At 35.1% G+C, this 72,089-nt stretch overlaps 1 protein-coding gene across 1 annotated transcript; it reads right to left on the bottom strand.

The window, feature by feature from the left end:
* Nucleotides 1-14,971: 14,971 nt before the first annotated feature.
* On the bottom strand, nt 14,972-47,237 carry LOC138714936 (uncharacterized). Its single transcript, XM_069847265.1, has 3 exons — nt 47,143-47,237; nt 30,161-30,216; nt 14,972-20,960 (listed from the first exon to the last, which is right to left on the bottom strand). Exons 1-3 carry the CDS (start codon nt 47,161-47,163, stop codon nt 19,529-19,531), a joined length of 1,509 nt encoding a protein of 502 aa, XP_069703366.1. The 5' UTR covers nt 47,164-47,237; the 3' UTR covers nt 14,972-19,528.
* Between the last annotated feature and the right edge of the window lie 24,852 nt (nt 47,238-72,089).

Genomic DNA, 72,089 nt, shown 5'->3' on the forward strand with positions numbered 1-72,089 from the left:
TTGTATTTTTGTAAAAAAAAAGAGTTCTATTATCCCTTAAGTGTTTCAAAAGAAAACTTTCTGCGTCTTTCTGGTAAAATACGTTTTCTTCTCTCCTAATGAAGTGCTCGCTACAAATTCTCCTATCGGAACACTCATTTTCAACCATCTAGCTTTGTTTTGTTTTGATATGGTTCACTGAACAGCAGCAGACGTGACTTGTGTACGCCGCGCTATACTCCGCACATACCTACATTGTTGCGCGTTGCTCGGAGGCTTTGGGTAACCAAACGCAGGACTCTGGTAATGTAATAATTAGACTTCGTGGAATTGCCACGGGAATCGTAATGTTTACTACGCACGCGGTATAGACTGTATGAGAAGGGGACGTGCAACGGATCAAGCATGCCTCTGATGTAAACACTGAGCAGTATACTGCGGTTACAATAAAACCTGTATCCTGCATTCAAGAAATATAATGAATGATCATTGAAGTAGCAAATGTCTAAACATGTAGTGAGATATATTAACTCTTGTCCACACCTGTGGAGTAACGGTCAGCGCGTCTGGCTGCGAAACCAGGTGCCCGGGTTCGAATCCCGGTCGGGGCAAGTTACCTGGTTGAGGTTTTTTCCGAGGTTTTCCCTCAACCCAATACGAGCAAATGCTGGGTAACTTTCGGTGCTGGATCCCGGACTCATTTCACCGGCATTATCACCTTCATATCATTCAGACGCTAAATAACCTAGATGTTGATACAGCGTCGTAAAATAACCCAATAAAATAAAATAAAATATTAACTCTTAAAATTTAATGTAATATACTCACATCATCCTTGAATATGTGCATTGCAGTGAAGAGTTGCGTACATTTTGAGCGACTGCAAAGTAACCTCCTCCGATGGTCACTTAAACAGTTTTTATTTTGGGAAAATGTACGTTCAATATCACACGATGTAATAGGTGCATATTTGAAGAACGGGACGTCACTACTTTTTAGCACACCAACTTCACACGTCTTGTCGTGACGTGATAGTACATCATTTATAGTACGAAGTTGTGAATAGGCAGAATTTTTAGCAATAATGTTTCTCTACTTACATTTCACTTTTTCTGAAATTAGTGATATTTTGGATAACGATTTGTGATACTTTATCCACTTTATTAAGGGTTTTTGAGAGTTGTAGTTTAGATGATTCTAACAGGGTGATGCTTTTGGACACGATTTTAAAATTAGGATCAATGAACAGAATATCTTCCAATAGCTGTTCAGATTTTACAGCTGCAACAGCGGAACTGTCTGTGCTATCCAATGCATCAATTACCTCCATTATTTTGCCGTAATATTCTGAATAATAATTAACAGCATCCAACCACGTTCCCCAACGGATCAAGACTGGCTGCGGGGGTAAGGGTATTCCAGAGGCAATTGTTTGGAACAGCAGCACTCTCAATGTAGTATGTTTGATTGAATTCTTGTCTGCACTGAACAAATGTTAAACTTTGACTATTCCAACCACAGTAAAGCAAAAACAAGTGCTTACATAGGTATACATTAGCTGTAGCTGCTCTATCTATTTGGGCCGGTCACAACTCTTAACATGAACTGCTTATACTACGAGACCGGGCGGTCGCTCGCCTCCTCTATACTACCGTACATCGGCAACCTGATTGTACGCTGCGTGTGGCAATTCTACGAAGTCTAGTAATAATCAATCACTTCTTGTAGCTTATGAAACGTACATTTGGACTTCTCATCATGGAATAAGGAGCCAGACGTCATTATATTAACAACTGATATGTTCATGCCTTACGCAGGATTTAAACCCATGGCCAAGTCTTCAATTGAATTTAAAGTTTGGTCTGATTCAACATCATATTTTATAATTTGTATATGATAGAATGAAAATAGTAGTTACACTAATAACCCAAATACATGACGTTAAAGTCGATATACAGGGAAATAATTTTATTTTTACTTCAATTTTTATTGTACCTGAGTTTTTGAATGTACTTCACTTCCACCCCTTCTACTAATGAAGTTCCAACTGTCCTCCACACAGAACAAAGGTCGCATATAGCAAACAGTACTGAGTTAGTGAGCAGAGAAGGCCTACGTTCCAGAAATATGTTCGCGTTTTCCAGTGACGAAAGAGCATTCAATATTGAATCATATTTTCGCACAGGTACTGTCGTCCGTTTCCCTACGTCGCACCCCGATTTTCCCCACCTGCTTCTGCTCGCCCTTCTCTAAAGGCTAGTGGCTGGGCTGTCTTAGCTCTTTTCTGAAAACATTAATTTCTGTAGGAATTGGACATCTACGTAATATTATACAACTTTTTAAAATAACTTAAATAAAAGAGCCTCGTTAAGTAATTAACTGTCAAGTGATTTCCCCCCTTTCTACGATTTTGAGACATAACCACTTGGACGAACAGTAGATAGTATGCCTGAGTAATTTTATCTGTGCGGGTCGGGCAGAAGTGAAGATTGTATTTACAATACGTAAGGCACTCTTTTATAGAGTACGTACAGAATTATTTTAACATGAGTTACTAGTACGAAGGACGAAACTGGTAATTGGAATTAGATGCAATAGTCTATAGTGCGATAATATGCACAAAAGAACTGAAGCCTGCATCGAAATGAATGGCCACCATTTAAATATTCATATTATGATTATTTTTCAATTTAACTTCATTCTCTATATTATACACTATTGTGCTGTAGACAATATAATATACACTGCATAATGAATACGTCTGATTGGATAGCTCACTTCGTGAGTAAAAACACGTATTGTTAACACTGTAGTGTATTTTGAGTAAACAAAAACCTAATGAAAATTATCAAATTCAAAATTGCGATATTTCCTAGTTTACGTAACTGGATGAACTACTTTTTTTCCCTCCTATACCTAGTAAAGTGATTTGTTTGTATTTTACGCCAGTATCATCGAACTCCAGTCGTGGAAGGGAGTTTTTCCGGTTCTCAACCGTTAATCCAAAGGTATAAAAGTTAATATTAAAAATGTTAGTAAAAATAAAATGATGGCCCTGTAGAAAGATGGAAGAATACTGTATTTGTCTGTGTTAGACGTGGTAACAGTTTTCTTTGTCACAAATGGATTCAGCGTTTAGCAACAAAACGGTCCACGTGTTCGAATACAATAAGCATCATGCAAATGGAGAAATCGTATCGTGGATACGCTGGAGTAGTTTGGAGGTGCGAAACAAAAGTCACTGTGACTGGCATTGACACTGACCTTCTTTTGCCTTAAAAGCGACATGTTGGTCTAAATAATGAAAGTGAAGGGTATTGTGCGGCATTTCTGTGTAGACATCTAACGGGCATGACTTACTAAGTAAATTTGAACGCAATTCTCTGTCGTGACATGCTGTGTTAACACATAATAATAGTAATTTTGTTATTAAGCTATTTATACAGTACAGTAATTTTCATTCACCCAAAGCTAAATGTTCTGCGCTGTAATTCTTTGTCGGTAGTATCTTCGTCTGTCAGACCGCATATATGGGACATTCCATGTGAAATCGAACAACAAAAAACCTTAAAATTAATTCCTCGAAGGGTAGGAGATACTTTGTGTGACATCCTGGTATGTCACTTGATCGTTTTCCATCCAGTCAGGTTGAGAAATATGGCGTCAGTTGCCTGTTTTGCGGTTTTCATGTGACCCCTTCTTATTTTTGTCTGGTAAGTCTCCTTTGTTTTATGCATGTTTTTCAAAGACTTGTTTCATGAAAACCATAATACTCCATTCAGTATTTAATGTTCTGTTGATTGTTGTTGTCGTTGATGGCGTATCATTTACGAGCTGTTCATAATCAAACGATTTTCGTGAAAGCTTACCTGCTCCTGATATGGCCATATCAAATGCACCATGGCCATATCAAGTTCATTTCACTTTTATTTTTTTCACTTGACAAATTTACATGCCTTATAGCTGGGATTACGCAAAAATGTTGTATTTGAAGAAAAACAACTTAATTTTTTTTATAGAAAAACCTGTTTTGACTACACTTTTGAATTATAAAAAAGATTATTAAGTGTCATGTTTATTCATTTTACACCGAAATTATTTAATTTTAGCACAACTGGGCTATCAAACTGAAAACAATCACGATTTGTAGAACATGGAACAAGAGTGGCCATATCATGTGCACATGTTCCTTATATGGCCGCTAGGTAGACTTTTGGAATTTGGTACTTTTTGGACAATTAAAGCTATTTTTATGGGGAAAGGAAATTGTTTTAAGAAAGTCCATTAGACTGAGAACGAGTAAGAAAAAAGTGGTTTACATTTTTTTCAAAATTGCGGCTAGAAAAATTATCAAACTTTGGCATGGCCATATCAGGGACACCTACCTTAATTCCGTAAAAATCACCAGTTTGAAAGGGTATAAATGTGAAACGACTTACGATAGACATTCCAACAAAAGTTCATATTATAGCTGAGACTGCGATTTGCGTAACTATGCATGCACCATATTTTAAGATTACCAGATTTTTTTACAATTCCCGGAGATTTGAAACTTGAATTACCTATAACTTCTGGAGACTGTTATACCCTTTAGGAGCTATTTTGCAAATGTGGGATTGAAAGTGAGTTTTTGCTCTAATTATATTTCGAAATATTTTGTTTTATTTTACTTGGGCATTGCTTCATTGAAGAGCATTCATTGGAACGGTTGTGTAGAACATTTATTTATTTATTTATTTATTTATTTATTTATTTATTTATTTATTTATTTATTTATTTATTTATTTATTTATTTATTTATTTATTTATTTATTTATTTATTTATTTATTTATTTATTTATTTATTTATTTATTTACTTATTTATTTATTTATTTATTTATTTATTTATTTATTTATTTATTTATTTAACCTGGTAGAGATAAGGCCATCAGGCCTTCTACCAGGGGATTACAACTACAATATTAACAATACAATTACAATTACAATTAATATTGAATTTACAAATACAATAAAAATCAAAGTACTAAAAGATTAACAGACTAATAAAAGCTAGACAGTTCATTGTAAAAATTAAGAAGAGAGAGAATTTATTTTATTAACTAAGTAAAAATTAAACGTACTCTACGCAGTAAGAAAATGCTTAATAAGTGTGCTTTTGAACGCTACTAAATTCCGACAGTCTCTGATGTCACTGGGTAGGATATTCCACAAGCGCGAGAGCGAGATTGTGTATGATGATGAATACGATGATGTCTTATGTGTTGGTGTGGCTAGTATGCGGCTATTTTGCGTGCGTGTGAAGAGATTGTGATATGATGACAGGTAACTGAAACGGGAGGCAAGGTAGGTAGGTATAGAGGTGTGAAGGACTTGGAAAAGGAGAACAAGAGAATGAAAATTTCTACGTTCGTTAAGCCGTAGCCAGTTTAGAGTTTGAAAGGATGGGGTAATGTGGTCAGCGCGACGGACATCGCAGACGAAGCGAACACAAGAATTATGAACACGTTGTAATCTTTGCGACTGGTTGACATTGAGGTCGGTCAGTAGAGAATCACAATAATCGAAGTGGGGCATTACTAGTGCTTCCACTAGTATTTTCTTGGGTGATAGCGGGAGGAATTTTCGAATGCTGTTTAAGGAATGTAGTATGGAAAGCACTTTTTTGATAATATGGGTTACTTGATAATTCCAGTTTAAATGCGTGTCAAAGTAAACTCCAAGGTTTTTAACACAGGAAGCAAAAGGGATTATTGTGTCGTTTAACTTGACTGGAAGAGCAGGAGTAATGTTGCATAATAGAAGTTGATGTCCCACTAGGATTGCTTGTGATTTTCTTGCATAGAGAGTCAAACCAAACTTTCTGGCCCATGCAGATATAGATTCAAGGTCCTCGTTAAGATTGTGCCTTATAACACATGTATGCCAAAACCGTGACTGAACTCAGTATAGACTAACTACTCTGAACAATTATGCGCATTTCCTATTATTATTATTATTATTATTATTATTATTATTATTATTATTATTATTATTATTATTATTATTATTATTATTATTATACATTTATCTTTGTCTCCCAATTTAATAATTGTTCTATTGAATTTTATAGCTTTGAATTCCAGTGTTGGTGAAACCGATAATGCTGTGTTAGGAAGTGACATCTATTAAACGAACGTTGAACTAGATAGTCTTGTCATATTTTGTGCATGGCATTGTAATTTGGTACGGAAGAAGCACGAAGCTTTACAACGAAAGTGGATCAAACTTTATTTTACATTCGTAGAGCGATAACTCGTGACATCTATGAACTGAACGGTGAACTATGTGTGTCGGTGCCACCCAGGCAGAGTTACAAGTAATTACCTGCTTTTTTTAGTAGTTTTGCATTCAATGGCAATGTTGACAACCGTGCGATCAAAATCGTACACGTACAAAAATGTAGTATCTTATGTACGATCGTACTTTCCAACCCTTGGATAGTATCTATCGACAGGAGGAAAAGTCATGTCAAGAAGAGGGAATTTTAGAAATGTGTTACAATTTACGACATTTGAAATTTTGTACAAACATTTTCCATTGAGGGGTTACCTGAATATGCGGTTATTTTTGTAATAGTTAATATTTCCTTTAAATAAGATATTTACTTCATATTTTATTAAAATGTAACTTTTATAGATATTTAAATGACAAAACACAAAAAAAAAAATCCTCGTTAAAATTTGAAATATTTTTGTGCCAGTGTTAATGTACGGAAGTGAAGCCAGAGTAATGATCAACACAAATGAAATATTCTGGCAGTAGGCAATTACTCGAGGATATAAAATACTACAGAATTATAGAAATAGAAAATAAACTAGAAGTGGAACCATTGCTGGACAGGCTAAATAGAACAAAATATAAGATGGTGTGAACCTCTATAAATAATATCTTACAGCAGGTTACCAGCTTTGCCAAAGAGTTATAAGGCACACCAAAATGGGTTTAAGATTAACTCAATCCTTGAAGTGTTCTTGTGTTCTGCCCGAGGGTAGGTTTTTCACTGCAAACCCAGTATTCTCCAGTCTTTCCTATTTTCTGTCTTCCTCTTTATATCCTCATATGATCCATATATCTCAATGTCGTCTATCATCTGATATCTTCTTCTGACCCGAACTCTTCTTCCGTTCACCATTCCTTCCAGTGCATCCTTCAGAAGCCAGTTTCTTCTCATCCAGTGCTTTAAATACGTAATATTCAAGGACACTCGTTCCTCGAGAAATGTAAGTTATGTTGAAAGAAAACAGTTGCGTGATAGCTTCCTATAAAAATGGTATTGAAATTAAAAAAAAAAAAAAAAAAAAAAAAAACAGAAATTTAACTCTGTAATATTGGTAGTCTACGTGTGACAAATTATTGTTGAAACGTACGGTTGCAAGCTGATAAAGTTGAAAATAACAGTTCTAGGTTTGTTCAGGAATCAATGTAGCTCTGAATTTGGAATAATTGTAACGATTATAAAAAAAAAGTTCCTCTAGTTGGGTCATGTAAGTGCACAGAAAGTTCCGAACACTTTGTAAAATTAAATGAATTTCTAATCCCATTCAGTCCTTCTGTTAATAATCTAGGTGTGTACATGGATGAGGGCCCCAAGTGGAATGTCCAAATCACACACACACATGCAAGACTCTCTTCACCATTCTACATTAATTAAATCGCCTGAAAAATTGTCTTATTTATTTATTTATTTATTTATTTATTTATTTATTTATTTATTTATTTATTTATTTATTTATTTATTTATTTATTTATTTATTTATTTATTTATTTATTTATTCATTCATTCATTCATTCATTCATTCATTCATTCATTCATTCATTCATTCATTCATTCATTCATTCATTCATTCATTCATTCATTCATTCATCCATTCATTCATTCATTCATTCATTCATTCATTCATTCATTTATTTATTTATTTATTTATATACTTAATCTGACAGGATTAAGGCCATAAGGCCTTCTCTTCCATTCCACCAGATAGCACATATAAATACAAAAAATAAATACAGACGCTGGTGAAAAAAATACAGACGCTCCTCCCTTTCAATTAAAAATAATTCTCATACAAACATTGGTGATGCCACATTTTGACTATTGCGATATTCTACTAACAGATTTAAATTCTAATTTAACTCAAAGATTGCAGCGTATTCCTGATGCCTGCATATGTTTCACTTGCAACATCCGCGCAAGTACGACCTCATTACACATTCCCTTGAAACGCTCCAATGGGTAAGATAACAGGACCGAAGATATAGCCTATCCATTCACTAATTTTCCTATATCGCATCATCAATACTTACTCGCCTAACTATCTCTCAGTGCGCTTTAATTTCTTGTCCTCTTATCACAGCTTGAGAACTCGTTCTAAAAATCACCCTTTATTATCTATGCCTTGCCATAAAGAAGCTCACTATTCTTTCTCTTTCACAGCATCGGCAATTCGTTTTTGGAAATCCCTACCCAGCACTCTTAGGAACTGTCGAACGATATTGCAATTTAAAAATAAATTATTCCAACACGTGACCAGTACTAGGCCACATAACTCTTAGCTTCAGATTTAATTTTCCCGTTGGTACTTCTATTCATCACGATGCTGGGTGTACATCGGTTCCATACACTGGTCGAAATTTCATGAGAAAGTTTCTTCCTCCGTGAGGAATCGAACCAGCGAATCAAGGAGTTAGTACAAGGCTACATAGTTAATAAACTTCACAAGAGTGAGAAGGGAATGACTGGCACTGATAATGGTACCTAATTCACAAACAATTTCAGAAAATAACTAGTTAAAGCTTTAGATTAGCATTCTATTATTTTCCTCACACTTAATACCATCCTCTGTGATAGCCCAGAGCGTTAATAAATAGGCTACATGGACTGTGTTTTCCCACGGAACTCGTTTTAAATAGATATCCAATGAAACTGAAGCTGGATCAGTATCACTTTCATATTTGAAAGTGGAGCGATATCGTTGAGAAATTCATCGATAATAATTCAACCAGAGACAACGTCATACTCATAATGCTCGTCCGATGCGTCTGCTTTTCTATCCAGGTCAACTGCTTCACAGTTCCCGGCTCTTTCGTCAAAACGAGTTTATCATTAAACTGTTTATTGGGTATTGTTAGCAAAATAACGTGTACAAAAATACAATCGTAATTCATCTTTGATGGGGTAAAAGGTATCAAAACACATACTTAACAAGAACAAACTTAATTACTTGACACAAAATGGGTTAAGAAAAACTTATGGATAAATTAAAATAAAAAAATACAATTTCAGTTTTAACAATTCAACTCATACAAATACATATATATTTTGAACCAATATATATTCTTTAACAATTAAATTCCTAACGCTATTTTTTAATTTGCCGACACTAAAATTTTCCAAATATGAGTATTTTCCATTTATTTTATTATATAACCTTGGACCAAAGTAGGCACCATGGCTAAGAGCTGTGCTTGTGAAACACTTTGGTTCTTCTTCTCGTATAAAATCGGATCTTTTAGTTCCGTATTTATAATGGTACACTGAATTTATTGAGATTTTTATGTATGAAATTTAATAAAGCAATATAATAAATATGTTTAATTTTAAGAACATTAAAATCAGTGAAGAAAAGTTCGAATGAGTAATCAACTGGTTTATTAAGGCATGTTTTAATTATTCTTTCCTTAAGTATTAGTGGAGTGAGATTACAATTACAAGCATTTCCCCACCCTAAAATTTCATACTGGAGAATGGATTTAATTGAAGCTAAAGAAGTTATACGTAAAATATTAACTGGTAAAAATGACCGAAGTATAACAAAGAAATAAATTGTTTTACATAATCTGTTGCAAAGTAGGTAATATGTTTATTCCATCATTTCAATTTATTATAAATATTGTGACAAAATAGCAAAAAAAAATATTAGAGTGAGCCTTCAAACAAATTACCCTTAACTTTAACTGATTTTAATAAAATTATAAATGTATTGACAATTTCTTTCCAAATCTTGTAATTCTCAATTTTAGTTCTTGATGTAGGCCTATAACGATTCTTGAGTTGTTTCATGCGTACAAATGGGCGGATAGACAGACTGACTGAACACTATATCACCTTTCCTACCAAATTTTCAATTGCGTGAACGCAACTAAAAATTAGGTGTGCCATTTCATGTTAGACTCATAAAGTTGGCGACAGAAATTCAATTGTTTGTTCTTTGAAACAAAGGTTTAAGAACAACAAAAATTGTTTTATTTAACGACGTTCGCAACTGCCGAGGTTATACCAGCGTCATCGGTGTGCCGGAATTTTGTCCCGCAGGAGTTCTTTTACATGCCAGTAAATCTACTGACATGAGTCCGTCGCATTTAAGCACACTTAAATATCAACGACTTAGGTAGGAATCGAACCCGCAACCTCGGGCACAGAAGGCCAGCACTCTATCGATTGCGTCACCCAGGCCGACGGTTTGAGAACAATTAAAGAGCTCGATGCAAAAACCGATCAATTTCCATTTTTTTTTTTCAAAATCCACATGTACTATCCGTCTCTTCAGTTAAAAAGGATTTGAATGTTTCACTGATTTGCGTTAAAAAGAGACATGTCCGTCTGATTCTTGTTTCGAGATCTTTCTGCTATATGGAAGATAAGTTAATATTCTACTACTACTGGCCGTAGTATTTGTAGTAGTCAATACTACAGCTTTGGTTCCCAAGATCAGATAACTTACGTATAGTAATTATGACACATTACAGAATTTTAATGTTTGAAAATATTTGTAATATATGCATTGATTAATCACTCAACGGAACTCACCTGAGACTGAAATAGGTTTCGTAGATTTGGTTTCAAATAATAAATAAATGAAGTTTAAGCACGAGAAAGAAATCAGTTCTATTTTAGGACCAAAAATATTCAAGTCCATAATTAAAAAAACTTCTATGTGCGAAAGAGACCTAACAAGAATATTGATAACCTCATAAAATACCCACTAATTTCGTAAATTATCGTGTAATAACAATTTCAAATTAATGAACATTTAATTTTTGTCGAATGTTATTTTTATCTCCTGTAGAATTTTCATTTCTGGACTTGAACGGCTCTTGCGCCGAGATCTTCAGTTTTTGCCTATGCATATTTTTTCCCCAAAAAAGTTAATAATCAAGCCGCAAATTGAGCTCAAAATTATGAAAATCTTCGATTGAATACATACCCTTTACGTATTAGCAATTTTTTCACGAAATATGTACATTTCCCTTCCTTCTCGTAGACTGAAGGCAAAGAAAAATGTGTGACATAATCTTTTCGCTGTAAGAAAAATCCTAATATGAACAATAGCACGTGACTGAAGTGAGGCTTCATTGGCCACTGTTTTGCGCCATAGATTCTCAGTAAGTTCCCGCCTACTGTTGTACATTCTGTTTCATGTTAAACATTTCCCGTTACTCGTCAAGTAGGCCTAACCTCACTACTATGCATTCGTTTGCTTAGGAAACATTTATTTTATAATTACTGTAATTAAATTATTTTTAAGTCTTATGTCTTCACAATGGACAGTTGAGGATGCAGAAGCCATACTTCAGTACCACGTGCTTACGTGAACAACTACGAGCTCAAGTGGCGCCAGCTTGTTACAAGAACAGACTACCTCGGTATTACTGTTGGTATTCATCCGCGTTCATAGTACATAACAAAATATAAAAGTAGCTTTTCTTTTACATAGCGTTTTACATATGAGTGAAGTTAAATGTTTCATCGTATTTAACAACTAGAATTCAATGTTTTATTTTCAAATAATACAAGATTGTGGTTTCCAAATACGAACTATATTTTCCTGCGTCATGTGAGTGTTTCGACTGGGAGCCAATCACGGGTATGACAGCCACGTGCTTGTGTTTACATTAGGATTTTTCTTACAGCGAAAACAGTATACTTCGTATAATTAATACAGATTTTCGTTAAAACAAAAGAACTATGATATCAAAAAAAGTATTATACTTACCTTAGGCAGAACCTACACGGCAAATAACTCTGTCAGTATTAAAAAAAATACTGACTAATACTGGTCGTGTGTGGTCTGGAAAGATGGAATGACGGCCAGTTCTGAGGAGATTCAGATTTACATCAGTACTGCAGAGTGGTGTGGATACTGATAGTTATACTGACCGTGTAGAGGCGTATATCAGTATTTCCGTCAGCATCTCAAGAAGCAGCCATCAGTGGTGAAGCTCTTCAGACACTTAGCGTGCCCAAAAATTTTGAGTCCTTATACCTAGTAACAGCAGGTCTTTTGGAATTCGTGTTTTATTGTTAATAATAAGCAGCTGGGGAAAACTATGAGACAAAACTACTATTAAGTCATTACGTTAATAATTTTGCATAAACATATTATTACCACAAGCTCTTCAGAAAGACGCCAGAGAAACGTGATGTAATTTACAGCCAGATAAATATTGCTTTATACAGACGTGGACAAATTATTAACAAAATTGAAGATTTTTATTATATACTTTTACAAAATATGATTCTTCAATTCAGAATACAGTTGACATTTTTGGGCATTTACACGTTATTAAAAAAATGAAGATTTGTATTGTATATTTTCAAAATTTGACGCTTCAATTTGGACTACAGTTGATATTTCGGATATTTCCATATTATTAGCAAAACTGAAGATTTTTATAGTATATTTTTACTAAATCTGACTCTTCAATTTAGACTGCACTTCAGTTTTGCATATTTGCAAGTTATTAGCAAAATTGAAGGTTTTTATTATGTATTTTTACAAAATTTGACTCTTCAATTTAGACTACAGTTGACATATTTGAACATTTACAAATTATTAGCAACATTCAATATTTTCATTATATATTTTTTCAAAATTTGACTTTTCAATTTAGAATACAGTTGACATATCTGTATAGGCCTATTTCTATCTACTGTAATGATAGAAATATGCAAACTTGTCAACTGTAGTCTAAATTAAAAAGTCAAATTTTGCAAACAGAATTATCGTAAAAATCGTCAATTTTGTTAATAATTTGTCCACGTCTGTACTTGGAAACGTGTACCTACAATTTGACTTTTATTAAAATTGCAATTTTGATATTCATATTGGTCACTAACTGCATATACTTAGAGGGATAATTTTTATTGCTTTTTTTTAAGAGAGAAGTAAGTGTTGTTTTATATGATGAAAAAATATGTCCCTCTTTAGTATATCTAAAACCTGCCAACCCTGCCTACATGTAAAACAGTATCGAGCGAGTTCTTTCATGTACTGTCTGATAACAGCGTTGATGTAAACAATGAAATATAAAGGTGACAGTATAATGTATCATATCTATATAATATAGAATTTGAACTGGTAATGGAAATTATGGAAAAACGGCTAAACGGATTTTAATAAATGACTCCTCATTTTGAAGCTTAGAACTCCAAGTTTTTCAGAAAAATAGTAACTCTCAGTGAAGCGTTAGTTTTCCTACATAATTTTTATATTTTCCAAAATCCGTCTTTCGTCAGTTTTGAGAACTAATTTCAGAATAAAATAAAACATACACTAGCCTACAATAAACAATAGGCTATTACACGAAGGCCATGACCTGCAGGATTGCTGACATATTTAGAGCTCAAATTCAATTTGTTATTAAAAACTTTAAGGCTTACTAAAAATAATTTACAGGTCTGATTCTGCGGTGTGTAATTTTATGAGTACAGCTGTGTATTGTATATTAAAATCTACAAAATTTGAGATGGTTTGAGACATTATTACCATTAGATATTAAATATTATTATAATTAATGTCATGACACGACTATTTTTCATTAATTATACGTATTAATGCTATATTGATGATATGAAAGTGAAACTTTTGGGGTTATATACGTAGTTGTAGAGAATATATGAAATTAAATCTTCATTTCTATAATTTACTGAATGGCGGCTATGTAGTATATAACTACAAAACTTACGTAAGATAATAATATTGCTATTAAAAATGAAATATTTTTATAGTTATTAATCAAGTGGGGTTGGGTCTTTTTCATATACTTAATGGCGGTGTGGTGTAGATATTTATATGCGTCATTCTCTTCAGTATTGGTTCGAGAGAGCGCAAAAATTACAGTTTCTAAGGAAAAACCAAAAGGTATTATTTACTGATAAAATAAGAGACCTAGAAAATTACAGAAAATTTAAATTACAGTTCCTAAGAAAAAACCAAAAGGTATTATTTACTGATAAAATAAGAGACCTAGAAAATGTTGGAATCTCCCGATCATTTCAGCAAGATCTCTTAACAGGATGAGATGATTTTACCCTCTACATTTCAAGCTCTCCATGCAGCAGCTATGCCAAAATGCTATGTTTATTGTTCGAAAGCATAGCAAACCTGACATTTTTTTTAACTTTCGCATACAGTTCACAATGACCTGAATTAGCTATTATTTAGTCTCACATGAAAAACCTACTGATCGTTCTGACATTGTTATTTGCGTTTTTGCGTTGAAACTCAAAACCTGAAAGTGAATAGGTTCAAGAAAAAGTATTTGGCATAAAAACACATTCAGAGGGAGTACGTTTCATCGTTACGGAAGCAAATAACTTTCATAATGTCTGGTATTCTTCATTGAAAATAAATCTGAAAAATTCTTATTTGAACATCTAATTTACTTAGTTTGCAGCACTTGCTGTACAAGCTACTAGTAAAAATATAAACATAAGCGATAAGCTTTTGAATCTGTCTTGAAATGAGCTCCTTTTGCGAGCATCTCTTTGTCGGGTGGGTTATTGACGCATATTCAATCTATCAAGATATTAATCTAAATCTGTCCCACTTAACCGAACCAATTGTCCGTGAACTCACCTGTGATGCAGCACTTTCCTCGGGACCCACTTTTCAGCGTCTGTAAAGCGACCATGAATGGAAGTTTCTAGCCCTGAAGGAAGTAACTGGTTGCTTGGAGATAACAGGTCTTTTATTTCAAACAAAAGGTAGTGGATACAAATCTTACATTAGGTAAAGACTAGATTGAACACTAACATTCACTGTTCTGCTTTAAAAAATAAATACACTTCAGAGTTAATTAGTAAGCGATACAAGAATAAACAACAAACTTTCTTAACAGCGAAGTGGAACAACAGTAGGGTATGTAAATAAACACGTGAAATCTATAGACAGCGGATAACTTATTGACACAAATAATGCACTTCACTTTAAGTACTTAATTCAGCCTAGTTTGGTGAAAATGGCCTCGTTTTTCTTTATTATGTGTAAAGAAATATATTCACTTCTGTTAAGGTACCTGTGTTTTACTATAACACGTTATGAATCACTGGTAGTATAGTTGGAAACATAAAAACTTCCCTACGTTTGCAGAACTGTCTCTAGACATATTTCCCTCGAAATATTGCTATTACACTGAGAAAAAATATTCAATACTTTGGTTTTAAACAATTGCAGAGAAGTGACAATTGAGAACCTGTAGATACCAACGACTTTTTTCTACTCCATTTGTAAGAATCACGAGAAGCTCAGAAGCTGAGTATTGCACCATAATTTTTGCTGCATATCATAATGTCAAAAGGAGCATCTTCTTCGAACCTCTGGAAAAAGAACTAAGGAAGAGAATAGTGAAGTACTTTGTATGGAGTGTGGGATTTTATAGAGCAGAAATATGGACATTACGACGAAGTGAAGAGAAACGGCTAAAAGCATTTGAAATGTAGGCTATATATGGAGACGAATTGAGCTTGTGAAATGGACAGAGACAATAAGAAACGGTAGCTGTGTTGAAAAGAGTGGGTGAAAAGAAAATTATGCTGAAACTGATCATGAAGAGACAAAAGAACTGACTGGGTCACTGGCTGAGAAGAAACTGCCTAGTGAAGGATGGACTGGAAGGAACGGTGAACGAAAGAGTTCGGAGTAGAGGAAGATATTAGATGATTAACGACATTAAGTTATATCGATCATATGAGGAGACAAAGAGGATGGCAGGAAATAGGAAAGATTGGATTAAGTTGGATTTGCAGTGAAAGATCTGCCCTTGGGCAGAACACTACCAGCCAGCATTACGACATTTTCTTTAACTCAAAATATTTTGATCATATCTCAGTAACCAAGGCGTTCAAAACAAATAGGCCTAAAGCTTTTGTTTTTAGCTTTACGTCGTTAGGACATACAGGTTAGCAATTTCAAAGCGCTCGATTGCTAAATTTGTATTGGAAATATATTATATTGCACATCAACAGCATTTCGAGCACTCTGACACCATTCTAAAACAATTGGTACATCACTCAATAGGACTGCCATAGCATAGTGCAAGAAGTTACCATCGCACAGTCTCTATACGCCATCTATCCATTTTGTGAAAATGTGAGTTTTGGATTCTGTTTGAGATGGTTTAGCTTCACATAGTTAAAAAAAAAAGTGTTTAAGTTTCTAGTGGCTACAATAGATTAAGAAAATAATATGAAAAATTCAGTATAATGTTAAGAATGAATATGTCGACACCTAGTTCAAAAGGGAAGCAACTCAGAATTTAAAGTTTTGAGAAAACTAACTTTGAAAACTTCGTGTTGCTGTGAAAAATCCAATTAACATACTCTAATTTGAAACTTATAGTATATAAAAAATATCATTAACAGAATTTCGAGTAATTTCAACGATCCTTTAATTTTTCACAGCAACGTAAAACTTTAAAATTCAGTATTATGAAGGATGGGTAGAAGAGAGAAAAATTCTCTCCGGCACCGGGACTCGAACCCGGGTTTTCAGCTCTACGTCCTGACGCTTCATCCACTAAGCCGTACCGGGTTCCAGTTCCGATGCCGGATCGAATCCCTCTTAATTTAAGTTCTACATCTCTGTTTTCCTTTAGGCCAGTAGTGTCAGAGTTGTAAGCTCCAAAACCGGTTGTGGTGCTAGATCGGAGCTTGAACTTGCTTATGTTTGTGAAAACACCGGAGCACGCGACCAGTCTAGTGGAGCGCTCCGCTCCGTTTAGTCTCTGTCTGATAACGCTTCTTTAGGCGGCCTATTCTCATGCACAGAGTGACAGTGGCACAATGTCCAACACAATACAGAGGTGCACTCATTACGAGTGACTAAGTGGCCGGGATCCGATGGAATGAGCGCCGTCTTGAATCACTAAGTGATTACTTACGCGTATCATAAAGTAATATTTAAAATTCAGGTTTCTCAAAACTTTAAATTTTGAGTTGTTTCCCTTTTGAACTGGGTCGTCGATATGCGTCCTTTTCTCTAAGAACTATCAAAGGTTCAGAATCAGTATCGTGTACACACGTTCTCCCATAGTTACTACATTTGCTGATAGTGTTTGATGTACGAGTATTTAGTCGGAGTAGTTTCAGTAACAAATTAATATTTACCGTGTGAATATTAAAACTAAAATTTTACGTCCTAATTAACTCATATCTGAATAAATATTTTTATTACGTTAATAGAAACTTGCACATAGATGTGCTGCAGTACTTAAGAGATGTATACGAAGTTTGAGAACTGTATCTTTAACATTTTTTAGAAAAGAGATATATATTTGTAAAAATATTAAACAAAGACATACCGATTTAAAGTTTCTTACCTGACATTTAAATGGACGCGCGACCTATTTAAAGACAATTGAAGGCCGAAAAATACTCTTAACTATATACATCGATATGTTTTAATCTACAGAAGATGTCGATTTTTAAAACCAAAAAGCCGAAAACCTAATTTTAAGTCATCCACACTACACAGTTCCCTTGAAGTATGAAAAAAATGCGAATTTTAGAAAAAGTGATCACACAGACAGACAGACAGACGGAGGTACGGAGTACTACGACTATTAATAAATGTGTATCTATCAGTGATTCTGAAAACACATAATGTGTAGTTTTCGAAACCGGTTTTATTTCTACTTAATCACAAGATATTATTTTTTCTATGTTCAATGAGGAAGCAATGACCCTACTCAAAGTTTTCATAAATATAATAATTAATTCTGTTAGTCCTACGCATGAGCTTTAAATAAAAATAGAATCAGATTTTTAAAACTCGATGTGCATACTTGTTTTCAGGAACTTGACTGCTAAATCTTTTTTAGGAAGACCTTTTTTCATTTCTTGCTAAACCAATAATTTTCTCAAACATGTGTCGAAGACATTAAAGTGTGGGAAACCCAAATATCTTCTGTCTATGGGATGTATCGTAGCTGTTTTATTCACAGTTAAACAGCATTATGCTTAGTTATACTTAAATTGTCCACAGACTGTCATCATTTTCTTAGCCCTTAGGAATCTTGGAGAAATTATTGTGCGAAATAACGGGAACTAGTGGTGCATATCATATGTTAATACTATGAATATTTATAAGTAAATAAATTTAGAAATGGGGATAAAATAAGAAGAAATCTTAAATTTACGAAGATGCTTGTAATTTTCTGTTTTCATGGTAGGATAGGAAGCTTTTATTAGAGGTTGAACCTGTATGCTGTCGAACTATTACATTTAATTACCGGTATCTTTCTGGTTAGAGGTATTGAGAAAGCAAGATAAAAGACTTTAGTTTTCTTTTATATTGCAGCGAGTTCACAGAAATTTTACTTTGCTATTTGCTTGTATTTTATGTGCTAACTAAAATTTAACGCTGCTACACTTTTCTCTCATGAATCTATTATATAAAGAACTCCTTTTTTTTTCAAAGTTAATTTCAAGCTATTAATAACTGAAAAAAAAAAAGAATTTTCAAATAGAAAGCAACTTTCACAGTGAAATTAGACTATATATTTTTGTATCTTACACATTTATGTAGCTCAAGAAACAGATGGGTAGATGATATATAATTCTTACAAGATCAGATCGAAAATGTCGTTTTTTTGATAAACAAAACCAACGTTGTGATTATTTTTTTGCTAGACAGTTCTGTGGCTTTCCTCTCTCCATTTCATCAACACTCTCCATAATTCCCTTTCTCCTTATCTCCGTTTAAAAAAATGGGCACCTACTTGTGTTTGTGCAGCGCCGAATCGGCCATTCGTCGTAGTGGATATTATCCGCTATTGGTAGATGGCAGTGGTGGTGAATTCTACACGACACAGAGATCTACAGAGTCCGAGCCTCCCGGGACATGATGACTCAGGTAGATCTATGACGTACGGCAACCACCACCACAAGTGTAATATTCGGAATTGTTCACTGGATAGAAATGTGTGGTGCGACCGAGAGTGTAACTGACTTAGCCAAGTAGTGTCTACAATCGGCACGCAATTCACTTTATAATGGCAGCACAAAGAGCGCTTACAAATGCTTGTGGTCTTGTCCAATAACCATGAATACAATTACCACTATATCAAAATATGTCTTCGTCCTGTCCTGTAGATAACAGTGACAATGATTAAGTTTTGGTGTTGACAGCTGAACTATCCAAAGAATTATCTTTAGGTAAAGATACTTTATGGCCTAGTTAGTACCATTAACCAAGGCCCAATAACTGTTTAGTAAGGCTTTTATACTTTTTATATCCCCGCTCCATCATTTACATCCTCCAAACCTTCAAGAAAGCCTATATCATGTTCCTGGACTGGAACCTTCCTCTGATTGAACCACTGGTTCACCTGTTGATGACTTCCTTGAGTATTAGTATGCTGTGCTACTGGGTTCCCACTGAAATCACTGTTTGACTTCCCTGCATTGCTACTTCCAAGTGGGGTGGGATTCTTTCTAAAAGAGAATGCTCGGAAGGCTTTGTAATAAACATCGTCAGGACTAGGACGTGAGAAGGTACCTTCCACTCCGGTACTCTGCCCTGTCTCTCTGTTAGGCCGGTTTGAAAGCGGAGGAATCGTAATGCTCGGAAGTACATAATCAGACCTCTCGGTGGAGTATCTTGAATCTTGTTCTTCCCCAAAATTATTTCTGTGGCTTCCTGCTGAATTCTGAAACTTCTGTCTACTTCCAAAATTCTGGTTCTGGAATGAGGTACTTTGTCCAAAATTCTGGTTATAGTACTTCAGATATTCGTCAGTATATGAATTTTGAAAATCTTGTACATTTCCAAAATTCCTGTTGTTCTTAAATTCTTGACCGCTTGATGAACCCTGAAAATTTTTCACGTTCCCGAAGTTGCGATTGTTGAACTTAAAACTTTGTCCGTTTGATGAACCTCTACTAAACTCGTGTCCGCTCCCAAAGTTCAAGTTATGAGTCTTTAATTCTTGCTCACTTTGTGAATTCTGAAACTCGAGTCCTTCTCCAAAGTTCTGATTGCTGAATCTCGTACCTTGTCTGACACCCGTATTCTGTCGACCCTTTACAGAGGTAGATAACCCACCACCGAAACGTTGATTGTTCACTCTAAAGTCTTGCCCAGTACCATGTTGCAAATCTTGCCTTGCAGAATGTTGGGTGTCGATGAACTCATCTGGCAGTGTGGAGTATCCTTGCACGTGGCTTCCAACCGCGGCACTGTCATCATACTGCTGAGAGTTCCTGTTGATGTGATCTCCATGATTCCAGTCTCTATAATCCCTGTTCCTTTGCGCGTAGTAATCTATAGCATGAATCTCGTTCTCGAAAGGACGGGATTCGTTGCTGGCTTCTTCATCCTCACGACTGTCTTCATAAGACGGTGCAGGCGGTCTGTATGAGCCTCTGTACCTTCGCCGAGGGCGTCGCTGAGGCGTCCAGTTGCGGTAGTTCCTAGCATAGTTGTACATGCCGTAACTTTTACCTCCTGCAAAAGGAGTCCTGCGCCCTACCTTTCGCAGGTACCGCTTTCTGCCGCGCCATCTCCGACCGCGTCCTTTTTGGCCCTTAGTGCGCCGACGTTTTTTGGGTTTGTGGTGGTGGTGATCCTCCCCATAGCCGTAGTCCTTGGCGTAGTGCTCAGTCGTGTGGTATTTGTGCACCACTTTGATGCGCTGCGGTGTGTGGATCACCAACCTCGAGCTGCGAACATAGTACCAAATATGAAAGTGATGTAGGTGCCATTTTCGCATTGTACGTTTTATACGAAAGTTAGGCCTAATATGCTGCAAATGTTATTATTTCTTATACAGTTTTTAGAAATAATTCATTCATTCATTCATAGTTTTCCTAAAAAGTTAACAGAGTAAAGAATTTGTAAAATATGTTGCGTTTTATTTGTATTGAGTTTGAGTCCGATTGCCTGAAACCAATTGGATACTTTAAAGTAGAAGGGTGCAAAGTGCCAAAATGAAACATTGGAGATAAGATAAAAAATGTAGCTATAAGAATAATTGTACACATATTTGTGTCATATTTTTTTTTACTGATAGAAAACAGCAATAGTACAGTGTTTACTCATTAATAATAGCGGTATGTAAAGACATTATTTCTCCATATTTAATTATATAACACAGATTGTGAAAAGGGTTAAGTAATGGGTACAGTTGCAGTAGAATGGTGCAAAGTCCAATACCTATTTTTTCCTATTCTGGAGCAATTTTTACTCACAGATCTGCCTGTAGAACTGCCTATGCTCCTCATTTGTAAGATAGGGAGTCATTGCTAGTAGATCCCCCTTCTTTTCTTCAGTAATTTCCCTATTTTATGCTTTAACTTGAAACAATGCTGACTGCACATCTTTCATGTTTTTTTTTTTTTTTTTTTTCCTTTTTAAGCACTTTAATGGTATGCACTGCTTCATTATCATGGGACTATTTCACAGAAACACTACCTGCTTTACTAACATCATACTGAATGCAACATGCCTTAGAAATATTCAAGTTCTTGATGGAAATTTGTTGATCAGCAACATCTTGCATATTAAGGAAATATGACTCTAGCATCGAAACGGTCTGAAATGGTTTTACAACTTTAGAGTCTTGTACGATTTTAAGCAGGTCACTAGGAATGAAGGCTTTTGTCGCTTTCTGTTGTTTTTCAATCAAAGCGAAATCAGAATCACATTGCAAGAAACTGTGGCCGCTGAGAAGGAAACGTTGTTCTATGTGCTCAAATAAACCAATGGCAACTAAAAAGAAACACATGAAAACCATTACACGATTTTTGTTTTCAGCTGCACAGTTATCAGATTCTTCTTGTTTGTTATGTCCATATTCTTCAGTTTTAGTACACACGAGGCAATCTCATTGGCACCTCTACTCTCGATGCTATCATCCCACATACACATGTAAGACTGCATTGTGTCACATACACAAACTCCAAAGTTATAACGTGAAAGCTGACATCTGTAAAACATTTCGCTGTGTGTAAGTTAGAGCACAGACATGACCTGTTGAAGATCCATTGCATTCTATGATGCAGCTCAATAGGGCGCTTACCGTCTGAAACTGCATGGTGCTGGCAACGTAACATCTAAATATCTCGCTTAAGAAACACAAGTGGATGTAGCTCTTTCATACATCATCCTCCTAGGCACATTGCACTTTTCTGCATAATAATTTCGTTTTTTATGATTTTGGTACTTTGCACCTTTTTACTTTAAAGTATCCAATTGGAGACATCATTAAAATAATAACTCGTCAGAACTTGTTTTCAGCACGTGGTGGCGGTGTTTCACAGCGTTGTAAAGTTGTTCTTTCATGAATTACTTTACGATATCCTTACAAATGAAGCTCGTGTGCCGTAATTGTTCCATGCAAACCCCGCAGCTATAAGCGATTGAAGATCCTGTTCTCTTACATGCATCGATGCTATAATTAACTGCTATCTACTTTCCTCCAATAGCTTATGGCAAGAAGGTTCACTTATTGTGTTCAATTAGTACGGACCGTATTCCGGCCCAGATTAGATTATTTTGACGTGATGTTATATTTGGTGCGTGCCACAGGTATATACTATCAGGGAACTCTTGCATCTTGTTTGTTCTCCAATTGATGTTCTATTCGTGAATCAAAACTGTTCACCTCAGACTCTTCACTATGCATTATAGTGATAGGACTGATATTACGATGACTTTTCCTTCAATTTACAGTAATTTCTAGTAGCCTATAAGAAATTAAAATTATATTTTAGCCTATGCGAGAGTAGAGAAGTTTAGCTTCGAGGGTGATAATTTCCAAGAGCGCATAATTTCGTTTACTCTTGTGTGCTATACAATATTTTATCCATTACTGGTATCTAAATTTCATTATTGGTACCTAAATTAAATTTTAAATTATAGGCTTTTTCTTTGTAATGTGTTGTTTGTGAAGAAGATATAAATGAATTAATGTATGTATGAATTTTATGATCGCTAATGTGTTGGTTGTCATGGAGGTAAAGATTTAATTCACTGATGTGCCACTGTTTAGATCCTAACTATAGATAAAATTGTTTATGCACTTATTTAATTGATTTATATTTACTGACAGAGTTTAGTTCATAAGGCCTTTCTTTTCACTCAACGAGTATAAAAATACAAAACATATTTTATAGCAAAATAATAATAATAATAATTATTATTATTATTATTATTATTATTATTATTATTATTATTATTTTATTATTATTATTTTAGGAGAAAATCCACAAACGATTAGGGAAAACACGGGAATTTTACTGGAAGCAAGTAAAGAGATACGTTTAGAAGTAAATCCCGAAAAGACAAAGTGTATGATTATGTCTCGTGACGAGAATATTGTACGAAATGGAAATATAAAAATTGGAAATTTATCTTTTGAAGAGGTGGAGATGTTCAAATATCTTGGAGTAACAGTAACAAATATAAATGATACTCGGGAGGAAATTAAACGCAGAATAAATATGGGAAATGCCTGTTATTATTAGGTCGAGAAGCTTTTATCATCCAGTCTGCTGTCAAAAAGTCTGAAAGTTAGAATTTATAAAACAATTATATTATCGGTTGTTCTTTATGGTTGTGAAACTTGGACTCTCACTTTGAGAGAGGAACATAGGTTAAGGGTATTTGAGAATAAGGTGCTTAGGAAAATATTTGGGGCTAAGAGGGATGAAGTTACAGGAGAATGGAGAAAGTTAAACAACACAGAACTGCACGCATTGTATTCTTCACCTGACATAATTAGGATCATTAAATCCAGACGTTTGAGATGGGCAGGGCATGTAGCACGTATGGGCGAATCCAGAAATACATATAGAGTGTTAGTTGGGAGGCCGGAGGGAAAAAGACCTTTAGGGAGGCCGAGACGTAGATGGGAAGATAATATTAAAATGGATTTGAGGGAGGTGGGATATGATGATAGAGGATGGATTAATCTTGCTCAGGGTAGGGACCAATGGCGGGCTTATGTGAGGGCGGCAATGAACCTCCGGGTTCCTTATTAGCCAGTAAGTAAGTAATTGTATACTTTACATCCGTGTATAATTACTTCTTTATTCATATATATTTTAATTATTATTTACTAACTTTTATTTATATACGCCATTGCCTAGCTTTTTTTTTTTTGCATGCAGACATTTTTATGTGGGCTACTTATCACTTTTCTTGATTATTTATGTGAATGTCCTTAATTCACTACTTATTCATCTGCTTTCTTGTTATATATTTTTATGTAATTACATGTTCATTTAGGTATGTATGTAGGTATTTATGTATTTACCGGTATTTGCATATTTTTTTATTTTTCACGTAATCCTTTCTATCTATCTATCTATCTATCTATCTATCTATCTATCTATCTATCTATCTATCTATCTATCTATCTATCTATCTATCTATCTGTCTGTCTGTCTGTCTGTCTGTCTGTCTGTCTGTCTGTCTGTCTGTCTGTCTGTCTGTCTGTCTGTCTGTCTGTCTGTCTGTCTGTCTGTCTGTCTGTCTGTCTACCTACCTACCTACCTACCTACCTACCTACGTACCTACCTATCTATCTATCTATCTATCTATCTATCTATCTATCTATCTATCTATCTATCTATCTATCTATCTATCTATCTATCTATCTATCTATCTATCTATCTAAATCTAATCTTATCTATCTTATCTAACTATCTATCTTTATCTATCTATCTATCTATCTATCTATCTATCTATCTATCTATCTATCTATCTATCTATCTATCTATCTATCTATCTATCTATCTATCTATCTATCTATCTATCTATCTATCTATCTATCTATCTATCTATCTATCTATCTATCTATCTATCTATCTATCTATCTAAATTTTTAACATGCTTTTATTTAATTGTTCATTTATAAATTTGCGTGCTTATTTTCATCCTTCTTAATTTATATATAATACATACAAATATAATATATAATATAATGTTAATTTAATGATTACTGAATCACTGTTTTATTTGCCGTGATTCTGAACACGAGCATCGGTAGTGAGCGTCGTCCGAGCGAGTGGAAATGTAAAGACGATTGACTTCAGGCAGTCATATGACGTCTAGACTTCAGAGAGTACGCAGGAGAATGGGGGCTAGCCGTGCCGTACTTGTGTAAGTAGAGAAATCATTGTTTTATTATTGCTAACAATAGTGTAATCTACCAAGTGCATGTATCTGAGGTTCTTTAATTTGTTAGAAGGCGTACGTACACAACTAGCTCCCAATTTATATTAACATAGCCGTATTTATTAAAGGCTAAAAGCAAACGACTGAAAGAGTAGAGCAACTAGCAAATGATAAAACCTATATTTCTTTGTTTTTCCGTGGAGAGAAAAGAAATATTGTGGTAAGATGAACATTGATAAAGGATAATTTCGAAAATAATATAAGCAAGGAATCAAACTTACAGCCCAGATGAAGTTCGTAGATTCTGCCCACTTCCATCACGTTGAATACAACAGGAGTAAACATTGAATCATTTCACATAATAAAAGATTGTCTGTTGTCTTATATCAGTAGCGGGTTTTTTATATTAGTAATACATAGTGTTTTTTTTTTTTTTTTCGTTCAAGTAACTCAAATGATATTGAAATTATGAAATACACATTTAGAACTATTATCTTCCTCATTCATTCAAGTTTTCTTCCCAAGGGCAGGTATTCCACTGCTAAACCAGCATTCTCCAATCTTTCCTATTTTCTCCCTTCTTTTTACTCTTCGCATATGATCCATAATACAATATCTTTACTTACTTAATGTTAAGTACATAATTATTGCATAGCTTTCGTCTCATATGAAATGAATCTCAGGTTAGTATTATAAGTATTACAAGTAATTATTACAATTTTTTATTGCAAGCAAAAATTACATACAATAACGAAGACTTTACAATACTATTGTAATACTCGTATATTAATATTCTTCAAAATTCGAAATTGATTACAAATCTCATAGTCAAATAGTCTACATATTACAAATTATTGTATAAATGCAAGGTACCTGGGTCACACCCGAAAAAGCAAGATGCTTGAGGTCGGGTGTGACCAATAATGAAAACTGGATAGAAGAAAAAATAATAATAAAATAATAATAATAAATAAAATAATAATAGTAATAACGATAATAATAATGATAATAATAATAATCTGATTAAAACTGTTAAATGTAATTACACAAAGTTTAAAAAGAATAAGGAAAAAAAAAAAACAAAAACAAACAAACGAAACGGTACCATAGCCTACACATAAACATACTAAGTTAAGAATACAACATTGTTAAAGTGACAGAAAAAAATAAAGAATAGAAATTACATGATTATAATTTTAGAAATAGTTCAAGCACTTGTTTTTTGAATAATGTATAGTTTAATAATTTTAATATAGGATTCCTCATTATAAAATCATTATATAATCTTGGACCGTAATTAGAACTGTGCCTTAGACCTGCTTCAGTCTTACATTTTCGTTCAATGAGGGGGAGCGAAATATTGTATCTTCTTGTGTTGTGGCCATGATCGGATGATATGAATTTAGCTTGATATTTATGGTAGTGATTCCAGTTATTGTCGTTAAAAATGAAGGAATAAGATTTTCTTGTGCATTTGTAAATAAATAATGACTAATTTTTATTACGCGATGAAGATTTCTGACATTTCTTCACCAGTTTGTTAATATCCGGTACTGTTGATTTTAATTTCTGGCATGACTTGGTTAAGTCAAACACAAAATAAACGTATTACAAATGAACACAGTTCAAGAAAAGTCTCATATGATAGATCTGTATAATTTAATCCCTACCTTATCTGCAGACTTAATGTATTTTTTTCACTTGCATTAATTCTGAATGTAGAAGCTCCGAAGATTCTGCTGGGTTTACTGAAAGAGCATCGTTGAGGAGGTATATTTTTTCCTCCGTGAATTTAAGACGTCTAAGATTTAAATAGAGAGGAAATATTAAGAAAGTTATGAAATCCAGAAGACTACATGAATATTTATGGGACTAAAGATCAGAATGGAAATAGTACATTATGCAACGAGCCTATAATGGTAGTAATTAAGACGCGAGTATGTTTATGAAACGAGCGCAAGCGAATTTCATAATTTTCATACGAGCGTCTTAATTACCATTATAGGCAAGTTTCATACGACTTTTTATGCTCGACCATATTTCTAACTTGAAATTATTCATAAGTATTCATGTTATTCTTATGTGACTGGAGAGAGGAACTGACCTTGTGCAATTTCCTAAATTGTGAGATGTGCGCAGACGCGAAAGTATTGATTTTTTCCTAGGAACAAATGTCATTGACCTTGATGTAATCTAAAGAGTAAAATGAACATTAATCTTGATATAACCTGGAAATTGACTTAGACACTGAAAAACGAGATGACAAAATTGAATTTATTTGAATATTATTTACAATTAACGCTAATTATTATAGTAACAGAACATAACCTTCTGCGACAGTATTGGATTTTCAGCCTTCGTTTCGCTAGTTGTCTTTCGATTGCATATCCGAGAATAATCGAAAACCTGAACTTTAATGATTAGGTGTACATTTCGGCATGGTCGAGAATAAAAGAAATTAAAAGACAATCGCTAAAAAGTGGAAAAGTCTTTAAGGAGACACTATGGTGAAATAATGGTGAAAAATTAAGAAAATTCTCTTAAATATTTATTGTGACTCTCTATTTAGACCGAGCTCAAAGAGCTAATTAATTTATGTTTCCTTGACTATTTTGAAGCTTTTGACCTAATATAAACTAAAAATTGTGAAAATTGTGACGCAAGGAGCCTTTTTAGTGACGTCAATATAAAATACATTTAAAAAATGTAATTTCAAAACTATTAGCCCTAATGGCACTAAATTTTGTACAGGTGATTGTATTGTTGGCATGTTTATGTAGTTTAAAATTCATAAATTTTGGATGATAATTGTAAAAGATTTAAAACTCACATAAGTGTCCCCTTAAAAGTAAAAAAGTAAATTTTAAAAAATCTCTCCAACTATACTTCGTTTCATAATGTCTGACAGCAGAAGTAAACATTTCCGACAGAGGAGGAGAGAAGTATAATTGCTATTCAACCAATGGCAAAGGTCTTATTCCACGCTTGTCTTGAAATTGGGCGGTCTGAAGCGTTCTACCTCCGCCCAACTTCAAGACAAGCGTGGAACGAAACCTCTACTATTTCAGGCATGTCAATTGATGCCCACAGGAACAAGCGCGCGCTTTAGAGCTCAGGAGAGCATCAGCGCTTTACAGCGGCAAGGAAAGAGACAGGTATATGCCGCTTGGTTGAGCTATATACAGGGATGGCCAACACTGATTCAATAGATAAAGGGAAGAGAACTTATTAAAACTGTATCCATATTAATTTTTATATTTGTCTGAGAAGTATAAGTGCATTATAAGGATGTAAGTTTTAACTTTAAAGCTCATTTTTCACAAGTTTGATTTTTTTATTCAAAAGAAATATTTTCTCAACTTTGTTTTATAGAAAAGTGAAATTTTCAGATATAGGCCTATTTATTTAGTAGTCTTACAGAATGTTTTCGTAAGTCTAATATACCATAAATACGTATTACTGAAGATAGTGTATTGAAAATTTTGAAAATATTCGCATGCAAATTGTTTGTAAGGAAATGAATTAACAAAGCAACTACTGTTACATCATAAGCAAAAGATATGTGCCCATGTGTTGTAAAAATGTCAGCTCTGTAGCTTCAGCAGATTTCGAGAAAATAATTTAATATTCTGATGATAGGAAGTTGCTCACAAATATCACCTTAAGAGCATAATGCGATAAGAGTTTTGTTATGGAATATTAGTTACACTTAAAACATATACAGCACCTAGGTAACTTTGCTTTGTACTGTAATATTGTTTTGATTAGTTTATTGATTACTTTTATAAGACTAAAAGTACCATCATTATCAATTCCAACTTACCATGTCATACTCAGTCTCTTTTTGGGGATATCACTTTCTTTATGAAATATGTGTTTCATTCATTTAGTACAGTATAGTCATACTACTATGGAATTTAAGTGAATATTCCTTCTTTACTCTTGATTAAGTTATTAACCTTTAAAACCCAACTGCAATATTAAGAAATTGGTATTAGTACTTCTGTTTTACAGACAATATAGAAAATATCAAACAGAAAGAAGCCATATAAAAATAACGACATAAAATTTCATGTTCCGCTTGAAGTTTTTGCACCACTGTTTTCTTAATCCAACAGGCTGCTTATTTATATACACAACCCTTCCTCTTTCCATGGTTTGCGCTTAATGCCCGCGGACGACGTCAAGGTCAGAAAAATCATTATTACTGAGCTGAGTCACCAGCCGGCGCACGCGCTTGAGCGGGGAACGGATACAATATTATTTTGATATATTCATTTCTCTATAAGTTAAATCGGAAGTGTGTATAGTAAATTGAATACTTTCTTAGACATTTTCTTTCTTTGAGTAACTTCATCTGGTGGCCAGTACCAGAAAGTGGCTGTAACTGATTAATGGAACTCTCACTGACAGAAACATGAGTAAGACTCATTGTTGACTGACCTGCGTTAACATGAACCGTGTACAAATAGAATCGAAGTTTTAGAAAAGGGACGCTGAGAGGAAAAGAGATTTCGGAAGCAGAAGTTCTCGTTGCACATGATCAGAATAAAAAGGAGGCTCATGATGCGTGAAGTTTCTTACTTGACAGTCTGATCTACAGAGAACAGAGGGACGAGCACTCTGTTGCTAGCCTTTTTTATATGTAAAATCTCAATAGATTGAATAACACATATTCATCTGTGGTTTCTTAAAATAGGACTTCCAGTGATAACATGGACGATGCGTCCCTGATACTTACTGCCCTGCGTCGACCTCCTCGGCCGGTTCCAGGAGCACCAGGGCGGTGAGGAGTACCTGCAACAAGGGAACAAAACTTTAAAAATACTCTATAAGAAAAATACGCAAAATTAAAATGTTACATTATAATTTTAGGTTTGGAAAATTGAGAACAGATGTAATGATTCAGCTCATATCTGTGGCATGTTATTCATCATCTTTTACAGTATCCACCTCGCGACAATGGAATTCCTTGTCACAAAGTATTAGGGGGCTGCAAGATGATACACTTTTAAAAATAGCTTAAAGTATAACCTTCTTAGCAAATTCACTCTAATTATACTGGGTTAACGCGTTAGGTACAGCTTACAGCAGTAACATTTTTGGAAATATTAACATTTTTTCCTCCATTACTTATCTTGTACAATAATGAAAATTGGTATGTGTATAACACTGTCATTTTGCTATATGAAAGAAATATTGTTACGATTTTAAAAAATTTGTTTATATATATATATATATATATATATATATATATATATATATATATATATATATATATATTCAAAATTCAGAATGGTGGCAGTTCGCTGTGCTGTGATGAAGCGTTTCCCTCATAACTCATAAACTTGTTAACTTTTTCGTGTTCTCTTTCTTTTATTTTATTACTGAAACTCAAGTTTACAATATCATGCTCTTTCAACTACATTCCTTAATAAATAATATATTTTTTTTTATTTTGTGTTAGAAGAAAATACTGATATTTGACCATTTTTTAAAGGAATTTATTTTTATCAGACAATTTATTAAAGGTAGAGAAGTGATTTTGCATTATATTGTAGATATGACATGCATACCTAAAAAAACACACGCACAAAAAATTTCATCACAGAATGTTGGATAGTTTTTTAGTTATGAAGGAAGCGCTTCATCACTGCACAGTGAACTTTGAATTTTGAAAAAAACGAATATTAATAATTTCTTTTAATCATAAAAATATATATATTTTTTTTTCATATAGCAGGACAGTGTTTTACACATACTAATTTTCATTATTGTATAAGATGCAGTAATGGAGGAAAATAATGTTGAATATTTCCAAAATTTTACTGCTGTAAGCTGTACTTAACTCCTTAAACGGTCACTGACTATATAGTAATTTCTTTCTTTAGACATGCATCCTGATAGTGCTGTATTTTCCACAATTGTTTCATAATAATCTCTTCTTAAAATCTAACATTATTTCTAACATATTAACATTCTATGTAGGCCTATTTTACTTTAATTCTGGTACACAGTTTGTATTTCATTGTTTAATTAATAGTTCATAGTATTTTACTTTTTAATTCATAAGTAACTCTTGTATACTTACTCACTTACTTACTGGCTTTTAAGGAACCCGGAGGTTCATTGCCGCCCTCACATAAGCCCGCCATTGGTCCCTATCCTGAGCAAGATTAATCCAGTCTCTACCATCATATCCCACCTCCCTCAAATCCATTTTAATATTATCCTCCCATCTACGTCTCGACCTCTCCAAAGGTCTTTTTCTCTCCGGACTCGCAACTAACACTCTATAAGCATTTCTGGATTCGCTCATACGCGCTACATGCCCTGCCCATCTCAAACGTCTGGATTTAATGTTCCTAATTATGTCAGGTGAAGAATACAATGCTTGCAGCTCTGCGTTGTGTATTTTTCTCCATTCTCCTGTGACCTCATCCCTCTTAGCCCCAAATATTTTCCTAAGAACCTTATTCTCAAACACCCTTCATCTCTGTTCCTCTCTCAAAGTATACTCTTGTATACACGTAACTTTTATCGAAATCAAATTGCTGTATCCTTCGTAGTTTGTACGTTTATTCATATGTACATATACTTTTTGCTGGTTGAGTGGAAGAAAAGGCCTTATGGCTTTAAATCTGTCAGCTAAAATATATTATTATTATTATTATTATTATTATTATTATTATTATTATTATTATTATTATTATTATTATTATTATTATCATCGTCATCATTATTTATTACACTCGATTTTTAGGTACCTAGCTTTGCAACCGTTACCTCTGAAAATTAACAGTTTAATTAGTCCCCTATTTATGCTTGTTAACTCGAAGATAAGCGAAGGAACTACTTTTCTTTTAAGGCAATGAATGCGCTACCATTTAAAAGTTATATATTTTTTTATTTTCGCTCTGAAAATGTACGGTTTCATGAATATTTTATCTCAATATCTTAATTATAAGTATACTTCTATATAATTTGGTAGAAGTTGTGTTAATGGACGAGTTGTGTGTAACCAAAACTTTAAATTTAATTATCTAAAAAAAATGTTCTACGTTTTAAACGGCAAGTATTCGTTTTATTTCTCAGTGGTTAAAGCTAGAGTGATGAAACTTGGCATACTTATTTATTAATATCTCTGCTGTGAAATGTAGCATTTCATAAATATTTTTTTGTAGGAAAGAGTGCAGATCTGTGACCCGTTTCTTTTAAAGCTCATCCCGACATTTTTATTAGGACCCTAGAAAAGCCACGAAAAATCCAAGGACTCAATGAGGTGCAGTACTGAGGACTAATTTTATTAGATTGTAGAGTGACTCTACTAAAACTGTAGAGAAAAGATCCTTTTATGTGTCATATACAAGATAAACCGTAACTAATGTCATTAATTTCAAGGGGTTATTCATCGAGATATTTCAAACAAAATAGTTTAATACAATTCTGCTCGTTTTTACTTCCTTTTCGAGATAAAAATTGTTTTATGTGACACATTTCATAGCGTGTTTTAGAGAAGTCATTGATTTAATTCCCAATATGTTCAGTCAATTTAAGAGAGTAGTGTGTATTATGATAATAAATGATTGAAAGAATTTTAATTTCGTTCTTTAAATGTGCAAACATTATTTCGGATCAAATTTCTACATATTTAAAGGGCAAAAATAATTTTTTTCAGTCACTTCTTATCATAATACACTCCTCTCTTAAACTGATAGAGTATATTGGGAATCATAGGCGGAGTTATGGGGAGGCATGGGGGCACTGCCCCCCCAAACTTGACTAAACTCTTTCTTTTCTATTAACATTATAAAATATTGAATTCAGAACATTTTTCTTGCTTTTGTTGATGATTAAGTTTCTATGCTTAAATTGACGAATTAATGTCTTCAGATCATGTGTCTGGACTATAATATTTATTTTAAATTTCTGAATTAATGAGAACTTCTATACCTCATCTGAGGAATGGAAGCACTGTAATGTTTCTTTTGTATAGTAGCCTCGTTTAATTATTAGGCAGCAGCACTCTTTTTAAGATTTGTAGGTCTTTATTGCATGCACCGATAATAAAATGAAAATGCGACGTTGTCACGTCTTGTTTGTTGCTGCTATATATTAATATAACATGGAACAAGACACACTGCTAAAAATTGCAACTCTGGTTTATATATACACTCCGCGTGGAGTATTGGAGCGGCCTTCAAAATACTTGATGACAATGGACAGCGCGACATAATTAAAATTATTGAAACTACAAAGCTTCCGTCCATACACTCCGCGTGGAGTATTGGAGCGGCCTTCAAAAGACTTGACGACAATGGACAGCGCGACATATTAAAATTATTGAAACTACAAAGCTTCCGTCCTCTTTGACACCGCTAGCCTACTAATTGAACGTGGCTACTTTAATAGCCTGTAATAATATCTTAGAACTCTGCAGGTGTTCAAGCAGCTACTTGGAGAAATATGAATAACATACTGCACAACAATGCAAAAAAAAAAAAAGAAAAAAAAAGAAAAGTGATCCCGGTATGTGTAAACTTAAAGACGATATTAAATAAAATAATTATAATTTACATTTCATATGATATCTTGCTTTTTTAAATAAACAGATAAAGTAAATGTAAAATTGGTCCACTGCTGTGGAGTAATGGTTAGTACGTCTGTCCATGAAATGAGCGGGGCCCGGGTTCAAATCCTGGTTGGGGTTTTCTTTCAACCAATTTAAGCAGAATTGCTGAGTAATTTTCGATGTTGGACTTCGGACTCATTTCGCCATCATTAAGTCACATATCATCCATACAATGGCCCGAGTTAAGTTCACGGTACGGTGTGCTGTACTTGTACAAGAGTGCGGCCGGTCGGCTACCCAATCATTCACAGGAGTGATAAGCACAATAAGCCTCAGGTTGCAGTGCAAGCCTTCGGGTCCCTCTTCCGAACAAGAGGAAAGGAAAGTGAAATTGTTTATATATTTTGTTACAATTTTACTTTATTTTACAATACCTTTATTAAATGATCATATTCTGATATACTGTACCAAGGTCAAGCTATAACGGTGGGGAGGAGGTAAATTATGTCTTCCACAACCTCGTTATATGGGGATTCTATGGTTTTGCTTTGCTCCCCCAAGGAAACGGTTCTCTCTGCGCCTATGTTGGGAATTAAATCAATGGCTTTTCCAAAACACGCTATGAAATACGATGAAAGAGTAATGGAACGGAGAAAAATTCTCTCCGGCACCGGGATTTGAACCCGGGTTTTCAGCTCTACGTGCTGATGCTTTATCCACTAAGCCACACCGGATACCCATCCCTGTGTCGGACAGAATCGTCTCAGTTTGTACCAACTCTTGGGTTCCCTCTAGTGGCCGCCCTCTGCACTACGTCATAGATGTATATGAACCAGGACTGAAGTCCACACATGTGCTGAGGTGCACTCGTTATGAATGACTAGTTGGCCGGGATCCGACGGAATAAGCGCCGTCTTAAATCACGAAGTGATTTACGCATATCATATATATTTTAATGTACCGAAGTACATGTGATATTTCCATGCAGATATTCTACGTCATCATACGATGAAAGAGTGGATAAAGCATCAGCACGTAGAGCTGAAAACCCACGTTCAAATCCCGGTGCCGGAGAGAATTTTTCTCCGTTCTATTACTCTTTCATCGTATGATGACGCAGAATATCTGCATGGAAATATCATATGTACTTCGGTACATTAAAATATATTCGCTATGAAATGTTTAATATAAAACTATTTTTACATCGAAAAATATACAGAAACGAGCGAAATTTTATTAAACTTTTTTGTTTGATATAACTCAAAGAATAACCCTCTGAAATTAATTACATTACTTCCGGTTCATCCTGTATACACAACACGGGACAGAGGGCTTTTTTTTCCTCCATGGTAGGGATTTTGTCCCTTTTCGAAGTCTTTGGCTTCCGGTGGATTTTGAAGCCGAGAATTTCGAGTTATTCTTCCAGTAAGGCAACCTCAACCCCACCAAGGACAACACATCGAGTTGCAGAACGCCTCAAGGAAACATACAAGGTTAACTTGACATGTAATGACAATCAAGACAGATGACAGAGAGGAAGCACGCAAACATCTTAAATAGAAGATGTGAGAAGAAAGTGACGACTGTAAACAAAACGCTCTTACCATTTCTCATCGTCTCCTAGTCTGTAATTAAGAAGTGAAATTTGAAGGACAACCGACAGTGCTTGAATGTACGAAGTTTCCCCTCGTAACTGTCCATGAACACTAACAAGTTCGTAAAGTGAACAAAGTGAACCAAATACGCCGGACGGGTTTTCTGAAACACGATGTCATGTGAAAGTGACCGTGTGGGTGTCGCTTCGTAAGCTTGAAGGTTCAAGTTTTTTTTTTTTTTTTTACCTTCCATGAGTAGAGAAAGTCGTTTGATGTTCAAAATTCCGGATCTTGGCCACTTAAAACTGCTCCTTCAACTCATCTTGTCTTTGAAGTCATACTTGCTGCTCTTGCAACTTCATTATTCTGTTAGAAACCGGGAGATGCCTCTTCGACTTTCAAAATTTTGTCTGGGCCTATAGACCAAGTATATTCAAAGAAAACTCGAATTTACACTAGCAGGCTGCGTGTTTAAGATTTATTGTAGTTTCAATTCCTGGAAATCCTGGCCTACGTATTGAAGCAGGTGTACTTGATATTATTTTTACTTTATCCGTAAATGGAGGTTTTCAAGCCAGATTTGACCCTCCCACAAAGACAGAAAAGTTAAGTTTCTTATCTAATCAGACCTTCTTATTTCAGTCTGCCCTGTGGTCAACATGAATGACTTTTCTTAATTGCTGAAGACTACAGTTGTGAGATTAAATTTGGCATGATATAGATTTAATCGTTCGCAGTTAAATAAAATAAAATAAAATTATTATTATTACTAGTGGCTTGTGCAGCAAACGCTGCTGCAAACTAAGTTCGTTAGACGTTCAAATAAACATTTTTCAGATTTCTTTTCAATGAAGAATACTTGTCTTTTTGATAGTTATTTGCTTCCATAATAATGAAACATACTCCCTCTGAATGGATTTTTTTTAGGCCAAATACTTTTTCTTGAACCTATCCAACTTCAGTTTTTGAGTTTCAACGCGAAAATGCAAGTATCAATGTCAGGACGATAGCAGTAGCTATTTCAGTTCATTGTGGATTGTAGGCAAAAGTTAAAAAAAATGTCAGGTTTGCTAAGCTTTCAAACAATAGCATTTTCGTATAGCTGCTGCATGTAGCACTTGAAATGTAGAGCGTAAAATCATTTTATCCTCCTAAGAGATCTTGCTGAAATGATCTGGAGAGTACAAAATTTTCTAGGCCTCTTATTTTATCAGCAGGGAACGGATTTATATGGACTAAAAATATATGAAATATGTAAATATATATGTAGTTATTTTTACCAAAATATGGAATTAAATATGGATTTTTACCAAAATATGGAATTAAATATGGACTTAAAATTATAAAAAAAATGACTATGTACGTTAAATATTGGTACATTTTAATCAAACTAAACAAAAAATATAATGGACGTACCTTATCTTCCAATGTAGTTTCAACAAAACACAATTTTTATTGTCTGTTACCATAACAATAGGTTACAAACATTTCTTTCAAGTGCTGAAAAGTGAATCTTCTTCTATTGTCTCTGAGGATAGATTTATACTGACTAAAAGAGCGTTCGACGTCACAAGAAGTAACTGGTACATAATTCAATTTCACAATGTCTGCTGGGGATAAGTCCAAGTTAATCTTCACTGTTGATTCACCACTCATCACAGCAACAACCTTTTGTAGTTCTTCATATCCAGGGTTTTTTGAAAGTACAGTGTCCACCTTAGCTCTTACTGCATCTGCAACTTTACCTCTACCACGATTCAGTTGTTCCACAGTACTATTTATAATTTCAAAACTTTCAGATAGTGAAAGGTGCCTATTTTGGAGACTTTTGAGCGTTTTTATGATGCATGAAAATGTATGCTGAATGTGAGCTAAGTCATTCTTCACACTTATGTCACAGGTAACTGTTTTCGCAGTATCAATTGAGACTGCATCTTCAGAGTCCAATGCAAGGAGAACATTGTTAATAGAGTCTATATGTTCGGCATAATATTCAACTGCTTCTAGCCATGTACCCCATCTAGTTAAAATTGGCTTTGGTGGCAATGGAATTTCAGGGTACATTTCTTTCAACACGTTAACTCTACTGGGAGCTTTGAGAAATACTTTTTTCACTGATGAAATCAACAAATCTACTTTAGGGAAATTGTCTCTGACCACTTCTGCCACACGATGAAATGCATGCGCCACACAAGTAAAATGAGTCAATTTAGGATATACAACAGATAATGCTTGTCCAGCTTTGACCATATAAGGGGCAGCATCGCTAATAAAGAATAACACATTATCGTACATAATACCCTTTGGCCACAGGATACCCATAGCTTCGTTGAACAGTTTAACTATAGTTTTGTTATTGCACTTTTCTAGAACATCACAATGTAAAAGAATTCGTTCAGAATATTGTTCACTTAACAAACCGATAACTACATTACCAACAAGTCTACCTTCTTTGTCGGGAGTCTCATCAATGGAAACCCAAATTGAACTATCTTTAATTTCATCTCTTATCTTCTGTATTGTCTCATCGTAGATGGATGGAGCATACGTCTTCCTAAGTGTTGACTCATCCGGGATTGTATGTTGAGTATATTTTTCAAGGAATTCCCTGAAGACCTTATTCTTTAGTTTGTAGAGAGGAATATCAGCAGAGATGAGAGAACGGCACAGGTCGATGTTAAACTCAGATCTTACATTCGATGTTGTTGGTTGTGTTAAAAACAATTGTCTCTGCTTGGAATTTAGTTGTTTGTTGGCCTGATGTTTACTAGTTGTAATGTGTTGTTGCACCAGGAACTTTTGTGTAGATGATACTGCACACTGACACAAATTACAAAATAATATTTTATTGTCAGTTGATAAACCATCTTCTTTAAATTCTGAAATGTAACTTGTTAGTTTTGATTTTAAATTGACTGAATGACGTACTTTTGGCATATTTACCGTCTTTATAGTATGATTTACAAAACTGAACCTATGTGTACTCTGACTGGCATTTAACTGTTGAGCTGCACAACTGAAGTCTGTTAAAAATTTTAAATTAAATTAATACAGTTTTGTAACTTACTTTCCCATTGTTGATAGGACTGCTAATTTTCAAATAACTCTGATGTTAAAGGGATTACTGAACATGTGTTTAAATCTCTATTGTTGAAATGTATTTTTAAAAGTTAATGGAATTTTGTTTTGTTTTATTGTTAAACCTAATATAATATGGACTGTTTTATATGAAATATGGAAAATATATGGAAATTAACGAAAATATGTACTAAACTCTAAAATATGGAAAAATATGGAAAATAAAAGTAGGATTTTTCAACCCTACACATTGTGAAACATAAAGATAATGCAAAATATAAATTATATTAGCTTTATAAGTAAATATGTATTTACATATAAATCCTTTCCCTGTTTATCAGTAAGTAATACCTTTTTATCTTTCCTCAGGAACTGTAATTTTTGCTCTCTCTCTAGCCAATACTGAAGACAATGACACATATCAATATCTACACTACAACGCCATTAAGTACGGTATATAAAAAAGACCCAACCCCACTGGGTTAGTAAGTATAAAAATATTTAATTTTTAATAACAATATTATTATCTTACTTAAGTTTTGTAGTTATATAGCAGCCACTCAGTAAATTATAGAAATGAAGATCTAAATTAAGATATTCTATACATTTACTTACATAACCTCAAAACGTTTCACTTTCATGTCATCAATATAGCATCAATATTATGTACAATTAATGAAAAATAGACGCATCATGATATTAACTATAATAATATTTAATTTCTAATGGTAATAATGTCATCAAACCACCTCAAGTTTCGCAGATTTGAATATTCAATCCACAGCTGTCCTCAGAAAATTATACACTGCAGAATCAGTTATTAATAACAAATTCAATTGAGCTCTAAATATGTCGGCAATCCTGCAGGTAATGGCCTTCGTGTAATAGCCTATTGTTTATTGTAGTGTGTGTTTTGTTCTGAAATACAATCAAGTCGGCCGTGATTCAAAATTAATTCTCAAAACTGACAACAGATGGATTTCGGAAAATAGGAAAATTATGTAGGAAAATTGACATTTCACTGAAAACTACTACTTTTCCGAAAAACTTTGGATGCCAGGCATGAAAATGAGGGGTCACTCATTAAAATCCGTTCAGCCGTTTTCCCGTAATTTCCATTACCAGTTCAAATTATTATTATTATTATCACTATTATTATTATTATTATTATTATTATTATTATTATTATTATTATTATTATTATTGAACGGGTTACATCAGATTCTTGTCTATGCGGATGACGTGAGTATGTTAGGAGAAAATCCACAAACGATTAGAGAAAACACGAAAATTTTACTTGCAGCAAGTAAAGCGATAGGTTTGGAAGTAAATACCGAAAAGAGAAAGTACGAGTATATGATCATGTCTCGAGATCAGAATATTGTACGAAATGGTACTATAAAAATTGGAGATTTATCCTTCGAAGACATGGAGAAATTCAAACATCTTGGAGCAGCAGTAACAAATATAAATGACACTCGGGAGGAAATTAAACGTAGACTAAATATGGGAAATGCCTGTTATTATTCGGTTGAGAAGCTTTTGTCTTCTAGTCTGCTGTCAAAATTCTTAAAGTTAGAATTTATAAAATAGTTATATTACCAGTTGTTCTGTATGGTTGTGGAACTTGGATTCTCACTTTGAGAGAGGAACAGAGATTAAGGGTGTTTGAGAATAAGGTTCTTAGAAAAATATTTGGGGCTAAGAGGGATGAAGTTATGGGAGAATGGAGAAAGTTACACAACGCAGAACTGCACACATTATATTCTTCACCTGACGTAATTGGGAACATTAAATCCAGATGTTTGAGATGGGCAGGGCATGTAGCACGTATGGGCGAATCCAGAAATGAATATAGAGTGTTAGTTGGGAGGCCGGAGGGAAAAAGACCTATAGGGAGGCCGAGACGTAGATGGGAAGATAATATTAAAATGGATTTGAGGGAGGTGGGATATGATGATAGAGAATGGATTAATCTTGCTCAGGATAGGGACCAATGGCGGGCTTATGTGAGGGCGGCAATGAACCTCCGGGTTTCTTAAAAGCCAGTAATAAGTAAGTAAATACTATTATTAATGGCGTTGAAGGCCAAGGGTTCGAACCAGAGGTCTGCATCGGACATTTTCGCTCGAGCGCCAAGTAGTTCATAGCATAATCCGTTAGGTAGCGCACATGCATGATGGGTAAAATTGTCACGAGCGATAAATCCTCGAACGGTATAAGCCGAGCGTTAGACATTCGTTCTTGTTACAATGATGAACTGTGTAGTAACATCATAGATGTTTATCATTTCAAAACTTTGCAGTGTTTAACTAACCTCTCCATAGTACAACTACAAAACTTGCTTTAAAATGCAATATAAATGTTGTAGGTAAATATATATATATTTTTTTTTTTTCCCCCACACAGGAGTGATTTTGTTTTTGCCATATCTGATAGATGTTATTGGATGTAAATGTAATTACTATAAACAGAGAACACAATCATAATAATGCAAGTACTGTATCAAGTTTTCTAGTAATAATAATAATAATAATAATAATAATAATAATAATAATAATAATAATAAACTCTAATAATTAGTGTATCAATCTTTGCGTCTGTAACAGTTGTGCAGCATGATTATTCGTTTTATTATATTTTCTGTGACGTTATCTCTGTACTAATATTGTTATTAATCTACTGCTATATCAATAATATTTTGTAAAACGTTTCTACATTGTCGCAGTATATAGGCGGAACACTATGTATGGACCTATCATATTATATATGTGGTAAATCAAATATTGAATAATTATTAATTAGCAATAATATCTGTATATCGAAGTTTTTCATTCTATTTTATTTATAACTTCATGTTTCTGTTTTGGTCCGTTCCATTGACTGTTCCATTAAACGTTTGTCATAAACGCAGAAAATAAAGCCTTATTTTTACCGCGTGAGAAAAACATATGTGTATCTTATCTGTCGCCTTCCATACAAGATAAGACATGTCTGTGAGATGATCTTGTACTGTGCTTCTATTTATTACGAGCGTATCACGACCGATCGTATCTCACTCGAGGGTGCGACACTCGACTGATTTCAAGCGAGCGATTTAACTCCAATGCAGCACTCTGGTTCGAACCCATTAATAAGTAAAATTGTTATTAGTAATGAGATACTAGAACAAGTGCATGCTTTCAATTATTTAGGAAATTTGGTTTCGTATGAAGAAGAAAAAGATATCAGCAGTAAATTAAATAATTATTTCAAAATACTGTAACATGAATTATAAACAATATAAAACCTTAAATAAAATCAGGTTGAAACTGTACGACACACTAGCTCTTCCCACCCTCTTGTACGGCAATGAAAATTGGACTATCATAGCAGCAGATGCATCAAGAATAAAGGCAGCAGAAATGAAATACATGCGAAAAATACATGCAGGTTATACTTGGATGGACTACAAAACTAATACAGAGGTTGCAGCAAAAAGTACTATCCGTTTGCTTCGTATATCTAAACCACAGCCTTCTGGAAATGTACTCATTGTGTATTTAGACACGCTTATTTGTGGTTGCCATTGCTGCCAATAGGGATATCCTGAACTAGCACCAACAGATAGCGCACATGTTCTTTGAGGGATGCGCTTTGCGTGTGCATTTGTTTTTTGGTACATAAACATTGAGGATATACGTAGTGTATTAGTATATTAAATACTCTTAAAAACAACTAAAAATGACAAATTTTTGTTATGTTCCTATATGTAAAAACCAGGAAAAGCTTTTTGTCTTCAATCAGGTCCCTAAATATTGTCTTTCGATTGCATATCCGAGAATAATCGAAAACCTGAACTTTAATGAATAGGTGTACTTTAATGACATGCATTAAAGGACTGCTACCAGGTGTATAATTACTACATTTCGGCATGGTCGAGCATAAAAATATATAGACCTAATCGTTTGGCCGACGAATTTAAAAATACAAATGATTTAAGATATTTTATGCAAGATACATCAAAAGAATTTTAACAAACCTTCGTCGCTACAATTTAGATGAAATACATGTGGGTTTACTTTGGCGATAATTTATTGTCACATTCAATATACTGAATTTTAATTTGTAAATAATTGCACATATTAACAATTTGTTTTTATTGCAATTCTATGTTTAAGATGTTTATTGTATGCTATCGTTTTTATCAGTATTGGTAGCTATCTTCATGCAATTTGTGAGGTTACATTATATTTTTACACACCTGATGTTTTTATGTTCATACAACGTGATATATGTTATCTCTTAATCCCTGATGATGTCACACACGGCGAAAGCGGTAGTCATATTCAACTTATAATCTTCACCTAATGTTTTATTTGTATAACCATTAGGCCTAATAAATTGTGACAGTTATTTAAGGATTTAAATTTAATTATTATTTCTTTCTTTGACAAGTCTTATGGTCTTTAACTCTTTTATGGACAAACAAGAAATAAATAAATGTTGTTGTTTTCTAATGCCAGGCGTTTGACAATAAAGTCATTTGACCTCTTGCACTCCAATTTTTTTCAAAGATATTATCATGGTCAGCCACTGAAGCACAGATTTTGAGGTGTTCCGAATCCATTTCTTGGTTTGAGTTGCACAATGGGCAGTTAGGGGACTGATATATTCCAATTCTATGCAGATGCTTGCCAAACAGTCATGGCCTATTGTCAATCTAAATGTAGCTACAGACGATTTGCGTGGTAAATCGGGAATCAACTATGGATTATGATGCAGAGAGTTCCATTTTTTCCCTTGAGATTGTGTTATCAAATTTTGTTTGTTGAAGTCTAAGTATGTAGATTTAATAAATCTTTTCACAGAGTAATACGTAGATTTAGTAACATGTCTGTAAGCAGCAGTGCTGCCCTTCTTTGCTAAAGCATCCGCATTCTCGTTTCCCAGGATTCCACAATGGGATGGTATCCATTGGAATATTTTATTGAATGTTATTAATTGAGAGAGCATTTTAGTTATTTCTGCTGTTTGAGATGAAGGTGTATGTCTAGAGACTATTGATAGAATAGCTGCTTTGGAGTCTGTCAATATAACTGCATCTTTAAATTTATTGATATAGCATAGAAGATTCCTGATACTTTCACTTATTGCAATGATTTCTCCATCAAAACTTGTTCCATATCCAAGAGATCTGTAAAGTGAGAAGAGACAGCACGTAACACCTGCACCTGCACCTTGTTCTCTGGAGATCAAGGATCCGTCAGTGTATAAATGAAGCCAGTTTTGTGGAGGGTACCTAATATTAATTGTCTCTAAAGACAATTGTTTCATTATTTCAGCGTTTACTTCTGATTTCAGTATTTCTTCTGTTAAATTTAGATTATACTCTATATTTAATAGAGTTAAAGGGTAATAGAATGAGTACACTCAAGCGGCCTACGTGTGGGGGCAGTTCCATACCGTCCCCCTCCCCTTGAGGGAGATTAGTATAGTAAAGTCTGTCGAATTAATTCATTTTCTCCTTTGTTGCTTCGATAAATTTTTCAGGGCCATATTCTTGTTTAAATCTAGCTCTTGTTTTCACTGCACTCATGTTTGTTAACATCTGTTCGATATTGATGTACAGACTTTATTTCTGTTAAAATGATAATAATAATAATAATAATAATGATAATAATTATAATAATAATAATGATAATAATAATTATTATTATAATAATAATAATGGTAATAATGATAATATTGATAATAATAATTATTATAGTAAATTCGCGATATGACCATAGCACTTACAGTGGATATAAACAAATAAAATCCACACCTGTGGATTAAAGGTTAGCTCATCTGGCCGTGAAACTAGGTGGCACGGGTTCGATTCCCGGTCGGGGCAAGTTACCTATTCGAGGTTTTTTCCGGGATTTTCCCTCAACCCAATATGAGCAAATGCTGGGTAACTTTCGGTCTTAGACCCCGGATTCATTTAATCGGCATTATCACCTTCATCTCATTCAGACGCTAAATAACCTAGATGTTGATAAAGCGTCGTAAAATAACCTACTAAAATTAAAAAATAAATAGAACTCGTAAATTTTGAACTTCTATAGATAAATCACTCGTGTTATTGTGAATGAAAGCAACAGAAACCCAAGAAAAATCCCTCAGCACCAGATTTGTCTATCACAATTTTCACCTTATCTCAGGCAGGGATCGAACCCATGTCGTCAAGGTGGAAAACGAATGATTAACCACTCAGACACAAGCGAAACAATATTTATAATCTTGTCAATATTTCAAATTGTACTTTTAATAAGGACTTAACAATATTGTTATGAAAATAAGTTCATTACATAAATAAACTGCATCGTGCACACTAGATATGGACAAAACCCATTAATTAATTCAGGAGAAATCGCTGTACGCAGTCGGACGAACGTGAGACCGAAAACCACCCAGCTATTTTTTTATTTTTTTTTTTGCGATGTAGTACTTTCTCTTCAGTTTCTTCGTATAATAAAAAAAGTGAAATTTCTTGGTGTATATTCATTCGAATACTCCGTGTTTATTTTTAAATTGGAGTTTTTGGCACTTGATTGTATATTACATCAATGAGGCCATCATCACGGGTGAGTTTAATCCTTAATGCATAACAAACGTTGCACGCCATATGTCATGTTGTCATTGGGTATTGTTCTTTGGTTTTGTCAAGAAATGAATGCAGCCTTATGTCAAAAACATTAAATAAATGTCATCCATGTTGTTACTACAATCAAAATTTATTTGATTATTTTAGATATTAAAGGATGAAAATGAGTATTACAACAGCATTACAAATTTAATATTTAACTTTACGTACAGAAATTTTTGTTTCAGAGCAGTATCGTCATGATGTTGATTATTGCGTGAATGAATTCCTGGCTAATTGGCCACAATTCCAGTAACATTCTCGACGAAAATTTCTCAGAATCATTAACGGGTAAATTCAGTAATTTCTTGTACAGGGACATCATTTTATTTTTACTAACATTTTTAATATTAACCTGTCTATATCTTTAGAGAACCGGAAACACCGCTTGCTCCCCCCTCCAAGATTGGAGTTCGATGATACTGGCGTAAAACACAAACCACTCTACTAGGTATAGGAAGGAAGAAAAGTAGTTCATCAGTTTACGTAAACTAGGAAATATCGCGATTTTGAGTTTGATAATTTTCATTAGGTTTTTCTTTAATCAAAGTACAGTACTGTATTAAGAACAAGTGTTTTTACTCACGAAGTGAGTTATCTATGCGAACGTATTCATTATGCAGTGTATATTATACTGTCTATAGCACATTAGCGTACAATATAGAGAAAGAAGTTAAATTGAAAAATAATCATAATATGAATATTTAAACACAATTTTGAAAATGGTGGCCGTTCATTTCGATACAGGCTTCAGTTCTTTTGTGCATATTATCGCACTATAGACTATTGCATCTAATTCCAATTGCCAGTTTCGTCCTTCGTACTAGAACTCATGTTGAAATAATTCTGTACCTACTCTACGTACTGCAAATGCAATCTTCACTTCTGACCGACCCGAAAATATAAAATTACTCAGACATGCTATCTACTGTCCGTCCAAGTGGTTATGCCGCAGGATTGTAGAAAGGGAGGAAATCACTGACAGTTAATTACTTAACGAGGCCCTTTTATTTAAGTTAAATTAAACAGCTGTATAATATTACGTAAACTTCCAATTCCTAAGAGAAATTAATGTTTTCAGAAAAGAGCTAAGACAGCCCAGCTATTACAGAGGGGCGAGCAGAAGCAGGTGGGGGAAATCGGGATGCGACGTAGGTAAACGGACATTACCTGTGCGAAAATATGATTCAATATTGAAAGCTCTTTCGTCACTGGAAAACGCGAACATATTTCTGGAACGTACTGTACTCAGTAACTCAGTACTGCTTACTATCTGCGGTCTTGGTTCTGTGTGGAGTTGGAACTTCCTTAGTAGAAGGGGTGGGAGTGAAGTACATTTAAAAACTCAGGTACAATAAAAATTGAAGTAAAAATAAAATGATGTCCGTGTACATGTAAAAAATAATAAATGCTTTTAAAAACGGATGTAATTAACAAAATTAAAATAGCTACAAAGTACGAAACTCATACCTTTCAAAGTATGGTACCACAAATAATTAAATTAGTAAAATCATCTGTCTTCGGTTAGCATTGGCAAACAAACCTGTGACGTCGTGAACGTAAAAACAAGACGTGTCGGAAGCTCTCTTTCAAAATTTGACACGGGGTATTTGTTTTTCCCGTCCCATAGTCATTATATCATTGCTCCATTTGTAGTTGCATCACCATTTTATTGCCTCTGAATAACCTCCGAGGCGTCATCCAATATTCTTTAGCTTTCGAAATTTCCCTACCACAATCACACATTTTCAGAGCCATACCTCACCAACACTTCGTCACTCAACACGTAAATCGTAAAACAAAACACTCACCACTGCCGCAGAGATCCACATGCTGCTATGACGTCACATGCTGCTTTGCTCCCATGTCAGGAACCGCTAGTTATAAGACGTCCAGCGGCCATCCGAAGGCTCTATATAGCCTCTCAGCTGAAGCAAGATGGAGGTCATACTCTCCCACTACCCTCGCAATTCTGACACACATTTATTTCAAACTGGTTTCAGATATTCTACACTTAAAAACGATGACTCGTGTCGCTGCTTGATTTTCGTTTGTCTTTTATTTCTCTAGATACGGCAACAATTGAAAACCTGACTGCGGGCAGAATAAGACTTTGACCCCGAAGTATATTGGATGTCATAGCCATAATGTTACTATTTCGTTCCACTTTTGTCTCTTTTGTGCTGACTTCGTGTCCCCAGAGGAAGAAAGCACAGGATCATTCCGGATACAATGACTGGGTGGAAACGTAACGAAAGTATGAGAGGCCATTACGATTTCCAAGGACATTGTCAACGAAAGTTGAATTTCACCTGACTCTGCTCTTTTTACGTGGTTTACGTTGTTTATTTGCAAGGCTGATTCTTGAGCGGTATGAAAAAAAAACGTAATCTCGTCTGAATTTAATTGAAAACAGAAGTTTAGTAACGAGTTTTTACATATACATTCAGCTATAAGAAACTCAATTTTTACTTCTGTGGCCGGGAGGAAAAAGGTCTTAAGTAAAAATTGTCCACTTTTCAGCAGAGCAGTAGAAAGATTGAAATTGGTGTCAGTTATAGAGATCTTTTAATTAAGAGGTTTTTTCTGGATAATATTTGTTTATATTTCTTCTAAAATAGGTAATGTTGCTCATTTAACAATTTTCGTGATTATTTCCAAAAATAGCTGCACTTAAGCCCTTTTAAGACTAGAACCCAAACTGAGTAGAAGGACTATTTAAACATAAGACCTTTTTCATATCAAAATAAATGATAAATGTAAATTATTAGGAATGCAAAATGGGTCTTAAACAATTATAGGATTGTTTACCCTGGTACTTAAAGTTTTAAAAGGAAAGGACATCAGTATGTGATAAAACAGCTAAAATACAAGTTAGACCTTTTTAATAGGAAAGCATGGAAAGTAAGGAATAAAGTATTCAATATTCTTAAGTCCTTTATTCTGTGTGTGCTCAATTCAAAAAGTACTTAAGGACATTTGGTAACGCTCTATAAATTCAGTCAGGAGTCTTTTTTTACTTTAACCGTTTTACCAGATTGTAAAGAATTGTTTCCGCTTTCAGAATTTATAAACATTTCATTTTCACAACAAATTGATTTAAGACCTTTTTCCTCCCGGTCACAGACTTAATTTGAGAAAGATCTGTCGGTTTTGTGATATTTTAAAACGTTAGAGTTTGGAAAAAATAATTTTCACAGCATGCATAACATTATGAAACTAGCTTAATTTTCAAGTTCTAATAATAAAAACTGATTTTCATTATCAAAAAGCAATATGTAAGATCTGGTAAAAAATATGGGACCATTAATACTTTACCAAGTAAATGTACCTATGTGATCTTGTGTTTTAAGTATATTTTCGATTTGTTACAATAATTAAACAATTTATAAAGGACAAATTAATGATATAAATTAATTGAACTATTCAAGAAACTAGTTCGATTAATTAAAATGTGTCTTAGTGAAACATACAGCAGAGTCCGTATAGGCCAGTTTCTATCTGATGCTTTTTCAATTCACTGCGGGCTAAAGCAAGGAGATGCACTATCACCTTTGCTTTTTAACTTCGCTCTAGAATATGCAATTACGAAAGATCAGGATAACAGACATGGTTTGGAATTGAACGGGTTACATCAGCTGCTTGTCTATGCGGATGACGTGAATATGTTAGGAGAAAATCCAGAAACGATTAGATGAAACACGGAAATTTTACTTGAAACAAGTAAAGCGATAGGTTTGGAAGTAAATCCCGAAAACAGAAAGTACTGTATATGATTATGTTTCGTGACCAGAATATTGTACGAAATGGAAATATAAAAATTGGAGTTTTAACCTTCGAAGAGGTGGAAAAATTCATATACCTTGGAGCAACTGTAACAAATATAAATGACACTCGGGAGGAAATTAAACGTAGACTAAATATGGGAAATGCGTGTTATTATTCGGTTGAGAAGCTTTTGTCATCTAGTCTGCTGTCAAAAAATCTGAAAGTTAGAGTTTATAAAACAGTTATATTACCGGTTGTTCTGTATTGTTGTCAAATTTGGACTCTCACTTTGAGAGAGGAACAGAGATTAAGGGTGTTTGAGAATAAGGTTCTTAGGAAAATATTTGGGGCTAAAAGGGATGAAGTTACAGGAGAATGGAGAAAGTTACGCAACACAGAACTGCACGCATCGTATTCTTCACCTGACATAATTAGGAACATTATATCCAGACGTTTGAGATGGGCAGGACATGTAGCACGTATGGGTGAATCCAGAAATGCATATAGAGTGTTAGTTGGGAGGCCGGAGGGAATAAGACTTTGGGGAGGCCGAGACGTAGATGGGAGCATAATATTAAAATGGATTTGAGGGAGGTGGGATATGATGATAGGGACTGAATTAATCTTACTCTGGATAGGGATCGATGGCGGGCTTATGTGAGGGCGACAATGAACCTCCGGATTCCGTAAAAGCCATGAGTGAGTAAGTAAGTAAGTATAAGTCATTCAATTCAGCATTCTTTCAAGATTCAGTGATGAAATGTATGTATGGCTATCATAAATTTTGTGGTAGATAGTGTCAAAAGTGTTATTGCATGTTTCGCCATAATTTTTGCATGCGTTCGTAATTCTCTGCCCTTAAGGAATAACAGATGCTGAAGTGCGAATTTTCAAAACGTCTAATACAAGACTCAGGAATACTTTCGTAACTTAAAATGATTAATTAATTAATACAACTGCACAGTCTTCATGTTCTAAGCTGCTTGTACACATCAATTTTTTCTTCCAATTCAGTAGGCCTACTTTACAAGGAAACTCTTCGAACATTATCAAAGATTGATCAATATTTAAAAAAAAAATTGTCAAAGAATTTTTCATATCGTTAAAGATTTGACAAGATTTTGAAACATGTGCTTGAAGTTCATTGTAACCTATGTAGGCCTACCTATCAAATACAGTGGAGTCCCTTCGTTGTTTATATATGGGGGTAAAAACTATTAGCCAATCAAAGGTTATTTTATATGTTTTGTACGTACTGTCTACTACATTATTGGTCTTCTGTTCCCGCCCCTACCTAGACGATGTAACTACTGCCGAATAATGAACTCAGTGATTGGTAGACAGAGAACATGGTGAGCACAAACACTGTACATACTTGTCTTTAAACGCTTGAGGCACAACGCAGCAGATCCCCTACAAGTTTCAACTTAATTTTTTGTCTGAGTAAATGTATTATGAAATGGTATCAGTCTAAATTACTTAAAATATTTTTGTCGTTAATGTTAAAACAATTATTTTATTTAGAGGAGTTACCACTGTAATTATTTACTCTTATATTTGTATGTGTTATTAAAATCTTCTTATACAGCGACATCATTTTATTTTTACTAACATTTCTAATTTAATCAAAATACAGTACAGTATTAACAATGAGTGTTTTTACTCACGAACCGAGCTGTCCATGTGGACGTATTCATTATGCAGTGTATATTTTACTATCTATTGCACATTAGCGTACAATATAGAGAATGAAGTTAAATTAAAAAATAATCATAATATGGATATTTAAACACCGTTTTAAAATGGTGGCCGTCCATTTCGATACAGGCTTCAGTTCTAATGTGCATATTATCGCACTATACACTATTGCACCTAATCCCAATTACCAGTTTCGTCCTTCGTACTAGTAACTCATGTTGAAATATTTCTGTACCTACTCTATAAAAGAGTACCTTACGTACTGTAAATTCAATCTTCACTTCTGTCCGATCCGAAAAGATAAAATTACTCAGACATACTATCTGCTGTCCGTCCAAGTGGTTATGTCTAGGGTCGTAGAAAGGGAGGAAATCACTTGACAGTTAATTACTTAACGAGGCCCTTTTATTTAAGCTGTTTTAAACAGTTGTATAATATTACGTAGACGTCCAATTTCTAACAGATATTAATGTTCTCAGAAAAGAGCTAAGACAGCCCAGCCACTAGCTGGCGAATAAAAGCTGGTGGGGGAAACCGGGATACGACGTAGGCAAATGGGCGACAGTACCTGTGCGAAAATGATTCAATATTGAAAGCTCTTTCGTCATTGGAAAACGCGATCATATTTTTGGAAATGAGTGGGAGTGAAGTACATTCAAAAACTCAGGTACAATAAAAATTGAAGTAAAAATAAAATGATCTCCCTGTATTTCTATGTGTACAAATTTAGAAGCTAAAATAATTCTTATTTAAGTTTGTAATATTTTCATGTATAAGTTAAAATGAATTTCTTTCTTCTTCTTTACTGTATCTTTTGATGTCAACGTCCAGTAGGAGCAAAGCGATCGCCTTACTAGTAACGTATTGACTGGTGTTCCTGTAGTGGACGGAGTCAGCTAGTTTTTCAAATTAGAAGTTTCCAACAGAGGGACTCCACTGTATAATAGAAATACGTAAATCCTTTGGAGAACAAAACAATATTTATATTAGGGATCGATGTTATCCGGGTTAAAGGGCCGTGGTCTGTTGGCGCTGTTGCTACTATGCGTTTCGTCTGCTACTCCGGCAGACATCGTCAGTGGTGTGGCACACGGGAGCGCAAAGAGCACGATAAAGGCTGGTTCACAATAAACCGGGAACGGAAACGACAACGAGAACGAGAACGGAAATGTTAAAATAAATGTATTTAAATGTGAGCATTCACAATAGTAAATTATGAATGAATGCCTGAATATTTATTTTTTCTGAAGTACTAGCACAATACTAGTTCCTTATTTCCAACAGCATATCTATATAACATTTTGTATTACTTACTTACTTACTGGCTTTCAAAGAACCCGGAGGTTCATTGCCGCCCTCACATAAGCCCGCCATTGGTCTCTATCCTGAGCAAGATTAATCCATTCTCTATCATCATATCCCACCTCCCTCAAATCCATATTAATATTAGCCTCTCATCTGCGTCTCGGCCTCCCCAAAGGTATTTTTCCCCTCCGGCCTCCCAACTAACACTCTATATGCATTTCTGGATTCGCCCATACGTGCTACATGCCTGCACATCTCAAACGTCTGGATTTAATGTTCCTAATTATGTCAGGTCAAAAATACAATGCGTGCAGTTCTGTGTTGTGTAACTTTCTCCATTCTCCTGTAACTTCATCCCTGTTAGCCCCAAATATTTTCCTAAGCACCTTATTCTCAAACACCCTTAACCTATGTTCCTCTCTCAGAGTGAGAGTCCAAGTTTCACAACCATACAGAACAACCGGTAATATAACTGTTTTATAAATTCTAACTTTCAGATTTTTTGACAGCAGACTGGATGATAAAAGCTTCTCAATCGAATAATAACAGGCATTTCCCATATTTATTCTGTGTTTAATTTCCTCCCGAATATCATTTATATTTGTTTCTGTTGCTCCAAGATATTTGAACTTCTACACCTCTTCAAAAGATAAATTTCCAATTTTTATATTTTCAATTCGTACAATATTCTGGTCACGAGACATAATTACGGGATTACTTCCAAACCTATCTCTTTACTTGCTTCCAGTAAAATTCCCGTGTTTTCCCTAATCGTTTGTGGATTTTCTCCTAACATATTCACGTCATCCGCATAGACAAGCAGCTGATGTAACCCGTTCAATTCCAAGCCCTCTCTGTTATCCTGAACTTTCCTAATGGCATACTCTAGAGCAAAGTTAAAAAGTAAAGGTGATAGTGCATCTCCTTGCTTTAGCCCACAGTGAATTGGAAACGCATCTGACAGAAACTGACCTATACGAACTCTGTTGTACGTTTCACTAAGACACATTTTAATTAATCGAACTAGTTTCTTGGGAATACCAAATTCAATAAGAATATCATATAAAATTTCTCTCTTAACCGAGTCATATGCCTTTTTGAAATCTATGAATAACTGATGCACTGTACCCTTATACTCCCATTTTTTCTCCATTATCTGTCGAATACAAAATATCTGGTCAATAGTTGATCTATTACGCCTAAAACCACACTGATGAGCCCCAATAATTTCATCTATATATGGAGTTAATCTTCTCAAAAGAATATTCGACAAAATTTTGTACGACGTCGATAACATTTTGTATTAAAACTAAAAATGATTGACCTAAATTACGAGTAGTAGCTCATATTTTTTTTTTTTTACACATTGTAGGATATACAACATGAGACCATAATTTTTTTTATGTACTTAGATAACATTATTACCGTAATAACCACTGCAAAATTACTACGTTATTCCATTAACTTCCGACACTATCAATTACGTATCAGTTCGATAATCATCTGTTTGGAGAAAGTTTTAATAGCATGTGTGTGACCTTGATATGTTCGGCCGTAACCTTCGTTTCTCACACGGTTGCGTCATGTGAGGGAACAGCTTTTAGCATCATATCGTTAGCCATGTCCTCCAGCAATTTGCGGTCTTGGGTGTGAGGAAATTCTTCTACACTGATTTCAGCCTTCTTTGTTACTTCCGCTCTTAACATAAACCATTGTTGCTCCTGTAAACCGCAATAATGTAGATGTTGGTTTATATGAGGACGGCATTGTCTATGTGAACAGAATTATTATTATTATTGTTATTATTATTATTATTATTATTATTATTATTATTATTATTATTATTATTATTACTACCTACTTACTGGCTTTTAAGGAACCCGGAGGTTCATTGCCGCCCTCATATAAGCCCGCCATTGAGCCTTACCCTGAGCAAAATTAATCCAGTCTCAACCATCATATCCTACCTCCCTCAAATCCATTTTAATATTATCCTCCCATCTACGTCTCTGCCTCCGCAAAGGTCTTTTTCCCGCCGGCCTCCCAACTAACACTCTATATGCATTTCTGTATTCGCCCATACGTGCTACATGCCCTGCCCATCTCAAACGTCTGGATTTAATGTTCCTAATTATGTCAGGTGAAGGATACAATGCGTGCAGCTCTGCGTTGTGTAACTTTCTCCATTCTCTTGTAACTTCATCCCTCTTAGCCCCAAATATTTTCATATGAACCTTATTCTCAAACACCCTTAATCTCTGTTCCTCTCTCAAAGTGAGAGTCCAAGTTTCACAACCATACAGAACAACCGGTAATATAAATGTTTTATAAATTCTAACTTTCAGATTTTTTGACAGAAGACTAGATGACAAAAGCTTCTCAACCGAATAATAACAGGCATTTCCCATATTTATTCTGCGTTTAATTTCCTCCCGAATGGCATTTATATTTGTTACTGTTGCTCCAAGGTATTTGAATTTTTCCACCTCTTCGAAGGAAAAATCTCCAATTTTTATAGTTCTATTTCGTACAATATTCTGGTCACGAGACATAATTATATACTTAGTCTTTTCAGGATTTACTTCCAACCCTATCGCTTTACTTGCTTCAAGTAGAATTATTATTATTATTATTATTATTATTATTATTATTATTATTATTATTATTGCTGTTGGCAATAGGTGCAAATTCAAAGGATATAATTTTCTAAAACGAAAAAAGAAAGGAATCTTTGTGATGAGTAGACTTTTAGGAGTCAAAATAACTAAAAACGGAAACGACGAAGTTTATATAAATGGGACAATAATTAACAAAGAGAGATCTGCAATTTCAAAATTAAACAGCATTCGATGGGATGAAGATATAAAAACAAATATACGAAGCGCATCCATAAAGTAAGTTTCCCGATTTTTTCCCCTTGAAAGTAAACGTAATTAGCCGTGTCAATTGCGCATGCGTAACAGATCTATGACGTATCAATCATATGCCAGCCGGACAGGTCCCGCCTGGTGCCAGTAGCGTGGCAGCAGTGGTCCGAAATGGAAGCTCTTATTCCTTCTCCCGCCGCCTGCGAGGCTCGGTCGGTGATAAAGTTCTTTAATGCACAAAGCATTGCGCCAATTGAAATTCGTCGGCAGCTCTGTCAGGTCTATGGGCCGAACATCATGAGTAAGCAGATGGTGCGTCGCTGGTGTAGGCAGTTTTCCGAAGGTCGTCAAAGTGCCCATGATGAAGAGCGCAGTGGGCGACCGTCCCTCATCAATGATGATCGTGTTGAGCTGGTGCGGCAGTGCACATGGAGAACCGTCGCTTCACGATTACGGAGCTGAGCAGCCATTTCCCGCAGATATCGCGATCCTTGTTGCATGAGATTGTCACTAAGACCTGGTGTTCAAAAAAGTGTGTGCCAGGTGGGTGCCGAAAAACCTGACACCCGAACACAAAATGCAACATTTAGGAGCAGCACTGACATTTCTGCAACGGTAATATCACGATGACGGCGACGAGGTCCTCGACAGGATCGTCACGGGCGATGAGACTTGGATTTCGCACTTCACCCCGGAAACCAAGCAGCAGTCAATGCATTGGCGGCATAGTGGATCTCCGGTCAGGACGAAATTCAAACAGACGCTGTCGATACGGAAAGTGATGTGCACGGTGTTCTGAGACAGGAAGGGCATTCTGCTCATTGACTTCCTTCCAAGAGGTGAAAAAGTGAACGCTGACCGTTACTGTGAAACACTGCGAAAATTGCGACGTGCCATTCAAAACAAGAGGCGTGGAATGCTTACTGCAGGTGTTGTGCTCCTCCATGACAATGCTCGTCCAGATATGGCTCGGTGCACAGCAGTTGTTTTGACGGAATTTGGCTGGGAGTTGTTTGATCATCCACCCTACAGTCCTGATCTTGCTCTCAGCGATTTTCACGTTTTCTTGCAGCTCAAGAAATTCCTGTCCTGGGAGCGTTTTGGCAACGACGAAGAGCTGAAGACGTCTGTCACACACTGGTTCCATTCACAGGCGGCAGAGTTCTACGACAGAGGGATATAAATGTTGATCCCACGATACGACAAGTGTCTCAATTCTGATGGTGGCTATGTTGAAAAATAGCTTAAACATTGCTGTAGGCCTACCTGTTGCCAAAAAATGTTTTCCTGAAAGTGTGTGTTCTTTTTTTTTAATAGGGAAACTTACTTTCTGGATGCGCCTCGTAATATAATAATGCAGTTGTTAAAATCGGACTATTATACGGGTCAGAAGCACAGCATTTGAAGTCAAAGACAGAAGCAAAATTAAATTCTACAGAGATTGATGTCTGATGGAGATCTGCAAGAGTGCCAAGGATGGGCGAAATTAGAAATAGTGCTGTAAGAGAAAGAATGAAAGCTTGAGCATGAATAGATTCCAACGGGAGAATGGAGAAGGACAGCACCAATACTGACATGGACACAAGGTATAATTAGACAATCAGAGAATTAGACAATCAGAGAAAGGGGATTCGAGGATGGAGAATGGGAGAATGGAGAAAGGCTTAGGATCCTGAAAATGGGAACAAGAAGATGTCTCAAAACCTGATAATAACTATTATTATTATTATTATTAGTATTATTATTATCATCATCATCAATCATTGATCCATTCATTTATTATCTTCCATAGATCTTACATTAGCAATGAAGCTGTAAGATGTGGAACAAGTCAAAATTTTACAATATTACAATTACAATTTTTACAAATTTTTACAATATTTTACAATTTTTGCAGTTTTATAATTTAGTAATTTTCTACCATTTTTTTACAATTTTCTGCAATGTTTTTACAATATTTTGGCGAGATGTAGTGAGATGAGGTGAGGTCCGAGGATTCGGTAAAAGATTACCCGGTATTTACTACTACTACTACTACTACTACTACTACTACTACTACTACTACTACTACTACTACTACTACTACTACTACTACTACTACTACTACTACTACTACTACTACTACTACTACTAAAATAATTCCATGTAATAGAATAGCTTTTACTGATGATATGACGTTGTTAGCAGGGATATGCACCTGGAGTTAAATGACAGTTTTGTGAGCAATATGGGATGAAGATGAAGATAACGGAAGTAAAATAAAGAAGTTAAACATGCGAATTCGAAATGAGACAATAAAATGAGTGGACAGCTTCAAATACTCGGGGTGTACTATAAGCAGTAACATAAATTGCTGCCAGGAAGTCAAAAGGAGGATAGCAATGGCAAAGGAAGCTTGTCAAAAGGAGCATCTTCTGCGAACCTCTGGAAAAAAGAACTAAGGAAGAGACTACTGAAGTGCTTTGTGTAGAGCGTCGCATTTTATGGACTAGAAACGTGGACATTACGATGAAGTGAAGAGAAGTGACTAGATGCATTTGAAATGTGGTTATGGAGAAGAATGGAGCTTGTGAAATGGACGAACAGAGTAAGGAATGAAGCTGTGTTGGAAAGAGTGGGTGAAGAAAGAATGATGTAATGATGTGGAAACTGATCAGAGAGAAAAAATGGAATTGATTGGGTCACTGGCTGAGAAAAAACTGTCTACTGAACGATGCATTGATAGGAATGGTGAACGGGAGAAGAGTTCGATCAGAAGAAGATGTCAGATGATAGATGGCATTAAGATATATGGATCATATGAGGAGACAAAAACGAAGGCAGAAAATAGGAAATATTGGAGAATTTTGTTTTTGCATTTATTGTTTTTTTTGTTTTTTTTTTTTTTTTTTTTGCCTGAAAAAAGTACATCTGGAAGATTTCTATCCCTTAAGATTTAAAATAATTTTGTGGTTTTAAGTTCGTCAATTGCTTTCTTATAAACAGTGGAAAGCGAGCTGGTCTCTTAAATTTATTTTTCTTTTAATTAGTAATTTTGTTATGAATATATCATTATTTATACGGGGTTAGTCTTTTCTAAATCCACTCTGTTGTTATGGTAATGTTTTAGCAGTAAATCTCTTTAGTTAATAATTTGATAATATATTTGTTTGCATATTTTGGAATAGTGTTTAACAAAATTCCATTACAAATTAAATTATTATTATTTCGGTTTTCCCTACTCTTTCTCTTTCTACCATTGCTCCTTTTTTAACAGTATAATAATTTCAATGTATCACAATAAACTGAGTAAATGAAAGGAGCACAATTTGTGAAGCGACAGTTTAATAATTTTTGTGAAATTCTTCAGCATGTCTATTGAAGAATTAATTGCCTTCAAATTATTTTCAGAGAGCCATAGGGAGATAATTGTCGATTCCCACGTTAGCCCGCTAGCCATCTAATGATCTTGGGTAAATCCAAGGCCCCTGAGAGCGCCAGCATGGACAGATGAATAAAACTGAAAGTTGGGCACGCTCTACGTTACGTGAAGATCTAATAAATTATTATAATTAACTTTCGATTCAAGAAATGTCGGGATCTGACTTCAAACTGGTCCTCTCTCAGGGAACAAACAAGAATGCTCTGAACCCAGGGGCGATCGGAAATGTCTCGTTCGTAGTGGAGAGGGACCCTGCAGTGAAATTAGTTGATTCTGTCCGGTTTATTCTTTATATTCTAGTTTGGTTTGTTTTTAACTTCAAGAATTGGGGGGAAAGTTCGAAATAAAAAAGCTTCCACGCACCGAAATAGCTCCTCCGGAGTTCATCGACATTTTCTTCCCTTTCCTTTGTTCCACCTCAGAGGTCTTCGATATAAACATATCGAAAATCAACTGTTCACGTAGCAGGTTTCGCAGAATTCTTCACTGTATGACGGGACGCTAAGTAAAGTGGGAGTACCGAACCAGATAGTTGACTTTCAAGGAGACAATGATTGCAACTGGTCAACTTTCATTTTCGAATGTTTCGTTATACGAAGTGCAGAATACACAGGGTGGAAGTGAAATACTCCTGCAGATTGAAAGGGATGATAGGATACACTTAAGTTCATAGAAAACCTATGTTACGTTTTGTGATTAAATGCACGGTTATTTAGAAAATTGTCAGCAGTCTGGCAACATCGCCGATAACACACTGCTCTTTCTTCTCGCAATAGAGATGTAGGAGGTCAAGCATCATTCAGTGGTTCAGTGATGATGATAATAATAATAATAATAATAATAATAATAATAATAATAATAATAATTACTTATTGGCTTTTAAGGAACCCGGAGGTTCATTGCCGCCCTCACATAAGCCCGCCAATTGATTCCTATCCTGAGCAAGATTAATCCAGTCTCTACCATCATATCCCACCTCCCTCAAATCCATTTAAATATTATCTTCCCATCTACGTCTCGGCCTCCCCAAAGGTCTTTTCCCGCCGGCCTCCCAACTAACACTCTATATGCATTTCTGGATTCGCCCATACGTGCTACATGCCCTGCCCATCTCAAGCGTCTGGATTTAGTGTTCCTAATTATGTCAGGTGAAGAATACAATGCGTGCAGTTCTGCGTTGTGTAACTTTCTCCATTCTCCCGTAACTTCATGCCTCTTACAAGTAAACCTTCACCTGAGGTAAAAAACAATGAAAATGAAACTTATATTTTTGGAATCAGCATAATAAAATATGAATAATCCAAAAATTTCGTAACTCGACTGCAGTTATCAAGTGCGATACACAGCGCAGAACACGAGGCTTCAAGCAGCAAGAAAACATACTTTCAACTAGCGATTAATGCGTAAGAAGGAAAAGATGATGTGGTCATCATGTTACTTAACGCATCGTATTCCAGAATCTCATTTGTTTTTATCCAGAAACATATGTCGCACAACAGTGATAGCTAATACAAAATATTGGAAACACAAATTGTCAGTACACCACCCGCACTTTATACAGGCTGATTTTGCACATATCGTACATATTCCTTGCACATTTCGGTTACAGTACTCTGTAGTGTTTTGAAAACGTTGTCCACTTCTGGATCCCAATTCAGCTAAAACCCAACCATACCCATGCGCCTGTGGGAATCGTGGAGAAGGAAACTTCTGGTAAACAAACGACTGTAGTTTCAGTATATTGTTGCGTTGTTGTAATGTATCAGATGAATCATCAAAATCTACATTGTGAGAAATGTGTCAAATCATATGCTTATACATTCGAAAAAAGTACCTGTCCAAAGATTGCAACTCTTAAGTCGTATTGGTGGTATGATTTTAACTACTAGTTTTTCAAGACCATAGTCTCCTTCTTCTAACAGTTGCTTAATTGTATTTTCGTCGCAGTGGACACCATACGAGTCCAACAGCAGAAGATTGCAAGTTGCAGAATTAGGAAGGAATATTTCTCGTAAGAATTGTATCTATATTTTTTTGGTCATTTTTCCCGACGAAGTCCATTTCACTACAAGGTTGTCACTCTGGAAAATGCGTTCCGCAACTCTTTGACTTATACCTTTCGGTTCTTGGAGAATAAGTAGTAACTTTGGCATCAGTTTTTCAGCTTTAGAAACCACCGGCGTTATAGTGTAGGAATGTGTAGTTGCCCCCTTGGATTGCACGACACCATGCACTTTACTGGTTCCTTGACGTTCTAATGTTCTGCCGAAAGGCATTTCCTTATGGAATCCACATTCGACTGTATTAAACACTTGGGCATCATTGTACATGTCCAAACTGTCCAAAATCATACCACCAAATACGACTTATGAGTTCCAATCTTTTGACAGTTGACTTTCGTGTGTTAACCAAGTGAATTTATGCTTCATACTGCTCCATGACCTATGGTTAAACTTTTTCTTTTTGTTTGTCGGTACACCTGACAGAATCCAATACTCTGTTACTTCACATTTTTCTTGAAAGTCAATGACTCGGGATGTTTCGGGAGGGGACGGAGCGTATTGAGAACCGGAACTTTGTGAAGTACTTAATTCCTCTTCTGACGTAGTATTTGTTTTTTCAGTCTCCCATTCTCGTACAAGAGGCATGACATTGTCATCATTTCATGGTTCATTTTCATCAGTGTCCAGAGTATGACTTTCTTCAACTGCTTCCGATTCATAACTCTTTAATAAGTTATATATATCATCAACAATTTCAAGTTCCTTCCGCGATATTTCACTGTCTCCTTATAACCCTCTTCATTTAGTTTATTCAAAATTTTAATCACTATATTCACTGGGTTCATCTTCTTTAGCTCACTGCACATAACATTACACAATAAACTTCAAGGTACAAACTAGCTGACAGCAGTACTGTCTTCGCTCTCGCGTCTAGCATTGCTGTGTGGTATAGTTGTTTGCAATCTAAGTAGCCCATGTCAACTTGATCTTGATTGGTCGCGATCTCTGGTGTTCATTGTGTTCGAGTTGTAAAATTTACATATTTTGCATTGCTTTTAATGCTTAATCGAATGGTAATAAAGGTAAGTCTTTGTTTTTTTACCCCACCTGAAGGTTTACTTGTTAGCCCCAAATATTTTCCTAAGCACCTTATTCTCAAACACCCTTAACCTCTGTTCCTCTTTCAAAGTGAGAGTCCAAGCTTCACAACCATACAGAACAACCGGTAATATAACTGTTTTATAAATTCTAAGTTTCAGATTTTTCGACAGCAGATTGGATGATAAAAGATTCTCAACCGAATAATAACACGCATTTCCCATATTTATTCTGTGTTTAATTTCCTCCAGAGTGTCATTTATATTTGTTACTGTTGCTCCAAAATATTTGAATTTCTCCACCTCTTCAAAAGATAAATTTCCAATTTTTATATTTCCATTTCGTACAACATCCTATATTACGTTTTGTGATTAAATGCATGGTTAGTTAGAAAATTGTCAGCAGTCTGGCAATAATAATAATAGCCTAATACTACTAATAATAATAATAATAATAATAATAATAATAATAATAATAATAATAATAATCCATGACGCTAAGGCCCACGAAGGGCCAAGATCGACCAGCCGGCTGCTGGCCTCACGGCCACATGCCGAAGCAGAGGTGGACGGTCATCCAACCAGATGGAGGTATCATGTGGTTAGCACGATGAGCCCCCCAGCCGTTATAGCTGGTTTGCGTAACCGGATTTCGCTACCTATCGTAGCTCCCCAAGTGCATCACGATGCTGGGTGGGCACCGATCCCATACACTGGCCGAAATTTCATGAGAAAATTTCTTCCCCCATGAGGACTCGAACCAGCGCGCAATCCATACCGCGAGTCCGAGGCAGGATGCCTTAGACCACGACGCCACGGCGCGTGACAGTTTAAAATTAGTGGCTTTTAAATTAAATTTACACCACCGTCTACGCTACTGAAATACGTCAGGGGAGGTTCATTATTCTTCATTAGATTTTCTATCGACATGGACAAAAATCACGATCCTACTCGCAATAGTTACCGAGTAAGATGATGTTAAACATTAGGGGAGGTACATTTTTTCTGAGAAAACTATGAACGTTCCACCAATATGGTATTACACTATTTTGTTCATATAATATGAGCTGTCAGCCTGGATGGCGCTGTCGGTAGAGAGATGGCCTTCAATACCCAAGGTTGCGGATTCGATCCCGGCCCAAGTCGATGGCATTTAAGCGTGATTAATCAGTAGATTTACTGGCATGTAAACGAACTCCTGCGGGACAAAATTTCGGCACACCGGCGATGCTGATATAACCACGGCAATTGCGAGCGTCGTTAAATAAAACATAATTTTAAAAGAAAGAAACAAATCAACATGAACTATTAACTCTGAAAATCTGCAGAATTATTTCACTTTCACCCTGTATGCTATGTTATCACAGAAAAATAAGTCTTACCAGGGTAATGCATGCTTTCTCAATTTAGTTTTACGCGTTTGGTAGCAATTCAGATCCTTATGAGGTTGAGGATGTTGAATAATATATTTTGTGCGAGATCGTGCATATTTGCTTGTTTTCCGCACAGAACCAATACGCGGTAAGTGTGAAATGTCACATTCAGTATTCCCAACGTAACACACATAACAATTTCCCTCTTCTTACCGCTTAAGCGCGACATTCATTTTACTGCTTTAGGCTTTTAACATATTATGTTTAGAGACATTTAACATAGTAATAATTATAAATTGGAAACTTACCACTGCAATTTCACCTAAATTGCAATGTTAATTATTGTTTTTAAATATTTGCAAAAATTAAGTAAAATCTACTACTCCACGAAACTTATTGCATTCCTGTTACAAGTAACATTAAGGAAGCCGTGAAAAAATCAACAAGATTCCAGATGCCGATGTTATTACTGCAATATGTTATATAAATAATATTGTTGAAATATTAAAATGAAAAATAAATCATTACAAAACCTTACCGTTTGTTTTAAGTTCGCATTTATAGACTGGGGGAAAAAAAGACAGACGTATATCATGGCCTGCAGGAGTATAGTAAACACAGAAAACATTTTATAGGAACAATGTTGAATATAGATATTTTGGTTTTCCGAAGTTGCCGTCATTAAACAGAAACCAAGATGGAGATTTCATTGCAACTAATTAGAAATTCGTCTTTCAGGTATGTAATAAACGATCTTCGCACAAAATAATGTACGATACACGAGCGGTATGTTTGTTTTCATGTTCTCGGAAATTAAAAAAGCTCAACTACGTTTCGTTTTTTCAGTCTTTTCCTCGACCATGAAAACGTCAACATACCGCTCTTGTAACGTATATTACTATTCTGACGTGAAAATTTATGTCGAGGTACAAGGGACAGAAATTATAAAGTTTTGATAACAAAGATTTACTCCAACGTCACTCGTGGTACCATGGAAACGGAAGTGTAAGATGAACTTCGTGCCTCGTAGCTGTCCGTCTCGCTCCATAGGGAATGGAATAAACTGAAAGTTATTCAAGAAATGAGTGCAATAGGCCTATACGTCACTGTAAACTCTGTCTGCCGAGCGGTCTACCCTCTCCGGGATCTTCACCTCTTCTTACTAGTGCTGTCGATCGATCAGAATATTTAATCGATTAACTATTTGAATTTAATCGATTAATCGATAGATCGATTAATCGAGTTTTGGTCGAGTTGAAAAATGTTTTAATATTGTAAATTTATTTCTAGACAACAATTTAATTTATTGTCACAACAAGAGGATTTGCTCTCCACACAATAACACAGTATTCGTTAGTGCACTCCACAGACGACAATGACAATTTACTTGGACTATTAAGAACAACAATGAACTGTTAATCTTAACTAATATTTACAAAGCACTATTTACAAATCAGAACTGTCAGTTCTCAGTTCACAGTTCTTCTAGCTCAGTCACTCGAGTTCACAGTATCTCGAACCACAGACCTTCAGAGACAGTCCACTGTACTCGAACTCAGGTCCCTCCAACTGTGGTCCACTGCACTCGAACTCAGGCCTTCGGATGCTGACACAGTTGCGGACGCACACTCGAGTCGAACTGGTTTGCTTGCTCTGGCTTACTCACTGAATGGCTGAATAAACTGAAAAACTGCTCAAGTTCGCTCGCGTTTCTTCTTTTATAGCAAAATCATAGTTACGAGAAATTTCTACGGGTGTCCTCTCGAATTATCTGGATATCTCCACTTCGACGGACTTCTGGAAGAGTCGGGAGGGTCCGTCCTCCCTTCACTCCGCACGTAGCAGTTGCGCGTTGACGTAATACACCCCCTCTGCCCTTCAGCATGCAGATGCTCCCCGTACCAGCGTTTCGTCTGCCGCGCGCCCTATCGGACGCGTGTTTGAACCCCGTTGCAGCTGTCACAATATATTGTAATACACAATTATTGTTAAATTTAACTTTTGTTCGGTGATAATCATAATTATTAAATGTTGCATATCCGTATATATTGCATCGTTATATTACAAAACAACTATTTTAATTATTTATTAACATATTTATTATGAGGCTTATAATTTATTGTGTCAATTTCTCCTGGAATTTTTGAGACAAACATAAGTAACAAAAAGTATGAAGACTCAGTTAATACTGCTTCATTCATGATTTTAAACATGTGAGTGCATTCATATGCTCCGAATTAAGTGCCGCTCTAAGTTTAGTAACAATGTTTCCTGCGTCACTAAACACGAAAAAACTTCCTTTCTGTCAAGCACTTCTCCACGATCGTTCAATTTAAACCCAAACGTTTCACCGAGTTTACCTCTCAAATTCTCATATGACATAATGGAGTTTACACTTTTCACAAACCACAGAAAACTTTATCAAACTAAACACACAACCTTCATAATTATACAAACTCAGTACAGAAACTTCACAAGTACAGCGGTCCAAACAGAAGACTGGCCCCTATTGTAATCGAATTACTAGAGTTTAGAAAGAGAAGAAGATAGTTACGCTCTGAATTGCACACAGTGAAGACATGGCTATTTTATAAGGGATGAGGGAGACGAACCCCAGAAAAGTACGTATTTCATATGCTAGGATGATGAGCTGACAACAAGGTGGAAGTTTTCTTGGAAACCCATAAAACTTAATAAGGGTTTCGCATTGTATTTCAACTTTCAACAGATGTAGACTAGGTTACTGTCGTCATATCTCCATCTCTTTCTGAAGTGTTTGTGCAAAGATTTTCCTTACGCTACCTGCTTGGCAGTTAGAAAATAACAGTGCTATTGTGCTTTTAAGTAAGCAATTTCCGAGAGAGAAATATTGTCGGAATTTTTAGTATGAGTTTGTATTAACAAAATAATAATAAACATAAACTGCAATCGATTAATTTTAATCGACTCGATTATTCGATTAAATATTTTGATCGATTAATCTTACAACAAAAATTGATCGATTAATCGATTAAATCCCACTACACTACTTCTTACAGACTCGAGACGAGTTGGGTTATAGGATTAACGCGCCGATAATGAAGTGGGGACGAGTTGGACTATTGCATTAACGCACCGAAAATTACGTCGGGACGAGTCGGTCGATTCTGGGACGAGATGGGCTATACCTCTAGATATTAGGTTCCCATGATTACGTATGGACGTCAAATTTTGGGTGGTGCTGAACATTGTCATCTAAAAACTTGCAATTCTTTCAAAACATTTGTTTACGTTCAGCTGTTTATGCACTTCGGCACGTAAGAAACAATCAGTTTCACAATGATCTTCAGGCTCAACAAATAAAAGAAAACATTAAAAACATTTCCATGACTTTTTCTTGAATTCACCCCTTGCTCCTCCTGTTGAAATCTTCCATTTTAGCCAGGATTTAACTTATCCCTTTCGCATCCGTAACAGAATTCTTTTACGCTATTTCTTCTTCGTATTTAATCATTATTTGAAACCTTTGAATGTGAAGGCTAGATTTATGTACGATACGGAGTATGGATTTCTCTGGGCTTTATTTTCAGAATTTATTGTTGTTGTTGTTTTTTTTTTTTTTTTTTTAAGATTCTTAGATCCGAAAAGCATAATAAACTGGAAAAAAGAGGTATTAGACTATTTTCATGTTCGGCTTTTCGCCTTCAAAACTCCCTTAAGTTTCTTCTGTCATTGCGAAAATTTAAATTTATGTGTAATCGGTCATGGCCTTCTAAATGGTGTACGTAGGAGGAAACAATTGAAAGTAGTAGAGATAAAATTAAACCGATAATTTAAAATAATGATAACGCATTTCAGTAATAGGTAGCACTAAATGGTAGAAATTCAACGAATTCTTACTCTCCTCTGATATAATAAACACGTGAGTAAAATAGCTCTGGAAATTCCATGCCTGCTTTCAAGTGAAATTATTTAGAGGGGCATCAGAACAGCATTACAAGCCTAGAGTGAGCTTCGCTGATGACTTACGTGAAGTGATTTATTTGTGTTTGAATAATGTCAGATGGTTCCTGGAGATAATACAACCCTAAGGCGAAATTTCTCTCGGAGAAATGTTGGATAAGAAGTGTGCATAAGTGAGGCTAATGATGTCCTCGACCAGGACAGAGTTTCGCCACGACTGGAGGTGTAACTAGCTTGTTAAGCAGGACACCTACCGTCACGGAACGTGCCTGTCTGCTTAATGACCTTCCGTGACCTCAGAGCGCGTAATTGGTTTCGGACAATTTACTTGCTTGTCCAGCAATAAAAGTTCCCTTCATTATTTGGTTTTATATCCATGAAAAATACAATAAAACATCGAACTAACGGTTTACAGTTGACAGATATACCGGGAGTTTCATAATTTACACGGAGAATTTATATTTATTCATTCATTCACAGTGTTCTGCCCAAGGGCAAGTCTTTAACTGCAAACCCAGCATTCTTCAGTTTTTCCTATATTCTGCCTTCCTCTTTGTCTCCGCATATGACACATATATCTTAATATTTTCTATCGTCTGATATCTTCTTCTGCCCCGAACTCTTCTCCCGTTCACCATTCCTTCCAGTGCATCTTTCAGTAGGTAGTTATTATATGGAATTAAATCCAGACGTTTCAGATGGGCAGCGCATGTAGCAAGTATGGGTGAATCCAGAAATGCATGTAGAGTGTTAGTTGGAAGACTTGCGGGAAAAAGACGTTTGGGGAGACCAAGACGTAGACTGGGGGGATGTTATTAAAATGGATTTGAGGGAGTTGGGATATGATGGTAGGGACTCGATTAATCTTGCCTAGGATAGGGATCGATGGCGGGCTTATGTGAGGGCGGCAATGAACCTCCGGATTCCTTAAAATCCATTTGTAAGTAAGTATATGGAATTCAGAATTGTAAGTGAATGTTTAAATGTTGTGGGACTATTCGAAACTTAAGACACGTTTGAATATCTAAAATTTTGTGTATTTATTTATTCATTCATTCATTCATTCATTCATTCATTCATTCATTCATTCATTCATTCATTTATTTATTATTTTGTTGATATATTCTTTAATTCTGGCACATTTAAGGTCATGAATCAATCTTTTACATATTTCTAAAAGTGACATAGACATACAAATAATAATAATAATAATAATAATAATAATAATAATAATAATAATAATAATAATAATAGAGATACATGCGAAAAACTGCTGGATACTCTCTTCTCGACCATCATCGGAACGTAGCTATTGTGAAGGAATTAAAAATTGGCTCTCTTGTCATTATCTGCAGCAATACAGGCTTCAGTGGCAGACATGTGAAGAGGATGGATCGCTCTAGATGACCCAGGCAGATTTTGTCGTATGTCCCAAGAGGTCGAAGAAATTTAGGAAGACCTAGGAAACGCTGGCAAAAGACCGTAACAGATCCACTGGAGTCTAACACTTGAAGGCTGATGATGATGATGATGATGATGATGATGATGATGATGATGATGATGATGATGATGATGATGATGATGATGATGATGATAGTGATGGTGATGGTGATGGTGATATTGCTACAGATCTGTTTTATCTTCCCTTATTGAAACAGTTTTAATAAATAGTTTGCGAACTTGTGCATTTTACAGTACCGTAATTTCACACAACTATGGTCCTAAGCCACAACTATGGTCCAAACACACGCGCTCACGAAAACAGTGATATCTCAGTCCCTAGTGATAGTGATTATTTAAATACTAAAGCATAGAGCACAGATATAGTAATATTGTGAGGGTTATGAAACGCATCCTGTCTGCCATGTTTTGTCGCTAGTCAACTGTCAATTGGAGTTAGGTTTTGCATGTTACCTCGTCCACTGGAAACTTTCTCTGCCATCAGTTACCACAACAAGAATTTCTGTGTTCTTGATGGTCTATATGACAGGCAATTTAGTATTTACATACATTTAATGAATATTTTTACAGTTGCATATGTATTTTCATATTTATTGGAAGAATAATAAAAAATGGTACTTGGAGTTCAACTATGGTCCTATCATTTTTGTGGACCATAGTTGTGTTCCGACTTCTGGTTTCGGTTCTTACATTACAGAATGTTTTTTACAGCTTCTGGTGGTGCCACCTAATAAAATTTTTCGTAGAAAGTTGGCAGGAAGGTCCTACAAGCTATATGATGACAGGAATATGGATCTTTGTATAAAATGTATCACCAACAAGGTACTGACGCAGCGGGAAGCCGCAGAAAAGTACAAAATAGGCTACCTCGTAGTTCTATAATACCTAAATCGAGAGCACTGCATGAAAATAAACTAAACTCACCTGATCGACAATGGTTCTTCTTGTCTTAAAAAAAAAAGCGTTCGTGCATTCGTCGAACATGCTATATCCATGTCCAATCTTGGACTTCTGATAACTTTATTCTACTTCAGGTGTAATGTGAAAATGTACCTGGATAGCCAGGATCGCAAAGTACCAGCATTCTCTAAGAATCTACCTGGAAGACGTTGGGCAAAATGCTTTTCAGAACGTCACAAGAATGAATTATCACAGGTTTTGCAGTCTCCAAATGTGACCGATCTGATGCAAACACTAAACAGAACTTGTTTTCGAAATTGAAATACCATTGGCGGCAAATACATGACGAGTGAAAAGGAACACGAGATGGAAGAAGCATGCCCACAGATTCCAAAAATGTATTTCCTCCATTATTAAATAAGCTCTGGAATAAAGTTACTGTATTCCGATATCGCAAGCAAATTTGCAGTTGGATTCAGGAAAGTTGCAATCCTTCCTTTTTGTGCAATTGAAGTTCTAGGAAGTGTGCCATCATGTTCTGATCCTAAAGTCAGAAACCCAGAAGGAAGTGCTGTTTCAGACACATTCATAAAATATATATAAATGGCAATGAATCAAGCAATAGAACAAGGAATATCATAAAGAGGAGAAAGAAGAAACTTGATGTTGAGTCAAATAAAAGTAATTCAGTAGCAGATATTTAAAATTTTGCATTACCATCTACCTCCAAAATTGCAATTTGCTCAAGCAGAAACAAAGGTTATTGCAAGGGGACGGCAGTAGAGAGTTATACCGTGAAAAATGAAGATGGATATTCCTTGGCATCAAATCTTCATTGAACTTGTCAGACATTGAAGAGACACTCTAAGATACTTCAAACCGTCCTTAAAAGATATTAAACGATCTATCAGTAAGCCAAAGTAGCGAAGTACGAAAAGGAAGCTTTTCCATGTGCCTGAACTTGAAGGTCTATGGAGTTAAACAAAAAATTAACCAACTGATTATGTACCTATCTGTTTGAGAATGTTTGATTTTGATTAAGAATGGTTGTCTTAATTATTTTTTATATTGATTTCATTATTTGATACAAATTGTATTTTTCTTAAAGAAACAGCGGTTATGTTAAAATTAAGAAATAAATAATTTTTCTCACTGTCTTCTGCAAAATCTGTATTTTATATTAAAAATTATTGACTGCTGTATGACACAGTTGCAAAACATCCCCTCAGCTGTAGTCCATGAGCGATTTATATTAGGATATATGCAATGGACTATGGTTGTGACTTCATAACACAATTATAGTCCGCAGTTTATGAAAAGATGTTCCATATACCAACTACATTTCGAATAACAAAAGTGTTTGATATTAATTCCTGACCTTTCTAAAGTTGATATCAACAAAATAAATTCTTCTAATAGTCTTATTTTGTAAATTACATTGAGAAATCTAAAAAGTGATGAGATATTGGACCATAGTTGTGTGAAATTACGGTATGTAAAATAAATAAAAGGTACAAAACAATTTTCTTATAGAAATAGGAAGTTTTCTGGCAGATAAAAGAAAGTCCTGTCGTAGGCTATTTTGTGTCTGGGTTCCCAGTTCACTGAAGGCAACATTTCCTCTGTTTCGTGCTCTGTAACGAGAAATCGTGCCGCGCTGCTTGGAGATCTGATGCCCTCCTCCACCTCTGTCGTTTTAGCCGGTCTACTAACCCTGTGCAGTTCTGTTGATGGCGAAAACTCTGTTCGACACGTCGCATACCACGCCTTTTGTACGTTTTACCTCTCTGCGACTTATTCTTGAACGTTTCTCACAACTTCCACCAAGTTTACGACATTGTCTAATTTCTCTTCCGTTTACATGGCAGCGTCATCAGTTGAAAGCACATTAGCGATGTGGAGATTTACGTTTATGTTCACGGACTGGGTACGAGTACATAGCAAATTGATGCGCGGCTGTTATCTTGTCTAATACTGCCCACAAGGACAGAGAATCCTTGTATTTGAACCTACAAATGGCTGATGTTCCACAGTAGCCAAAGAAATGATTATATTGTACATCCCTCCAGTTAAAACTAGAAGAAATTTGCTGTGTAATATGCCAAGATCGAGAGTGCCTAGTATTTCATATGAACTCACCATTAATTTAAATAATAAACAGCTTCAATCAACTGAGTGAAAAAATTGATTTATTTTCCAGCACAGAAAAGTTATTCAGAAATCAAATTTAATTTTAAAAAATGCATGTCATGCTAAATTTTTTATTGTTTTTTCAGAATAACTCAATTTTTTTCCTTGTTTTGGTCCTACAATTTATTACTATCGATTCATTATTTGTTGCCAATATTGATTCATTATAAGCCACATATTTCTTACTTTCTTATTTATTTTATTTCTATTGATAATGAGCTATTTATTCCTATTGTAAATTTGTGATTAAATAACTTCCGACCGTCAATTATCATTAGTTAAATTATTAATTTATATTGAAGAAGGTGCTTTGATGGGCATATAGCCTATGTACTTTCGTAAATATCATAATAAATAAATATAAATAAATAAAGTAAAAAACAAATTAATTAATTAATTAATGAGTGAAGTGGGGTGGGTGAGTGAGTGAGTGAAATGAAATTAAGTGAGATGAGATGAGATGAGATGAGATGAGATGAGATGAGATGAGATGAGATGAGATGAGATGAGAAGAGATGAGATGAGATGAGATGAGATGAGATAATTAATGAGGGAGAAAGGAATTATCAATTAAAAGTTAATGAATGAATGAATAAGGGAGAAAGGAATTATCAATTACAAGTTAAGACTGGAATTATCAGTTAAAAGTTAAGACTGAATGAATGAATGAATGAATGAATGAATGAATGAATGAATGAATGAATGAATGAATGAATGAGGGAGAAAGGATTAT

The sequence above is a fragment of the Periplaneta americana genome, chromosome 1 (assembly GCF_040183065.1).
Source record: "Periplaneta americana isolate PAMFEO1 chromosome 1, P.americana_PAMFEO1_priV1, whole genome shotgun sequence".
In the NCBI taxonomy this organism is placed as follows: domain Eukaryota; kingdom Metazoa; phylum Arthropoda; class Insecta; order Blattodea; family Blattidae; genus Periplaneta; species Periplaneta americana.

Coding starts and splice junctions, on each gene's coding strand:
- LOC138714936 (XM_069847265.1), bottom strand. CDS start 47,163: ATGTGGATCTCTGCGGCAGTG. Junction 30,217..47,142: donor TGTGGATCTCTGCGGCAGTG/GTGAGTGTTTTG, acceptor CCCTTGTTGCAG/GTACTCCTCACCGCCCTGGT. Junction 20,961..30,160: donor GAGGAGGTCGACGCAGGGCA/GTAAGTATCAGG, acceptor CTATGTTCGCAG/CTCGAGGTTGGTGATCCACA.